This window comes from Dendrobium catenatum, unplaced genomic scaffold, assembly GCF_001605985.2.
Source record: "Dendrobium catenatum unplaced genomic scaffold, ASM160598v2 fragScaff_scaffold_760, whole genome shotgun sequence".
NCBI classification, from domain to species: Eukaryota; Viridiplantae; Streptophyta; class Magnoliopsida; order Asparagales; family Orchidaceae; genus Dendrobium; species Dendrobium catenatum.
In genome coordinates, this window is record NW_021319222.1 from 361,694 (window position 1) to 416,084 (window position 54,391).

The following is a 54,391-nucleotide window of genomic DNA, read 5'->3' on the forward strand; positions in this document are numbered from 1 at the left end:
TGGGTTTTTGCTCGGTATTGCTAGCTATTATTTGGTATTAACGAAGAATATCATCATGTGAAGACCAATACCTAGTTATACCGAGCAATACCGAGCTATACCGAGCAATACAAAAAAATACCTTGTTTTTCCTAGAAAAAACTCGGTATTGCTCGGTATAGCTCGGTATGACTCGGTATTGGTCTTCACATGATGATATTCTTCGTTAATACCAAATAATAGCTAGCAATACCGAGCAAAAACTGAGTTTTTTAGCGGTGGGAGGACGTATCTCTACGTCAGAGGGAGGACGCAATAAAAATTCCTAAACGACGTTCGACATCCGCACATAATAATTTTTTCGAATTCACATACATCATACTCAAAAGCAGTCTCCTCTCTCTCTCTCTCTCTCTCTCAGATAAAATAAAATGTTTGCTCTTTAATGTCGCATAGGCCAAACAAAATAAGAAAATTGAAGCTTAGAAAGCACTGTAACAACCCAAAACTTCAGGTGAACAGCTCCACTACAGCTTAGTTATTGTTGACTCAAATCTGCAAAATTCTGGATCATACTATACATCTATGAAGTATTTCTTTACTAGCTCTGCAACTGCTTCTCACCTAATCAATAAAGGAAGAAATCCAATCATTTCCAGCTATAGCTTTCTGATCTTCCATCATCTTCGCAGCTATCTCCTCCCGTTGCAGAAAGAGCTTGTGCAGTGCAGGCCAGCTGAAGGGGTCCTTGCGGTGAACCAAACTGAGTAACACTTTGTTGAGAGATCTGGCTTTGATCCTGAGAAGCCCACAAGCTTCCAACCATGGCGACTGCTTTGTTCGCTTCAGTCGCTGTAGAACTGGGCATTCTTCGTGTATGCAATCTGTATTTCTGAAGCAAGGAAATAAAATTTGATCAAATGGATGATCAGCAGGAGAATCAGAGGTGTACTGATCTTTCTTTGTTATGGAAAAAGATGCAGAAAAAGTTTTAAGTTTTTTCAGATCAAAATGATTCAGTCAACCTGCAAATGGCTTTTTACTTCGTCGTTTGTCAGCCCATCGACCATCATCAGTTCTCTGATCTGTTTTGGAGTAGCAACTGCAAGAGGAAAGAAGATGAAAACTTATCATTTGACATCAATGATCTATTTAAATGAAGAATTCACACAGAGGGGCTGTATGGGAGCAGGATTTAGGCCGGATTTCAGGTGAATTTGAGCGAAATTCGGCCAAGCGGCCTAAAATGCAAAATCAAATCTCACGGCAAATGAAAGCCGCCGGAAAATTCCCCCTTTTCATGATAAATCCCATATTTCTGAAACCTTATTTTTTGTTGGATTTACGAAATCCGTTGGCTCGAGAGGAAGCCTCTGCTCGTTAAATTCGTTCTATAGCCAAACAGTCACACGAGATTTAATAGAATTTATCATGAATGTTATCAAATAATTTTTAGGATTTAGATTCCTAGGATTTCCGAAATCTGAATTTAACGGATTTTCAAAATCTTACTGAAATCAGCTGCTACCAAACAGCCCCAAAGATTGGAGAGATTATTAGGTGCGGAGGGCGAACAGGGAGAACCGTCCGCACAAGTATCGTTGGGCGCTAAGTACCAGCACTTGATACCGCTGGGTACCCAGTGCTCCAAGCAGTCCTTTTTCTGCTCAAATTTGAATGGAAATAAATTTATTAAAGAAAATTTTTTCTCTATATTCAATCCTTTCTCTCATCTTGAAATCCCAATCAAGAAAAAAATTACAAATTTGTTTTTGAATTCATTCCAATTAACCACCACAAACAAAATCCCAAAATGACTGTTTGCAGTCCTCCAAACAAGAACAGCAGAAATAAAGAATAAAATAAAATTATAAAAAAGAAGGGTTTTGTTTATCCTATTCTTTTAGCCATGAAATTAACTACGATAACTTTCATCTAACCTTGCGCACCGCCAAGTTGCTGCAAAGCCATCACGAAACGCCGGTGAAGCTCCGGCGACCAACAGCGCCGCGCTTTCCTCTGAGCCTGCAAGACCAGGTAAGCGCTGCCAGCCGAAGTCGATGGCGCCGACTGACCGATGATGCGATTGTCGCTGGCGACCGCCGAGGTAGTGGCTGTCGGAGCCGAGATCGCCGTAGGAAGATCCGGCAACGAGATACTCAAAGTTTTTTCTTCATTCCTCGTCAGAATAACTTTCAACGGCAAGAAAGCTCCGATGCCAGCGCTTCGACTTTTGGATTCCAGCGACACAGCATCGCCGTTCTGCTGCTGCCAAACCCCACTTTTAATACGAATCTACAAAATAAAAAAGATTTTTTTTTTTTTTATGGATAAATCACCTTGTGGGAATCTTTCTTGAAATTGACACTCTCATCGCTGCAATTATCGTTCCAGAGCTGAACAGAGCTCATCCAATCCATCTTTTCCATGTTATCCTTCTCCAATTTCACATCTTTCTGATCTTCTTTGTCTTCTTCATCTGATCTAGCTTTGAGAGGGATGAATTCCTCCTCAATAACACCGTCGCCGCCCTGACATTGCTCCGCCTCAAGTTTCAGCTCATCGATCACTGACAAAAATAGTGTAAAAATCCAATTTTTCATTGAAAAGATCAAAGAGAATGCGCAGAGAAAGAAAAAAAATGGCGCAGAATTGCACCGTCGTTGACGAGAATCATGCAAAGAGGAAGCTCGCGCTTGAAAGCTTCGATCTTCTGGCGTTCTTCCTCCAGCAGGCCGACGAAATCCTTCAGCTTCATCTCATTCTTCAAAAAGCACCCAATGGTTTTTTTGGTAAAAAGCTTCAAATCGAGGCCGAGCTCTGCCATCAAAGATCCCATTTTTGCTTCTTCTTCTTCTTCTTCCCCCAATATTTTATTTTCAAGTGAAGCAAGGAGAAAGACGGCTACTTTATAGAAGGAAGAAGCAATGAAAGTGATGAGAGAAGAGTTGCAGAAAGCGGTTCGTATGAACCGGAATCCGGAGTTTGATTGTTCTGAACCGGCATAGATTGGGCATCAAAGACTCGAAGATTCGCCGCTGAGAACGGATATAAAGTTGATAAGATGGAGGAGAGAACGAGGGAGGGTCCAGCGGGGTCGATTCGTCGCGTACCGAACCCGGCTCGAGATACCGTTTCTTGGTTATTATATTTTATTTGATTTTTAAGGGGTTTATTTATGATTATTATAAAAGCAAATGATTAAATTGTAAAGATGCGTATGAAGTTAATTTTTTTATTTTAATATTGAATCCTGAATCAAAGATATTTGTAATAATTTTTAAAGTAAATTAAAATATGAATATGGCTATAAAATAAATTACAATGTATTTTTTCATGAAATGTGTAGTTAAAGATGGTCCAAACTCCTAACACAAAATTTTTGCCGCTTGTGATAAGTTTAATGGTTCGATCGGAATATAATTGGAGGTTAAACGGGATGATGTAAAATATTTAAATTATTAAAATAAAAAAATGAAATAATACTAATATAATAATTATGCAATGATATAAATTTATGTAATTTTTTTTTTCAAATTTAAACATATAAATTAAATATGAATTTATATAATAAATTCACAATATAAATTTGCATTTATAAGTTATTTATGTTAAATTATATTATCTATTTATAATTAATAAATAGATAATTTTTTTAATAATATTGATATTTCACAAAAAAACACCTTTATTGAGCACGAATCTTGAGGCATATTCAAGTAAAAAACTTTCAAAATTAAATTCGGGATCATTCGAACTCTAATTTCAGCAAACTTATAATCAAACTGAGCATCTTAAGGAGACGAATTCAACAACACCAGAATCGGTCCAATCCAAACTAAAATGGTTTGAAATCAAGAGACAGAAGCATATTTAAAAGGTTCAAAGCATTAATTAGATAACCAAATGATCTCTAAACATGACATGCTTAAAATTGAATCAAGCGACTGGATGAGCCCAATCCAATAAGCCCAATATCGCTTAATTTTGACATGTCCAACGAACTTAAATACCTGAAAAAAGCTCTATGACCGAGAAAATCAATATGCGTCGTTTGATGGAGTACGCCAAATTTATCCTTGATCTTTGGCATATATACAAAGCATGTCACTCTTAAAATTTATAAATAGACTCCCACTCTCTATATGAGAGGGACTCTTTTGCTGGAGATTGGAGAGAGCTTTTTGGTTTCAAGGATCATAGAGTTCTACCTAAGAACCATTGTCGGTGTACTTCTGTTGACCACCACCGGACCACCGCCCGACCCCACAAACTTCCCTACCACCGACGTTGAACTTTTGCCTGACCTCCATCCAACATGCACCGATCTCCGTCAGACTTCAGCTCGACCATCATTGGACCATCGTTTGACTGTCAATCATCGTCGACCATCGTTAGACTTTCACATGGACACTGACTATCATCGGACTTTAGCCCAACAACCATCAGAGTTTCGACTGACCAATATCGGGTTCCACTCAACCGTCTTCGAATTTTCGCTCTACTGTTATCATACTTCCACCCTTCCATCGTCTGACTTCCGCCAAGATTATTGTCGAACTCTAGCTAGACTATCGTCGGGCTTTCTCTAAACTATCATCAGAACTCTGCCGAGCCACCAACCACTACAAGACTTCCACCAGACTGCCATTAGATCGACCATCTTCAAACTTTCTCCCAACTGTTGATTAATGTCGAACCTCCATCGAACAGCAAATCACCTCCAAACCTTCGTCTGACATTTGATCATCACCAGATCGTCACCGGACCTACACCCGATTGCCGATCTCTATCGCCAAACTTTCAACTTGAGTGCGGACATTACAACCTCATGAGTATCCATACGAAGTCTGACCGACTCTCCAAACTATTATAATTGTAACACCTAAAAGTTAAGAAGCAAGGCAACATTTATAATTTACTCAACTTTAGTAGAATCTTCTCATCTGGGTCAAGCCGCATGATGTTTCCCTTTTTGGATTTTCCAAGCAAAAAAAAATTCTGGTATTTCTCCGCTCTCTCTCCAGCATTCTATTTGTGTGCTAGATATATATGCATAACTAAGACAAAAAATTCTTTCACCCTATCACCACAAATACAATAGCATGCAATAATTTGGAGTCATCTGTGGGAAATAATCCCACACTTAGAAGCATAATTGAAACCCCTTCTAATGGCCAACAGGTATAACAATCACAACAACAGAGCCTCCCGCTTCAACGCACATCAATTCAGGAATCAATCTATGAATCATATATGATAAAGGTGTGACTAGATTTGAAAATATATCAAATTAATCCCATGATATATTGGACCATTTGAAGTGATTGTGCAGATTGGTAAATTTTCCTACAAGTTATTTCTGCCAGACCACATGTCATATGTCCATAATTTGTTTCATGTGTATGTGCTGAGAAAATGGGTGTCAAATGTAGAACAGAGAGTCTGAGAAGCTAAAGTAGAAGTGCAGCCCAATCTAACATTTATAGAAGAACATTACCGTATTCTAGCTTCCAATGTTTAATAGTCAAGGATCAAACCAATTATGATGGTCAAGATTCAGTGGAAGCACCAATAAAAAAAAAAATCTTGGATAAGCAACGACACCAGTGGATACCACAAACTATCCCTCAATCCTCTCAAAAACTGATAACATTTCTCTTCTAGTGTACTTACTAATTAAATATTATACATAGCTAAAGCTATAAACTCTACTTTATACTACACTACAGATTTTCTTCCCTGAACTAGCCTTAAGAATGGTTATTGCATTTGTTGCCTCGCAGATGTCAATTCAAACCAATATCTAAAAGTTTCCACAAATTTCTCTAAAGAAATCTCAACATTGGCTTTTCTTTCCCACTGGTTGCCTACCCACCAGGGCTTAGTTTCTCCATAAAAAAGAAATGCTACCAATGACACTTTTCTATCTTCTTAGCACTGCATACTGTCAAATGATTTCTCCCACCTCAACAACAAATCTTTTGTATCATGAGGATCTACAGCTCCTTAAAAACAAGAAAACTTCAATCTCAAGAATAATTGCAATTAATGAACTATCGTATCTCCCTTCACACCTAACATCTTACTATGAGCTTCTCCCATTAATTATGCAACAAGCCAAGTAAACTACATCATTAAATTTGGTGTTACTTCTTTCATAGCACTATGAACTATGACATATATGAATCCCTATCCATCAGATGCTTCAGGGTCTTTAGTGTCCATTTATTGCAACACTTCAAACTATTCAAAATAAGAAGGCTCAATAACAAGCTTATTAACTTATAAATAATTACTCATACATAAATTAGCATCGAACTACTTAACTTCTCTTTCTTAGCATACGAATCATTTCCTATGTCTCTAGTACTAATTAAATTCCTCACTCTAATACCATTCTATAACCCCAAGACCTAAAGGAGAAATTTAACCAATTTTTTTCTACACATTTATTAATTCTTAATCCAACCTTTTATTTCTCGAGAGCCATCTAATCATCCAAAATAATATAAAACATACATATAGAAGATTTATTCCAAAATACTAAATAGCATTAATAGTATAGAATATGCTAATTTCAACAAAAGACATAAACAAAAAAATTTTAAGTTCCTAAAACTCTCTATCCAGCAAAAATGCAAAATCATATATATATTGATTAATTATTTTCTTTTATAAAATCCAATACTAAATTTTTCCCAAAAAAAAAAAGAAAATAATTATTTCCGCACAGTTTATTGCTTTGACGGCAGGGTTAGGTTAAGGACATAGGGATTCAAGAGAAGAGAAGTCGAAGAAGAAGAGAAAGAGGAGGAGGATAATGCAAAGCAGGTAAAAGACGAAGAAGCCCAGACATTAGATTCCTTCCAAAGGGAATCCAGCTTCATTGACGCTTCTGAATTCCCATTATTTTCCATGTCTTCTTCTTCCTCCTATTCATGCCATTATTGTAAAGCGAATATTTCAGATCACATATCCTCATTAATAAGATAGCCAAAACAATTTATTGTATAGAGAAATATGAAAACATGTTGATTTTTCTATGCTAGCAAAGAGAAGTAGAGGCAGAATATATATCTTTAATGCTGAAAGAATCTTCTCTCCCCCTACACAAGAAGATAAAAGAAGAATATAGAAGATAGCCAAGAAGACAAAAGAAGAATAAAGAAGAATATATATATATTTTTTAATTTGAGCCAATTAAGTTAAACTTGCACACATATTGTATGTGTAAGTTTTGAACTCAAGATCTCTTGATTGAAAGCTCCCAACCAAGAGATTAACATTAGTTGTGTAGAAAAAGAAATTTTATGAATGGTAATAATATCTTTATATGAAAGCTTGTCTCAGTCTTATAAGCGAAGATTAGTACAATGACAAAACAAAGACGATGCAATAGAGAAAAGCATAGATCCATATGGTGTAGCTTATAGATGATGCATGCAACAATAAGAGGAAGCTCAAGGATGAGGTCACAAACTACGGCGTTGTAATAAGATTTGAGTTAATTTTTATTAAGCACAAGTCTCCATGCAAGTTCATGGATGACCCATAATCTCTCTAAATTATTGAAGAATAATTAAAAAACTTAAGTTAAAGTTCCTTGATGGCTAGCTAGGTGGTCAACAAAGCAAAAGAATCTTCAAAATATTCTTTATTTTAGGACAACTTCTTGCCTTATTTGGTGATTTGGAATTTTAATATTTTCAAAAGCTTAATATTATTTTTAATTTTGATTTTTCTTATTATCAATCTATATAATAGTATTATATTAGCTTCTATAGATTTTCAAGTTGTCTAAACATCGAAAAGGCTCATAAATATGATTTTACTTTGTATTTCTGAATTCATTGAAAAAAAATTCAAGTTTAATTTGATTGTGCAAATTTTATGTGAAAAAGCATAGTGGTTGCTCAAATATCATATGAAGCTGATGTCTAATATCATAGGTCTTTAGTAAGGTTTTAGCTTTCTTTTATAACTATTATTCCTCCTCCTTTCTAATATAATTGTCATCTCCTCTAATAACCTTAATCATAGCTTCCCTCAACCTAAAAATACACCCAACATCCTTAAAATACTTCAAGCATTCCAACAAATTCCTAATTAACTCCCAAGGACACAACTCACCAATAAACCTAAGATAAATACTTCAGCCAAAATCTCAATATAGAGAAGCAATTTACTAATATGAGTAACTAGATTAAAAATAGCAACAACTCTAACTATTGATCCAAAATTTATAAAAGTAAAACATTAGTTTTGATACGTCATCATAAAATTATCTTGATCGGGCACGAATCTTGGCGCAAAAATCAAATCGGAAACTTCAAAAATAAAATTCGAAAGCACCTGAACTCCGATTTCAACGAGCTTATAGTCAAACTGAGTGTCTCGAAAATACGAACCCAACGACATCAAATTCAACTCGATCCAAGCTAGCCCAAATGAGCCCAAACCAAGCACTCGAAGTGTCGTTGGAAAGCTCGTACCACAATTTGAGTTACCAAACAGTCTCCGATTTTAACGCACTTATAGTCGAATCAAACGGCTCGACGAGACAAATCCAACGAACCCAAGTTCATCGAATTCCGACATCACTAAGGCATTCAAATGTCTGACGAACGGTGCACAATCAAGGGATTCAATATCAGCCGTCCATTTGACCACTCTCTATTTGACCCTGATCTCACACCTATTTACGAGCTATGCCACTCCAGAAAAACTATAAATAGACCCCACATTTCTCATGAGAGGGGACAAAAGCAAAGAGAAGAGAAGAAGAAGAAGAGGAGGAGGAGATCGAATCAGCTCCTCCTTGACCACTGTCGGAGTTCTTTCTGACGCCTAAATACGCAAGAATTCTGTCGGATATTCGAGAGACGCCAGAATTCTGTATAACTTTGTAACTGAATTTCAATTCAGAAGAAACTTTTTGTAATCCGATCGTCCTAACTTGTGGGACAAATCAGCCTCTGTACTTCAAACAAACACTAGTGGAATTACTTCAACTGGGCATTGCCCCGTGGTTTTTTCTCTCTTTCGGGTTTTCCACGTAAAAATCCTGGTGTTTATTTTCCTTTCCTGTTTGTGTGCTGAATATTTGTACAACGCTAAGACAAAAGTATTTTAACTCTATCACCGCGTATATTCTAGCCCACAACAAGTTTATTAATATTACAAACTTCTGATTTGTAGCTCGTCCTCTATTTCCTCTAAGAAATAGTTACCGTTTAATAGTATAGAAGTTTCAGCACCAAATCTAAAAAAAAAAAAAAAAATCAAATTTCATCACCACCACATAATCCTTCCACCACCACTATAAGGGGATACTAATCAAGCTACTTTACAACAAATATCTTATAGTTGCTACTTTATATTTGTATCAAAGAATAGAAAATAAAAGTAATGAAGAACATGAAGATTAAAGGCCTGCATCGCCTGCACCAAAATTTAATATTTTTATAATTTGTTCAATTTTTTTTAATATTGAAAGAATTTGTGATACCATCATATAAGTAAGATTTATTTCTTCTTCAAGATAGTTATTATTGTTATCCATAAATTTTAAATTTATTTAATTAACGGTTTATGTACAAAATTAGAAAATTAAATAATATTTTGCAACTCTATAGAAATTTACTTTTATCTAAGTCATTACCACCACTAAGAAGACCTAACTTACCATCATAAAAACCTACTATAAACCTTTTTTTTTTTTTTTTAAGAATCCTTCAAAAGAAATGGTATGTTCCACAAATAAAAGTCTTACCTTGAATTATAATGAAAATAAGAAAGCTTAAAATTATATTTTAGTGATAACTATTTTGACTTTATAAACTTTTTGCATTTATTATTATTTAAAAAGATTGATTGCTTCATAAAATTGATGAAAGGTGAAATAAAATGATTTTTTTTCTTTTCTCTTTTGTATGCATTAGATTATATTGTGCTAAATTTTATAATTTTAAGGGTAAATATAAACTTTGAACTCATGATCTCTTGGTTCAAAGCTCCCAACCAAAAGATCAAGATTAGTTGTGTAGAAGAAGAAATTTTACGAGTAGTAATAATATCTTCATATGAAAGCTTGTCTCAATCTTATAAGCAAAAATTAGTACAACGACAAAACAAAGACGATGCAATAGAGAAAAGCAAAGATCCAGATGGTGTAGCTTATAGATGATGCAACGATAAGAGGAAGCTCAAGGATGAGGTCACAAACTACGGCGTTGTAAGGGCATCTCCAACCGAACGGCAAACACTTGTTTGCCGTTCTCGCTTTGCTCCAACCGATCGCCATTTTTGCCGCCATTTGATCGCGGATGAACAGTGTGACGCCAATATTGGCGTCGCACTGTTCATCTCCGCCATTTTTTTTCTCTCTACCGAACCGGAAGAAAGGCGCCAAAGCGACGGTTAAGCGGTAAAATGGAGTTCGATTGTAGATGAAACACGGCATTTTTTGGTTTCGCTGTATTTTGGAGTGAAAAATGAGATTCTCGGTTGGAGATGCCCTAAGGGCATCTCCAACCGAACGGCAAACACTTGTTTGTCGTTCTTGTTTTGCTCCAACCGATCGCCATTTTTTACGCCATTTGATCGCGGATGAACAGTGCGACGCCAATATCACTCACGCCATTTTTTGCTCTCAACCGGAAAAACGCGCGAAAGGGAGGGTGATCGTTACCTTCTCAAAAACACCTAAAATGGCGTTCGATTGGAGCATCACCGCGCCATTTTGGAGTTTTGCGTTACTTTGCCTTGAAAAATGAAGTTTTAGGTTGGAGATGCCCTAATAAGATTTTAGTTTTTATTAAGCACAAGTCTCCATGCAAGCTCATGGATGGCCCATAATCTATCTAAATTATTGAGGAATAATTAAAAAGCTTAAAGTTCCTTGATGGCTAGGTGGTCAACAAAGCAAAAAAAAAAAAAAAAATCTTCAAAATATTCTTTATTTTAGGACAACTTCTTGCCTTATTTGGTGAATTGGAATTTTAATATTTTCAATTCTTTCAATTAAAAAATATTTGGTGAATTAGAATTTTATTTTATGACAACTTCAAAAATTTCAACAAAAAAAAAAAATAAAAAGATGTGTAATTGGATGTAGGATAATTGCATAAAGATTTGTAAACTTAGTTATTCTTTTGTATTTATCAGCGATATAATTTCTTTTCTTAGTTTGCTATTTCAATTCTAGAAAAGATTTATGTCAACAACCCAAAAATAAAACGCTCATAATTTTTTATCATTGAAGATTCCAAAGCATTGAAATGTTATGATTTAAACTTTTTAATGTCAAATTAACACAACTTTTTTTATTTTAAAATTTAAATTTTAAATTTTAAATTTTTGAATATTAAAAAATTTTCTTTTGGAAATCACAAGAGATCGATTCATAGATATTGAATCAATTTTCTCCCTTGTGTGCCCTATTAATGTCAAATTCTCTCATTCAAATCTAATAAAAAAATATCATTTCCAAATACTTTTTTATTAAATATTTTTAGATATGCCTATTTCTTTCTTAATATAGGCTAAATCTTCATTTGGAATAGTATTCTTATCGGTTTTTAGTATAAAAATTTCTTTAAAATAGTTAAAAATTAGTAGCCAAAAGCTATCCCATATAAAGTTTCGTTTGTTACAACTTTCTTACTGCTTTCTAAATCAATTTTTTAGTACAAAAATTTTAATTTAAGAAATTTTTGCACTCGAAAGCTGCTTTATAAAACAGTAAGAAAGCTATCTCAAATGAAACCTTAGATAGTTTTTTTACTATTTTGTAATGCTGTTGTATAGAAAATAACTTTTTAAAGCCATTGTAAAAAGCAACTTTCTAGTAAAACTGAACCTTTAGTTACTCTGATTACAAAAAAAATAGTTTTCCATAAAGCAGCTAAAAAACTATCTTAAATAGATCACAGTGAATACTGTGCAACATAATTAGTCCAACATGTTCTCATTTGCAACTTCTCTCCCTCATTCCGAACTGAACAATCATAATATTTATATATACTGAACTGAACAATCAATTATTATACTATTGCATAAAATAATGCAGCTTTTGTCAATACAATAATGACAAAATAACAATGCCACTGATAGTCATATTCATAATTTGGCATATTCCAACGCTGATTTGAGGCTAAATAGAAATCAAATGCTAATTGTTCTTTCTCAAATGATAAATTAATAATTTAATTCATTTAATCATTGATTAATCCATCTCTTTCGAGTTTTACATCTCCAATTTAAAGCTGGAGGGGTCGCTATTGATGTGATCATTATTAAAGAGCAAAAGAAATGGAGTGTCGACTTTGTCTGATAGGCCAATTGTTTTTTCATCATCGCCGCTCCTGTGAAGCAGTCTGAGCTCCCTAATATGAAGCTACAGGTCAAGTCGTCGGGCCGCGCGGTAAAGAGTAAGAGCACGTGACGACATGTTATTGGCGGCCGAACATAGCTCTATGTCCGGTCAGAGGACGTAATAATTGTTCCGAGTTGAGCAACATGGTAAACAAATAATTAAGGAATTAGTTTTATTTAATTAGATACTAATCATGATTAGTAAACAATATTTTAATTTTATTAAATTCCATGTATTCATTCCTATCATTTTGTTTATCACATAAGTGTAATTGTTATAATATTTAAAGAACATTAATTTTATCACTATTTTATAGTATGATTAATAGCACATCTTAATATATAGCATTTTGTTGCCTATTAATGCTTTTTTGAATGTTAGATATAGATTTTTCATTTGGGATGACTTTCTTACTACTTCTTAATGCAGTTTTTTTTATAAAACTTTTAATTTTTGTACTAAAAATTTACTTTAAGAAGCAGTAAGAAAGTCGTCCCAAACAAAGCCATAATTTTATCATATTTCATTTAGCTAGGGTGGGAAAAAAATTCAATAGTGCAAAAACAATAAAGGAACTTCTTAGAGAGAGGAGGTGAGGTTGAGGGATTATTTGCCTTTAGAAATTCAAGAGATATTATGGGATTTACATGATTGTTATGGTTAACTTGTACATTGGATCCTCATGTTGTGTTGGTTGAGCTCTTAGAGAAAGAGCTTGTTATAGCAATATTATTATAATATTTTTTTATTGAAATAAATAATTTAAAGACAATTTATCGATATTATTTTTTGATATAATATATTGTTATATATTTATTCCATGATTATTTATGTAACTATAATTTAGTATATAATTATATACAATATGATTGAATTATGAATAATATCTAAACTAGGTCATAATTATTAATTATAGCTTGAATCTATATTTGAGTATTATTAGTACAGTCCATCAATATTTAGAATGAAAGTCTTGTCTGGATTTTTCGAAGTAGAGATATTAAGGATAAAGATACTTTATATTATATGATTATATATAACTGGACCAAATAAATTTTGAATTCTCTAATAAATTTTATTTTAACTAAAGTGGTTTTAAAATTTATCATTAAGATGACCATATAAAAACAATCTTAATTCTGAGTTATTAAAAACTCTTATTTGTAACATTTGGTTTCTTGATTTACTCTGAAATAATTTGGAAGATATAAACTCAATCATTATATCTTAGAAACAAATGACTGGAAATATTAATATACATATATAGAATTCATTCTTTTTAATTTTAAAAGTTAAAAAATTAGTTCTCTTGAATAATTAATTTAGAGCTTGAATAATTGAAACCCTAAATTGTGTGATAAGATCACTTTGGTTTACTTTGTAGTTAACTTTGTAACATGAATCCATAATGGCTTATCAGTTTCTACAGATGGCTCTTTTGAGCCTTCACCTAATCCACTCCCGCTAGCAGCCGAGCTCATTTTGCTAACAAACCAATCATGCATATGAATACATCGAATTAAAATGATATGAAGTGAAATAAAAAAAATCACAACATGAATAAAACAATATACCAGTCTGCCGGGGGTCCAAGTGGGCGTTGCCCCCTAGAGGGGTTCGACCTGCCCGGTCAGATCGCAGGGTCAAGGGGCAGCGCCCCTGCGGGGGTTTTCCGGGGCAGCGCCCCCGGAACAAAATTTTATTGTAAGAGTAATTTTGAAGTTCTGCTTGTTTTTAAAGTTCGTAAGTTGTTTGTATGTGAAGATACCGAGTGGTCTTGAGCATGTACCTAGCAGTATCGAGCATATACCTACCAATACCGAGCATGTACCTCGCAGTACCGAGCAGTACCAAGCATGTACATATCAGTACCGAGCAGTAACCTACCAGTACCGAGCAATACCGAGCATGTACCTAGCAGTACCGAGCATGTACCTAGCAGTACCGAGCATGTACCTACCAGTACCGAGCAGTAACCTACCAGTACCGAGCATGTACCTAGCAGTACCGAGCATGTACTAAGCAGTACCGAGCATTTACTGAGCGGTACCGAACATGTACCTAGCGATACCGAGCGGTACCGAGCATGTACATTAGGTTTTTCAACAATAAAGAGAAGAAATGGCGAAATCCACTTACAGGTCTTGGCTCTCGTGCGCGCAGAAGGTGCACTGTTTGGCCTTGATTGTGAACTTTGCTCGGATGACAACAGAAATAACGCAAGAACGAAGGAATGGGAAAGACGGGCTCTGCTTGGCCAAGCAGAAATGACGAAGGAACGGGAGGCGAAGGCATCGGGCTCCGTTTGGCGTCGACTGTGAGCTCTCCCGATCCGCCCAAGAAGATTTCTTTCGTGGATTGGAAAAATATGACCTCTCGTTCGCGAAAAGGTTAAATAGAACGGACGATTTTATCATTTAATAACCGGACACGCGTGTCTGGTTTATATTTTAATGTTTTAAATTCCGAAACTCCAATACCGTGTCAGACACGTGTCCATGCCGTGTCCGACGCGTGTCCGTGTCCGACACTGCATACCCTCTTTAAGAGGCGTGTCGGTGCATCACAAGTTGAATTTAAGCAATTGTATTTATTGAAGGTAAACAAAATACTTAAAATGCTTATTCTTTTAAGGGAAAAAAAAAAAGAATTTAAGGTTGGGCAATTGTCAATCTGGAGCTCTTCACGATTCTACCTTGCTTGAACCCATGAACTAATCACATGATAAAAAGAATTTGAATATTGTTAAAGGGAGAGTTTATGCCACTAAGGCTTCCTTTGAGATGGCTTTTTTCTACTTTTTAAAACAATTTTTTAGTGTAAAATTTTTCTTAATGCTTTCTAGTAAACATTTCTGGTTCAAAAAATTATTGTTTTAAAAAATTATTTTAAAAAATAGTAAAAAAGTTGTCCCAAATTAAACCCAAAATCAAAGTTCTTCTTCTATGCTCCGTACTTTGCAGAGGAAGGAGAAGAATAATAAGTCAGTCCAAAAAGATAAGGATTTGCTTGACAGGTGAAGGATACATCGATGGGAACCCCCCAACCACAGCAGAGGAATCAAACAAAATCATATATTCAATAGCTCTCAATTTTCTTTGTCCTAATCAGTTTAAGATAGTGGATTCCATAGTAATTAAACAAGCCATTTTCATGTGGACAAACCGGGCTTTAAATTATTTGATTTCATGACACGCAAAAATCATTCAAATTGCTTTGTCATAATTTCATTTGGTTTTATTATTGTTTTCTTACTTTTTTTTAGAAACTTTTATAGTGAAAAGTAAGTTTATACAACTAGAGTAGTTAATAAGCTATTTTCTTACAGCAAATACAGCAACTTTACAATCAACTTTATAAAAAATCACATCTTTCCAAAGAAAAACTAGGTGAATTATGCTCCTTTTATTCCTTTCTTAAAGATGAAAAAAACATAAATATGCTTAATTTCCTACTAAAAACAGAGTCGTGAGTTACCGAACAGAAAAATCCATTAGACTTGAGGTTCATTTAGGACAGCTTTCTTACTGTTTTCTAAAGCACCTTTCTCGTACAAAAATTTATGGTTCAAAAAACTTTAGCACTACAAATCTATTTTAGAAAGCAATAAAAAAGTTGTACCAAACGAAACCTCAACCCTTAAACCAAGTCTGAAATATTCTCACATATTAGATTCCACTCAATCATCAAAACCATATAAACCACAAATGTGTTATGCATGGATTCATCATACTTTGCAAATAAAAAAAAATGTAAAACAGTAACACAATGGGAAGAAGAAGATAAAAGAAGAGAAAAGAATGGCAATGGCCGACAAAGAATCCATGCAGGTTGAAAAGACCAACTTGAACTACAGAAAATGAGGATAAATGGCTATAATTAACGTGGAAGAAGGATCCAGAAGATCTCATAGTACTAAAATGGAGCAAAACTGACAGAATCCATGAAGATTTAGGATGATATGGTTAATAGATATGGATGCATTGAAAGGGAATTCTTCTTTCCCATTCACAGATTTTACTCATTTTTCTTTATGATGATGTGATGTCTGTTTCTTTAGACATGTGGGGGTACTAATTTTTCTCCATATCGTTAGATTGATACATTCTTTTATGGACCTACTTCACATGGCATGGACCCCTTCTGTGTCCTTATCTTCATAAACTATTCCTTCAAGAAAAAGAAATACTAACATTTTATGTATTAATTGTACATTTATAGCAATCAGATTGAGCTTTTTAAGCCTATGGGACGGCTTTCTACCTGCTTCTTACAATAATGTTTTTAGTACAAAAGATTTTAAACTAAAAATATTTGTACTAGAAAACTGCTTTAAAAAACAATAAGAAACTACCCCAAATGAAGTCTAAAATTATTCTATTTAGGCTTCATTTGAGACGGTGCTCTTATTGATTTCTAAAGCAACTTTTTAGTATAAAAATTTTTAGTTCTAAATATTTTTTAAATATAGTAAAAAAAAGTTATCCCAATTGAAGCCTGATGACTTTGTTGCAGCTTCTTAAAACAGTTTTCAGTACAAAAATTTTTGTACTAAAAAATACTTTAAAAAGTAATAAGAAAACAGTTCCAAATGAAGTCTTAGGCTTTGTTTGGGACGTCTTTCTTATTGCTTCTTAAAACAGCTTTTTAGTAAAAAAATAAAAAAAATTACATAAAATTTGCTTTAATAAGTAGAAAGAAAACTGCCCCAAACGAAGCCTTAATTTCAGCATCCTAACAGATGAGGACTATGATAAGGACAGTTACAGAAGTCACATCTATGCATGTCATGTGGGAAAAAACAATGGGCTGAAATGAGTGAGAATAAAATACAACGAATGTTTCAGGACTTTATTGTAGAACTAAATATCAACTGATTCCTCAGAAGTAATTCATCCAAACAAATAGCATCTAAGGAAAGGAAAAAAAAAAGAATAAAATAAAACTTATAGAAGAATAACTATTATTCGAGGGACATAAATGAGGCGATATGCAGCACAACAGTACGCATCTAATATGCAATAGTTTTATTTTGTGTAGATGTAGTATGCAATCATTTATTTAATATATATATTTCTGTTTTTTTTTTTATGTACAAATCAAACACAAAAGTTGAAATAAATAAGTATGCAAATGCATGCTTCAGAAATCCATGCATAAAGTATAAAAGATATCTACACTTAATAAATTCTCCTACTAAATGTTTGAAATAACTGTGGCTTTCTAATAAGCTGATTGTAAAATTGTTGAGAAGAAAGCGACTTACAATTCTGATTGTAAGAAATAACTTCTCACTACAAATTTTTGAAAAAAAAAAATGATAACCAAATAAAATTATTATTATTGTCTGAAAAAGCAAACCAGCAAGAAAACTATCTCAAATAAATTCTAAATGATTATTCAAATCTCCTATACAGACTAAATAAACAAAATGTGAACTATATTGTTAGTATTCCCACTTCAAGGGAATGTTTTATTCATTTCATATACCTGCAATTGGTATTGCCATGTGAAAAGAAGAAAGCAATTATGTTGAGTCAAAATAATAAAAATTTCCATTGGAATCAAGCGCTATATTAGTCATGTTCTTATGTTGTATGAACTGCAAAAATAGAAAACTCACTCACACAACATCAATCCTTACTCCAATATGTGATTATATAGCATTGAAAATTACTAACATCCATTTTCTATTTACTCTTATATGACAAAGCTCACATAGGCAGCATGTAATAAGACCACTAACAGTCCCAGAAAAAACAAAAAAACAGGCTTATATCAATATAATGTCCTGCGGTTCAGGCCAAGAACAAAGAGTGGTAATGCCTATTAATAAACTATCAAGATCCTTGTAACAAAAGAAACATACCCAATGGGAGGCTCCCAGCTTGTTTCTTAAGATAGTTTAACAATACCAAATCATCCTCACAGGAATTTATGAGGAACGGAATCAAAGTCATCAAAGTCTAATCTAGGTCTTTCTCTCCCAATCTGGAGCAATAACATAAAGTTCATCAGCAGCAGATTTATCCTAAGTAAAAAAAAATACAAAACACAGTGATGAATGAAGTGTTCTACCTTTGTAATGTAGGCCGGATCACAAGAAATGTGTTCATCTATTGCAGTTAATTTATTTGACAAGGCCATCAATCTAAAAGCACAAGTAAAGCAAGCTTAATGGATTTTAACCCCATGAAGTACATTACTCAAAATAAAAAAAATGCACCAATTCCATTAAGAATTTTTCATCATACTCAGCAAGTTGGTTACTACGAAAATAATTGAAACCGTGCTATGGTAAGGAGGAGTCTAAAAGGCAATAATAGTAGTTGACGAATGCTTTGTCTTAATTTTGAAAATGAAGGACCCAAATTCAAGTGACATTTTATTTCGGGTTTTTATCATTTTGGTAGCTCTAGCCATTAATTTCAATGCTTTTGGAAACTGCACATTTGTACAAAATCATAGACTTTCATATGCTGTTATAAATGCTTTAGTAATAGACAAAATGCATTTTTTCATGATAATAAATAATGGTAATTTTTTTTTTGACAAACTAGAAGATTGGCCTTACAGATTCTATTATGAAAATACTCAAAGATAATTGAGTTGTGCAATATGATGCAAGTGTACCTAGGAGCCATAGCTCATGACACATGCTATTTTAAAAATAATACAAATCTAAAAAATAATGAATATTTATTAATAATTTAATAATACAAGAAAAAACTTTATTTGAAAATAATATGTCACATAAGTAGTAGACAAGATTGTTTAACTTGAAGATATATAAAGATTAATGAAAGATAATAGATTAAAATAAAGTATTTTAGCAAAGATAAGGTTTAACTTGAAGAAAAAACTATCATCATTATAACAATACATAATAATAAAAAATGAAGAATATTAAAATTTAGGTTTATATCATCATCATTAACCTTATCCCAACTATTTGAATTTTGAAATATGATTACACTTTTGTTTCTTCATAAAACCCATATTCAAATTCAAAATCAAAACTAACTAATCATGCTTTGAAACATGATCACTATATGGGTCGAAATATCCTCATATTCATCATCATTGTCATCTCCTACATAATATTTTTCAGCACACTACTAGTGCCATTCACATAAAACGGCGGCTTTCTCACATAAAACGGCGTCCTTCCGATGACCCGATTAGGAAAGTAGAGGTATTAGATTTCACTTATATTAAGAAAGGTAAAGGTAGACCTAAAAACACTTGGTTAGAAAATAATAGAAATGATCTTTCTTTATTAGATTTAAACAAGAATTTGACTTTTAACATGACACAATGGAGAAAAATGATTCATTTAGCCGACCCCACGTAGTGGGACAAATGCTTGATGTTGTTGTTGTTGTTGTAAACTATTAGTGCCATGTGCTAATCTATATAACAGAAGCATGCAAATTTCAATTTTTTTAATTTTGACTGAACTATATTGTAATTTGAATTTTATGTTTATTTTGTTTTATTTTCTACCCTATGATGGAAGGCAACCAATGATCATGTGTAGGTTGTGCTCTTTGACATGTCTTGCCTTTGGTGTGCTAGTTTCTTTGGTGTCATGGCTTGTGGGCTGATTTGGTTTGACCCAAACTCTTTGGTTGGGCTTGGTTGTTTCAGGTTTTGCTGCCTAGTTAGTGAGCTGCTGTGTTCTACTACCTTTTTCAGCTCATTATTGTGAGTTGTGTTTTGTTGCCTTTTTCAGCTCATTATGACTGCTGGACGAGTTCATTCCCCCCCTCTGTTTTGGCCTTTTGGTTCCTCTGCTTGCCCGGTTCCTTCCCCCTGGCACTGGCTGTTCGTTGGTTGTGTCCTAATGGCCTTTCGGGTGCTGCTCCATTCGGCTGCCTATTGACCTTCTGCCTCCCCTTCACTGATTGGATAGTTTGGGCGGCTGTTTGGGCTGTTTGGCTCCCTCTCCTCTCCTATATATAGTGGTTGATTTGTGACATTTGAGAGCAGTTTTTGGTGAGTGAAGATTTCTAAAACCCTGAGGGTTTCTTCTTGGAAATCTTGCGAGCTATTTTCACTATCTTCTCCTCTCTTTGATTTCTTCTTGGGCTTCTTACCTACTTCTCTCCACAAGTTTCCACTCCACTTGTATCTATCTTCTCAAGCTTTTGAATGTGTTGGTTGGCCGGTTTGGTAGCATTTGCCGGAGGAGTTTTTGTGTTGGACGTTGGCCCACAGTAGTTGTGGTAGACCATTGGTTTGCATGTCTTTGAGCACTTCTTATTTTACCTACTTTTTTCGATGCATGAGAGATGACCACTAGCTGGTTGTTCTGAGGATAGTTTTTTTTTTATTTGCTTATTATCTAACTATTGTTTGTTTCGATTTGGTTTTTGGTGTTTGCCTACTTTAATATGAATTGAGAAAATTCTTCTTGCCATTGTGTTGTCCGTTTTGGTTTTTCCAAGTGTCTGCATCAATAACTTATAGGGCAAATAGCATATGCTATTATGATCTTTTATGCCTGTCAATAGTTGCAGTAGTGGGGTGCATCTTATTGCACTAAGCTATAACAAATACTATTTTGCACTTGGCAAATATGAGACAGACCTTCGACTAGTAATAGTTCTTTATTCATAGTATAATTTACATATGTAACAAGTAATTTTCATAAATGTGACTTTTTCTGATGTCCCCCTAACACCTTGATCATTAAAAAGCTGTTTCCTTACCTTTGAATTGATGAATCAATTTGGTCAATCATCTCACAAGTCTTGTATTGCTCTGGATCCTCATGAAAACTGACCATACCGTCCTTCTGATTTATTGTCGCAAATATATCCCCATCTTGAATCTAGATTTAAGGAAACGAATCACAGCTTCAGAAAACTGGCCAGAAACTTATAACAAACTGCACAAATATAATACAAGGAAAATTACCATTTGAAGCACTCGCATTTCAGCTTCTTTTGAGGTGTTTAGGTGAACCGCATTGGCTATATCTTGAAGTGACAAAGTTAGGTAAGTTTGAGTCAATCTCTGGATATTGCGCTTGTACAAAGATGAAAGAACTTGTTTAACCAATCCAAGATTATTGTCCTGAAAGAGCATGTGTGAATAAAATGTCATCAAAATAAAATGAGGATCCTATTCCTTAATAGTCTACTTCATAAAACTACTATATTTTCATGTAACAATTCAAACATAACGAAGTTAGAAGGGCTATTCCAAACATAATGCGTAGAAATGAATTAAATAATAAAGGTACATGGAGACAGCTAGAAAACACAATAGTAAAATTATGGTAAAGAACAAAAAAATGTAATCACCAAAAATATGACATCATAATCATTGACCCATCCCAAGGGTCAGCTTTATAAATCTTTCTTCCACATTTTTATTATCTGCCACACTGTGTTGACTCTATTTCGTGCAAGCCTATCCACACTTCTTTTAACCAGATTTAACTAAAGCTCTGCATTCATTCTTCATTGTCTATCCTTACTTATTTTATATATTTATCTTATAGATTTATCTCCCGCTATAAATAGTGAATGCCCAAATCACAAGTTTATTTTCCACCATATTATCTTATATTAGTATACTTCCATCATCTCCCTTATAGAATCATTGCCGACAAGAAGCAACAGGAATGAAAATAATGGAGGATTTCTTTTGATTATTTTTAATGTATGATTTGCTATAGAAAGAAGAATCAAGTATAGGGGAAGAACCAGGCAAATAAAGAGGGAATTTCAGAGATTAGCCAAACAAATGCCTCAAGGAAGAATAATATAAGATGGAGAGGGAGAATGTATGAAGAAAATTTAGAAGGGACAATCAATCCTACAGGGATGCCAAAAGAAAAGACTTACTTGATTCCATCTTAAAAAATTAAATTATAAGACTGCGCATTATTCATAAAAAAATTCAGATTTCATTCTTCTACATTTACTATGATACACTTACTTTACAAAACATACTAGAATCAAAGCAAACTTTGAAGGCTATGTTCATCTCCACATAATTAAATTATGTTTAGGCTAAGAAACCTGAAGGTAAAGAAGTCAATGAGATTATTTTGAGTGAGAGATTTTGGTCAAGGGTAACATGTTATCACAACTACTAAGCCTTTTGTTCATGTTTTAAAAATGGTTGATGTGGTTAAAAAACAAGGTATGGGCTTTATTTATAATGCAATAGATAAGGCAAAAGAACTGATAGAACCGATAGCATAGAACTTTGGAAGAGATGAGTGCAACTACAAGAAAATTTAGGAAATCATAGATGAGAAATGATATAGCTTCATCTGCATCAATAATTGCACGCCACTGATTACTAATTGAATTCTCAATATTAAAATGCTAATAACAAGTCAACCAATCTCAAATTTTGGTTTGTACCACTATATGAATAGACAAATCACTAACTCAATTAAGAGACCGAAGATTGATCTTTAGCTGGTTGCTTCTAAAAAGAAGATTTCTTTGGATTCTAACAAGTCAAAGACACAGTATCAAAATGTTGCCCAGGTAAATTTCAACATATATTGATTGAATTTCACAAAATGTATACACTCTTCTAATTGTGTTTTTTGAAATATTAGTTGAATGATGGCTTCACTTTAGACATAGCACTCCTTAACTATAAAGATTTTGTAATAAAAGTACTGGGTTTTACATGCACCTCAATAGGGTGTGAATGAAATTGATGTACACTTAGTTCAAAGAGGAGAAATCATCTTACTATCTTAAGGAAGAACTCATTGGTTTAAAACATGTACAACAAGATAATAAAAGATGAACATATGATAAAAGATAATTTTGGAAGATTATGTAGACCCATTAGTTCATAATTATGTGCCAACAAATGATGAATGATTTATGGATGATGAAAATAAAATTAAATAATTAAAATTAAAAGAAGAAGATCTCAATGTTGACTTCTTTGATGGAGGAAGGAATAAAAATAATACAAGTCAAAAAATAAGTAACAAAAATGATTAACATAAAATTTTATGCAATTATAATATCGAAGCAATTTTATTTTTATAATTTAATTAATATTTTATTATTTTTTATTAATTAGGGAAAAGAAAGATGAATGAAATCAACCATGAGAAGGATTGCAAGGATGTTGACACAACTAAGAATAAGGCAAAAGAGAAAGCATTCCATTATAATGATGATTCTAATGAAGACCCACAAAGTGATGAGTTTAAGTGAGACTTTGAATTAAAAATTTATAAAATTAATAACTGAGATTATTTATTTATATTTAATTAGAATAAAGTTATTGTTATAAACATATTTTCACTTGCAGTGATCATACTTTGATGTTAAAATGTTCTTAATTTTTCATATTTTTTTAATTTAATAACTTAATTTGATGCTTACAACCCACCTCATGAATAAAAAATGACTAATATCCGATTGCATAATTCTAAACCTCCTCAGATATAATGTAAGCAAGTGCAAAAAATGATGTGTAATGATGCACATATGTGCAAATAGTGAGAATTGATGTACGATATGGCTTTGCTAGTTGCAGGCAAGCAAAAGGATGAGATGGATGAAGTATTGTGGCCTTTGAAGAGATACAAAGTGAGAGTTGGCGAATGAAGCAATTGGAAAAAAATAACTATATTTCAACATGTGAGGGTAGAGTGCGAAGGATTTTTATTAGGGAGAGAAATAAGGAAAATACTAGAGATAAATAACAAAGAAATAAACTGGAAGAGATAGGAGTGAGAAAGATGAAAAGGAGAGACAAGAGTGTGTATAAGAAAGGTATTATATGATAAGAGAAAGTGTAAGATGATGGTTGAGCAAGGCTAGAGGTCATAAATGGCCATGGAGATTTCTTCATCTATAGCAGTTTTTAACTTTAAATTAATGTTAAACTCATGAACTCTGTCTTTGATATCAAATGGACAACATGCTAGGAATATATAAATATAGGGATTTTTGAAAATGGTAAATTATCTCTAAAAAAAATATGAAACTACCACAATAGTCTTAAATAACAAATGGCACTTAAAATATTAATAATAAACTAAATGGCAAATAAGGATGACCACTCAATAAATTATACTAAAACTACAGATTCATGATTAATGATTGATGTAGGTAGACTTGTACTGCACCATTCAATTTTTATTTTATCACATACATGCAAACCCTTCTTAATATTCTCATTTATGCCACAATTAATTTGTCATTTGACTTGTTATTTGCCCATATAGCCAATATTAGCCACCAAACATAGGCACCCTAAGCGCAACGAATTAAAATTACCTTAAATTTTCCATGATATGTGCTTAATGCATAGTTACTCGGTCATTTTATTTTAACCACCCAATTTAGTTCTAAAACTTATCCCCATCTATATCCATATTCTTCTACAAATAGACCCAAAAAAAACTTAACTTTATTAAAAATATGTATCAAAGGATTTTTAGGAACATTGTCTGATAATATTTCCCTTTGACTTATATATCATGCCCTAAATCTTTATTCTACAATCCCAAAACCTCTTAATTTCTAAAAAATTCCTCAATTATTCTACAATTTCACATAAGATGTCCTGCAAATGTGTTTAATTCCTCTACCACTTCTACAAATATTTGAGTATATTTTATAAGAATCTCCACAATCAATATAAAATAAAAATAATCTCAAAATCTTTTTTATGTAACCATAGGATTAAAAAATTTGAGAAATGAATGATAATTTTTTAAGGGTTCTAAGAAAGAAATGATAAGAAAACAAACAGACACTCACAGTTTGGAATTTCTCCACATTAGTCTGGATAAATGCTTCTAGCTCTGAAAATTTTCCTGTTGCATACGAACTAGCCAAACCAACATACAGCTGCCAATGGAAGAACATATCATTAACCAGAGTTAATCATACATTTATTAGAATTCTAACAATTTTTTGACAGAAACGAGAAAAAAGTTGAGCTCTGATCCCCACAATTAAAAATGAATGGACTGATTTACATCACACAGTCACTAAATCCATCATAAATTGAAAATTCATTTTAATTTGTAAAAGTCTAAAAAGTTATTTGATCTATTTTCTTTGGCATCTTTAAAACTAATCATTTGGCAAGATAAATCTTATGGTTGAAGAAATTAGTACTTATAAAAATTAGCATATCAATTTTCTATGGAAACAATACTGTACTTAATCATTATATTACTTGAATGGCACGTGTCCTTGCATAACAGTGTTTGCAAAAAGCGGATCACCTTTTTGACAACGACTTCTTTGTTAATCAAATCTGATCTGAATTTATCAAACGCAAACACAATTGCTAGTAGTTCTTTTTCAATGGTGGTGTAACTGATTTGTGCTTCATTTAAAGTTCTACTAATATAATAGATGGCATGAAATTTTAGTCTTTGCCATAACACTGCTACACAAATATTATGCATATATATATATATATATATATATATATATATAGCATTGATTATCATTAGAACTAGCTGTCAATGAGTTCTAAATCACAATATGACCACACTAAGAATCCACATCAAGTTTGTACCTTTTTTTTAATAATGAAAATGCTAAAAAAGAATTTTTCAAGTGAGGACTACTGCACAAGTTCATTGCATATAACATAATTATAGTTAGTGAAAACTCTACCAAAACTAATAAGAAGATAAAAATTAGAAAAATATTCAAAAGATAGGAGACCAAGGATTTATAGAACAAAGTTTAAGCATATGATATGTAATTTTATTAAGTGAAAATTTAAGAATTATCAATGAATATTATTAATGATTAAGTAATACTAAGGCTTGATATGAACCAATCTTGTATTCATTATGCAAAAGAATAAAAAATAGATAAGGATATAACTTCCAATTTAAAGGGTAAGTGGTTAAATTGAACAAATGTCTTGAGAGAATTATGAGATAGAGAAAGACATAAAAGGGCCTAATTGAAAGTTTTGCAAAATTGTGCTTATATACCAGATATGTTATATGCAAAGAGCCAAGATGAGTGTAGTTAAAAAAAGGCTAATCAAGATGGATTTTTGGCAAAACTAAAAAATATAAATTGACAAAGGATTATGTAAGAGGGGCCCAAACAATAAAAGATGTTGAAAATAATATAGAGCAAAAATAGATTTAGATGGTTCAAGCATGTACAAAAAAGAGCAGAAAAAAATATCAACCAAGAGGGTAAATAAAATTAAGGACATTACAAAGAAAAGGTGTGAATCGAAGCTAACATCGATAGGAAATGTGCAAAAAGATTCTTGTCAATATTAATCAGATAAATTGAGGACGATACATGAGAAGTAAACATGTACATTTTGGACCATCATTCAGCAATTTGCTCAATTAGATTTCAAAGATCTGCAATTTGGTCCCTGCATTTACTCTTAAATTAACATTCTCAGCCCGACAAATATGTAAGCCATTTATCAAATCAATAAATTCAAACTATGCATTTAATAAGGTTTCACTAAGGTAATTTTCATCAATAGAAAGTACTCTACTACAAAAATCATGGCTTCCAATATCTACTCCCATAACTATGTTAGCATGACAAAAAAAAAAAACCATCCACTTTCACCATCATCACTTCTTCCACCGTAAATACATCCAATAATGCCCTCCTACATCACACTGATGCCATTTACTACACCATCGCTGGTCTGCTGCCCCTATGATTTAACCTCCTCATCAATCCAGCACAATTATTTTCTGCTAACACTTAAACTCTCCATCAGCTAATTCAAGTAATCATTGCAGCATTGAGCATACAATAAGGAACAATATGCAATTTTTTTCCTTCTTACAAGGGCATATCGTCCTACAAGTTTTTCCTCAAATGATATTGGATAACATAATCACAGGACATAATCAAAGGCCTGGCAGTAAATCATAAACAACTAACTCCAAGAAGAAAACAAAAATTGACTAAATTGCTCGTATTTTGAAAGCATGGAAACTACAAAGCCAAGCAAAAGGGAAGGCCAAGTATGTGAGATACATTCATATTATCAAGAAAAAGAATGGAAGCATAACATAATTTAATAAAAATGGATGATAAACCTTCAACACAAAAAACAGAGATTTTAGGACACCTGAGCGTAGCTTTTCAGACTCCTTAGCACAGTTGATGCAGTATATTTTGGAAGCGAAGGAATCTGTCAAAGAAAACTAGTTAATCAACAGTACACAACTGCTTCAAGTGACCAAGTCCTTTTATTAGTAAAGCCAAATCTAAGCAATTAACTATGCCAAGACAATTTCCAGCACACTTGTCTAAATAGAAAGGTGAAACAATAAGCAATCAACAAATTCTTTATCATGCATGTTTGAAGACCCAATGGAGCATCTGCGAACACATAGAATTTTATCTTCCTATGTTCAAAGAAAAAGGAATGACAGTTAAGAGTTTTCCTGGAGACATGAAAATTTCATTGGCCTAGCATATTAAAGAGCCCACAAAGTGAGAGAATGTTTCTTTATTCTATCATGTTCCAGTTACTCTATATGATGTATGAATACGGACACAACACACCATGAACACATGGTTCTTTTTTCTAAATTATTAATATTTAATGTGTACTTAAAATACCTGATACTAGTATCTTTTATTAAAAGTATTAAAGAATGAAGTATAATATCATATACTTCACATATGAAGCTTACCTATAGTAAAAAAGAATAAACTGATAGGAAGTACTTGAGTTTGCAAGTAACCCTAAGGGTAATACTTGAGTTCGCAAGCAAACCTAGCAAGGATTGGCAAAAACAGCGAGAAAAATGGCTGATTTCATAGAGAAATCAGCAAAGATCATGCAGGAAATTTAGTAGATTGGAGAGGAAACACAAAAGAAATTCTTTGATTCAATCCACGAACAAGAAAAAAAAAGCAAGATACAAATTTATTCAATTCAAGAGGAAGAAATAACTCTCCAAATCTCTAGCAAAGCCTAGAGCCCACACAAAATAAACCCTAGATCTCAAAATTGAGCAAATCTCAAAATGCCCCCAACCCTAGCCGCCAAAGGACTAATTAAAGCCAAATGAAGCTTACAAAATCCCTAAACAGCCCCTAATTCAAATTTTTCCTCATAAACACAATTTAATTAAGTAGAAGGCCCCAATAGGGCTTCTGCCCCCCTCCTTGGTTCCACACCATGCTTGGGTCGGCGGCTATAGCACTAAACCGTTCCATGTTAGATCGGTTCAACCCAGCCCCTCCTGGGCTGGCAGCATAACATTACTCCCCTCCCAAAGACTCACCTTGTCCTCAAGGTGAAAAGAAGGAAACTGGAGCCTCACTCTGTCGTATGGTTCCCAAGTGGCCTCAAACTCGAGATTGTATCTCCATCTGATAAGCACTTCCTTATTCCCCTTTTTATCCAATCTGACCCCTCCTAACTCCAGTGGTTCTAAGATCACTTCCAACTCCATTGTCAGTGTAGCTGGCAACTCCGTTCTAACAGCATGCTCCCCTAGAGCACTTCCAACTCCTTGTTACACCCACCTTGTAGGGATCAAAGTACCTTGGAGCCAATTTCTCATTCCTCCTGTTAGCAACTAATTTATACCTGTAGGGCCTTAGTTTCAAGAACACTTTCTCCCCCCACTTCATATTGTATGTCTCTTCTATGTGTGTCTGTCTAATTCTACATGATTTGTTATGTCATCCCCAGATGTTTATTTAACTTGTCCAACACCTAGTCCCTCTCCTCTAAGTACAGTTCAACTGAAGAGACTGGTGTGCTTCCTCTCCCAAAATGCACTAAGTGTGGGAGGTCTCTTCAATACAGCATCTTAAAAGGAGTCATCTGGGAAGCAGAATGGTCAAGGTATTGTAGCAATACTAGGCCCATGGTAACCATTTTGCCCACATCTGTGGTGTTTCAGAAGAAAAACACCTCAAATATATCTCCAAACCTTGGTTCACCACATATGTTTGTTCGTCTGTCTGTGGATGGTAGGTAGTGCTTCACTTGAGAACAGTGCCCTGCAACCTGAAAAGCTCCCCCCAAAATTGGTTGAGGAACACTTTATCTCGATCAGACACAATCGATTCATAAATCCAATGTAATTTAACCACCTCCCTGATAAATGCTGCCGCCACTGATACTGCGATGTAGGGATGTCGTAGGAAGATAAAATGTGCTTACTTACTAAGTATGTCGACAACTACCAAAATGACTGTGAATCCCTATGAGCGTGGTAGTCCGTTGATGAAATCCATGGACACTTCCTCCAATACTAAGTTTGGAAGTGTCAAGGGTTGTAGTAATCCTAGAGCTATTACCATATATTTGTTTTTCTGTCACACTTCACATTTTTCCACCATCTCCTCAACATCTTTATACATCCCCTTCCAGTAAAGCTCTGATGCCAGCCTTCTATATGTCCTTTGTACTCCTGAATGACCCCCAACTGCACTGTCGTGAAACTCCTGTAATAAGTGAGGAATGTGTAAGGAAGTTTGTGGCATCACAAACCTCCTCTGATGCAACAACCTCTCCTCCTTAAGATAGTAACCTGAATGGCTACTATTATCTTTCATCAAGTCTTCCCTTATCTTCCTCAACTCTTTGTTTTGCATGTTTTCTTCCTTGATGCCCCCCTAGTCAACCATCAGTGGTACTGAAACCGCCAACTCCTGAAGTTCCTCAACACATCTAGATAAGGCGTGGGCCGCCTTATTTACCACCCCAAGCCTGTACTAGATCTCAAAATCATAGCCTAACAATTTTGACAATCATCTCTGATGTTCCTCGGTCACCATCCTTTGCTCCAAAAAATACTTTAAGCTCCTTTGATCTGTACTGACAATGAAATGTCTTCCAAAAAGGTAAGGGCGTCATTTCTAAATGGCCATCAACTCTCTCTCGTACACTGACTTCAATTTAGCCCTAGTTGATAGCACTTGACAAAAGCATGTTATAGGCCTGTGATTCTGCATCAACACTGCCCTCAATCCATATCCTGACGCATCGGTCTCCACTACAAAGATCTGGCTAAAGTCCATAAGAGCTAAAATTAGGATTGTTGTCATGGTTTTCTTCAATCTCTAAAAAGTCTGGGTTGCTGCCTCTCCCTACAAAAAAATTATCCTTCAGTTGCTCAATCAACGACCAAGCAATAGTATTGTACCCCCTCACAAACCTTATGTAGTATTCAATCAATCCTAGGAAACCCCTCAACTCCCTTATGTTCATAGGCATAGGTCATTTCTGCATTACCTCAATTTTTTGTCTGATCAGCCGCTACTCCCTCCTTAGACACTACAAGTCCCAAATAATCCACCCTAGATTGGGCGAAGCTGCACTTCTTTAAGTTGGCCCTTAGCTGATGTGCCTGTAAATCTTAAGAACCTCCTCTAAGTGCTCCAGATGCTCCTCCGTTTTGCTGTACACCAAAATGTCATCAAAAAATACTAGAACAAACTTCCTGAGGTGTTGCCGGAATACCCTATTCATCAAAGACTAAAACAGTAGCAGGGGCATTAGTGAGCCCAAAGGGCATCACCAAGAACTTATAGAGCCCCTCATGCGTCATGAAGGCTTCTTCTAAATATCCTCCTCATTCATCTTGATTTGATGGTAGCCCGACTTAAAGTCCATTTTAGAAAATGCTACTGCTCCATGAAGCTCATCTAATAGCTCATCGATCTCCATAATGGGGAATTCATTCGGTATAGTCTCCCTATTCAATGCCCTATAATCCACGCAAAACCTCCATCTCCCTTCCTTCTTTTTGACTAGTAAGAATAGACTAGAGAAAGGACTCACACTTGGTCTGACAATCCCTGCTTCCAACATATCCCTAATCAGCTTCTCAATCCCATCTTTCTGAATTTAGGGGTAGCAGTATGGTCATACACTAATTAGTGACACCCTTCCTTTAGAAGGATTGCATGCTCCTACTCTCTAGGTGGTAGTAACACCCTTGAGGTGGCTAGAACACCTCATTGAAATGTTTTAGGAGTGATTGTACTGCAAGAGAAATGTTTCCTTCCCCTACACTGACCCTCTTTAAACGCTGCAATTCGACCAAATATCTGCCTCCCACCTCTTGTATGGTTCTGATCATTGATTTGAGAGATACTCCTGCTCTGAACAGCCCTGCATCACCCTGGATCATCATTCTCCTTCCCCCCACCACCATTTCCATCCTTAGTGCTCCTCAATTTATCTTAGTCTCCCCCAAGGTTTGCAGTCATTTCATCCCCAAGATGACATCCGTACTCCCCAACTCCAAAAGGAGAAAATCTTCCCTAACATGTATTCCTTGAATGGTCAGCAACACTCCCCTGCAAACTCCTCTACCAATTTCTACCTTTCTCGTGCCCATCATCACCCTGTAGCCTCTTATATCCACTAATTTCACCCCAGTAGATCAACAATCTGGGTGGAGAAGAAATTGTGGGTTGTCCCACTATTTATCAACACTACCATCTCCTGATCTACTATCTCTCCCTTCACCTTCATATTATGATTCAAAGCGAATCTCACTATTGAGTTTAGGGAGACTTCTACCAAATTCAGATGTAATTTCTCATCTTCCTCCATCTCTAGCCTGCTTCCACCTCCCTCTTCAGCTTCCTCGTCATCACAGACGGTGAGAACCTAAAGAGTTCAGTCATTACACCTATGCCCCGGCACGTACTTCTCATCACATCTAAAACACAACCCCTTCGTCCTTTTCTCTTGTATCTCCTTCTTTGTCATCCTTTTGAAACTTCCCCCATTTCCTCCTCCAGTTCTCTCCTTGGGCACTTCCTTCAGACTCCCTGGCACTGGCCCCTTGGGGGCTAAGAAGGTGATGGTCATCCTGTACGATCCCCCCGAGTTGCTCCCCCTCGCCCCTCTCTCCAGCTGCTCTGATCCTCCACCAACTGGGCTAGCTCCATGGCCTACCCCAAGTCTCTTGGCCTAATCACTCTGATCATTGTCTGTATCTCTTGTTTAAGCCCTTTCATAAAGTTCCCCTCCAGCACTATCTCAGAGAGCCGGTCCAATTGGCTGGCGAATTACTTGAACCTATCACGGTAATATGCCACAGTCCCCTCCTGCGTCAAGGCAAAGTATTGCTCATAGAAGTCTCCTTCCCTACTGGTTCTGAAATGTTCTAGTAAGATCTCTTTGAACTCCCTCTAGCTCCGGATGGGTTGCCTCATGTCTCGTCATTGGTATCATGCCAGTGCCTTCCCCTCCAAACATAGTCCGGCCGGCGTCAGCTTTTCTTCCTCCGTCAATCCATCGACGGCGAAATATTGTTCCACCTTGTAGATCCAATCATAACCATCCTCGCCTTAAAGATAGGCATCTTCAGCATTCTCACCTTCGGGTCACCCCCATTGCCCCTGAACCCTCCATAACCTCCCATTCCGTGAAGAGGAAGTGCTCCCCAGTTGTCACGATCTTCTCTCTGGTGATCATAACCACCCCCTTCATCAAATTTCCCACTTCTTCTTATAAATTCAGCGCTTCTGCGGTAGAATTCCTCCCTTCTCCCTATGAAATCAGCAAACCTTCTTTTCAAACCATTGCTCATCTCCTCCCTAGAAAATGGTTCTAAATGAGGCATTCCCTCTTCGCCCTCGAAGATCTCCACCTCCGGATTTTCCCTTCCTCTAAACATCTTAGGGTTTCCACCCCTTCCATTGTCGCCGATGTTTTCCATTGCTTATGATGTCGCCGATTAGTCTTCACTTCTAGAAATTTCTTCAAAATCTCTTCCATCAAGGTAAACTTTCCTTCAACCGTTCATTGTTGGAGGAAATCTGATTTTGAAAATCAGAAATTTTTTCCTCCAAATCTAATTTTAGTTGTTCAATTTCACCTTCCAACACTTCGACCTTCTTCCCGACCATCTTTCTTCCCAAGATTTACAAGAAGATCTTCTTTTAGATGAGCTTTCTCCGCTGAAATTGAATTTCAGCAGTTGATTGTCCCAAGACAACGCGTTGATACCAATTTGATAGGAAGTACTTGAGTTCGCAAGTAACCCTAAGGGTAATACTTGAGTTCGCAAGCAAACCTAGCAAGGATTGGCAAAAAAACTGTGAAAAAAAAGGGCTGATTTCAGAGAGAAATCAGCAAAGATCATGCAGGAAATTTAGTAGATTGGAGAGGAAACAAAAGAAATTCTTTGATTCAATCGACGAACAAGAAAAACAAAGCAAGATACAAGTTTTTTCAATTCGAGAGGAAGAAACAACTCTCCAAATCTCTAGCAAAGCCTAGAGCCCACACAAAACAAACCCTAGATCTCAAAATTCATCAAATCTCAAAATGCCCCCAACCCTAGCCGCCAAAGGACTAATTAAAGTCAAAGGAAGCTTACAATTTCCTAAACAGCCCCTAATTCAAATTTTCCCTCCCAAACACAATTTAATTAAGTAGAGGGCCCCACTAGGGCTTTTGCCCCCCTCCTTGGTTCCACCCCATGCTTGGGCCGGCGGCTATAGCACTAAACCGGTCCATGTTGGACCAGTTCAACCGGCCCCTCCTAGGCCGGGAGCATAACATAAACATTGTTAATTATGATTAAATTTCAAAATCTATAACTTGCAATAATTGTTATTTATCAATAACACACTGATATTAGCATTCATTACTCACTGTCATATATTTTACTGACATAATGTTGTCTACAAAATATCAAAAAACCTAAAAATGAGTAACATTAATGTGCTCTTCGAAATAATCAAACAAAATATTAATATATGAGCATATTGATGGTGCATTGCCCATGCAAGTTAATACACTAAATAACACATACATCATCACCACAAGCACCAGTAACGTCTTCAATATCACAACACTTCATTGAGATAAAGCATAGTTTTCAAAGCTAGATCTTCAAGAGAGAGATTAGCAGCTTCGAGCATTCCAATGATATCCATTATAGTAAATGCATCCACACCCCAATGCTACACAACTTAGTTTCTCCTTAAGTATATTTTGGGCTCCTATATTAAAGGTGGAGATTTGCGTGTGCATAAACCAAATATTCATCCCGTCAAGTGATCTTGTTCCTCTCGAGTAAATTGAGAAAAGAATATGAACACCAATTTCTTTCACAATAAAATGAGAAATATGATTGTGCTAGAAATTTAGAAGCCGACCTTTATAACTATGGCCTTGTGGGGAACTAACACCATAAATCACCCAATAAGCCCTCTCATTTAGAAGTAAAAGCATCACAAAGTCAAAAAAAAGTAAACAAACTACAAATTCAATATTGCTCTATCTTTTAATATTTGGAAAAAAAATCTTCAAATATTTGTTACTCTAATTTGATACCTCCCTGTCTTTATGTGAAGAACCATGATTTAGAGTTTCACTAAGCCAAGATGACAATAATACTTAATAAAGAATGCAACTAATAAGATTAATAGCTATGAGAAGGCCTAAAGCATTAAACACTGGTTTGAATTAAGAAAATGGATTAAGCAATAAAGAGAAGTGTTGCTTTCATTCCACTTTTGCAAAAAATTGTCATACACCACCTTATAAATGGTTGACTCATTTTCTCTCTTTCATTCATGTTGATATAATATCCCTTTCATATTTTAAATAACAAACTCACACATATCATATATAACGTGGAGACGAGGCTTGTTTGTTGTAGCTACTCTTAACATCTCATACATTGACTCCATAAAAGAAATAAAATAATCCATTTATTCTCATTAAAAATCATCCAATTTATTCTCCCTCACAAACTTAGCCTAATCAACATCATCTTATGGATACATGCTCCACTTGTCACTAATTATTATGATTTGCAATCCTTATTTTATAATTTTGAATCGCCCATGATAATGATTATTGATGTAAAACAAGTTGTTGTTATAGTTAATAGTTTTTAACTTCACAAATTTATTGAAAGTTGAAAGCCGCATTAAATTATTAATGATGAAGTTCTTTATGAATTTAGCATCTCTTGCAATGTTCCTGATCCAGTTACATTCTTCATAAGTGCTCTCATCACCCTCTAACATTCTTAGGAGCACAAATATTTTTTAGTGTAAGATTTAATGTGACAATAATACAAGTAGTTCAAAAAACTAAGAATATATTGAGTCTCGATTATTGTTGATGTTGAGCTATATATTGATTGATGCACTGTCGGTGATTACTTGAACCATTTTATTAGAACCAACTCTGATAATCACTTCTTTGATATAACTTGTAATGTACAATTTATTGTTATATGCTCCTTCACAACTAATGGTCTTTACAAACACAGGCTCAAATTTTAAAATTCTCATAAAATTGATAAGAGATATTCGTGCAATAGTAAAACCATCACAAACATTGGTAACTCTCTTTTTCATTCCAAGCTTCTTTGATTGGCTCAAGCATTCTTTTAATGTTAGGTCTTTCCTTTTTAAGTAGTATTGTTTTCAAAAAATTTAAACCTGGGGGACACTTCTTGTGGGAGTTTTATTAGCTAAAAAAGAAAAACATAAAAATAATATGAATTCCTTACCAAATGAAATGGAAGGGCGTATGAATATAAAATGTAGGCAATATTTCATGCAATTGATATCTAACATATAAATTATATGCTCTTTCAATAGTTGTATTTTGTTCAAATATCTTCCTTTTTTGAAATTATAACTCCTCGCCATAAGAAAATTTTCACTTGACAATGAGATAAAAAATTGATTCACTTGGGATCGTTCGTGACTATAGGTTTTTATAATGTCAGCTACAGAGCTATTGCAGAGAAAATAGATTTTTTTTTAATTTGTTATGTGTACAAGTTAAAAATTTTGATACAACAAAACTAAAATGATAAGATGTCCTAATTTATGTTTGCATAAGGCCTCCAATGCCCTTAACAAAATAAATTTATTTTTAAAATGTAAACTCATGATGCCACGTCTATGAAATGCAACCATAAGTGTTAAGCATATATCAGATCCTCTACAAGCAAGTTGGCAGAGTTGAAAAGATCAAAAATAATAAAATAAAAGCATTTAAACACCGATAATGACCACAACAATAGAAAATTTCAACTGTAGAGAATCTTATCATCAAACCCCATTCTTACATAAATCATTTAGGGGCCCAAAATTCTCAAATGTTTGTGTGTGTGTGTGTGTGTGTGTGTGTGTGTATATATATATATCAAATCATAACATATGCTCAATAATTCTCTCCCATAAATTTAATGTATGATACATTAAGGGGTTGTTTGGTTGCCTGAATTAGGAGTGTAAAGTAAAACAATTACCTGTATTTATTAAATTTAGTTGTTTGGATACTTTTGAGTGGAACAAAAGGAAATCATGGGATGCATTAGGCGTGTATTAGGGAGGTTGTTTTGAGTGAATTAGAAACCCGCTCAATACGAGCGGGTTATAAATTCATCGGAACAAAAGCTTCGATCTCGTGGTGCTGTTCGGCTTCATCGCACGATAGGCTTCTTCGGCTCCTTCGCTCTTGTCCGACTTCGCTCTGGCAAGCAGCTCCGGAGAGAGTTCATCACGGCCCGCCTCTTCCATCATGGCCCGCCTCCCCTGCCCCGCCGTTTGGCAGATGTGTCTCCACATCTGCGTCGGAGCAAATTCCCAATCTTTTGCCAACACCGGCGCGCTCGTCATGGCATCAAGAATTTTCCGACGAGCCGCGGAATTGTGCTCGGCTTACTCAAATGCTTTGTTGGTCTCAGCGGCGCTATTTTCACTCAGCTTTACTTGGCGTTCTACGGCGGTGATGATTTGAAATCTCTCGTTTTGCTTGTTGCTTGGCTACCGACCGCTGTATCGCTTGTGTTTGTGTATACTGTACGTGTAATGGAGCCGCCGCGTGGCAGTGGCGTTGGGGATTCGGCAAAGCCTTTTTATTATTTTCTGTACCTCGCTGTCGCTCTCGGCGTTATCTGCTGGTTATTATTGTGGTGGAGAAGGTTGTTTTGTTCTCCCGTGCCGAGATGATTGCCAACGGGGCCGTTGTTATCTTTCTTCTCGTCATCCCTGTCGCAGTTGTAGTGAAGGAAGAAGTTAACAGCTTGAAGCAGAGCATGGCTGTCACAGAGCAGAGGAGAAATAGCATTGATGGTGATGGTGCCCTCTTCTACTATAAAGATTTGCCTCTTTTTATCTTTATTTTTATTTTTTATTTTTTATTACTTTTGAGCCCATTAAAATTTCATTTTGAAACATTTTTTTGAAAAATTATCATTTTAAAAAAATTATCTGAAATAAAATTTTAAGTCAAATTCACATACAAATTACATATGAGATATTTGAATTCAAAGATCAAGATGAGCTGTATTTTTTTTTCTTTTAGTTAATGAGAGGTTGAAAGATTATATCATTACTATTATTTAGGAATTTTTACATACATAACACTTAAATCTATTAAACATACATATTTAACATCTAAAATTTTATATTTACTAATATACTACCTAAAATCCCTGTTTTAACCAATTCTAACATTTTGGTTAAATCTTCCGTCAAAAATCACTATTAGCGACTACCTTCTTTGTTAATGGCCTCCTTTCACTGTGAATATAAATATTTCATCGCTTCAATGGAGTGGTAGAGTGGTAGAATGTAAGGAAAGGAGAATTTTATGTGGTGTATTAGTAAATATTATAGTTTATGTATTAAATATATATTTTTAATAGTTTTAAATATTATGTATACAAAAATCTCTATTATTTATTACCCTTATTCAAAAATAATAGTAATAGATATTTTTTTGTAAGGAAATTTATTGCCATGTATAATTGTCAGAAATTTAAAAATCAACAAAATAGCTTAAACTTGTACGAAGCTACCAAACAATAAAAAAGTTGTCCCAAATGAAGACTTAAATTTTGTTTGGGATGATTTTTTTATTGCTTCTTAAAGCCATTTTTTCAGTGTAAATGTAAAAATAAAAAATTTTAAATTGAAAAGTTGTTTTAAGAAGCAATAAGAAAGTCGTCCCAAATGAAGTCCTTGTCATCATAATTAATTAATTAAGCTCAAGCTCAAATTAGAGGTGTAAAAATAAATTATTATAAAAAAGCCGCTTTTACTTTACTCTGGTTCTACCTAACCAAATAAGGGAAACAATTCTCCTGTGTTTATTTTGCAAACAACCAAACAATCTCAAAGTATTCAGAATACATTGCATTTACTTTACACTGCATTTCTTTTTCAGGCAACCAAACAGCCCCTAACTTAATTCCTCTATAATTCACACTCTTATGAAATACTTTTATTCACAAAAAATAGGAACCAATACATTTCTTCTCCACTCATCTGACATCTTTATTCATCTTCTAAGCATTTCAACACACATATTAAAATATCATCAAATCTAATTGTTCTTTCCATACTTTATTTTATTTAAAGCCTCTCTAACTTCAATTTTACTAATGCAACAATAAAATAAAATCTTTATTTTTATTTAGGATGTAACAACTCAAAAGTTTAAAATGAACTTATTTGAAAAACATGAAAATTTTGAAATTGAGAGCAGAACCATTGGAAAATGCTACCGCGGTATTAAAGGCTCTATTCTACAGTAACTCTAGATTCAGCATACAGCGCTGCGGTGCTAGGTCATGGGAGCACCGCGATGCTAGGCACTTAAAAGTGTTTTTACATATATTTAATCTAAATCCATGCAATCACCTCACTCCCTCCCTCACTCTCATTTTCTTGGGTGAAAAAGAAAGGAAATAGGAGAAGAAGAGAAGTGAGAGAGGAGAGGAGAGAGAGAAGAGAGAAAGCTTAAACCTGTTACGAATTTTGTTCTATTTAAAGTAAGTGACTATAGTCTTACTCCGGTGTTCAATGGTTTTGATTTTTACAAGTTTTCTCTCTTTCAAATCGATAAAAAAGCATTTCTTCGTGATTTATCGAATTTATAACATGTAATTTTTCGTATATGATATATATGATCCTTACAATCATTTTGACTATAACATTATTGAATTTCACTGGGTAAAATGAAGTTATGAATTTCAGAAGCTATTGGCTAGTATACAGATTTTTCTATATTTTATTCTTTTGTTAGACTTTGAAACAAAATTGTAAAAATTGACCATGAAAATGTATTATGTTTATCATTGTATATTTTTTTCTTAAATTCAATTAGTTAGCTCTGGTTATCAATAATTAGTTGTCAATGATCTAGTTGTTAAAAAATAAAAATAAAAATCATAAAGAGAAGGAAAAATAGAAATGAAATTCTTCCAATTTAGATCCCAAGACATGACATATGATGCTAAAGTCATTAAAGTCAATCATATTCTCACAATCTTTATTGAAATACTTATCAAAATATCTCATCCACCTATGTTATATATCTTCTTCTAAGGACATTCATTTTTTATCTTCATCCTTAATGCACTTCATTTGAACTAGATTATTACTTCTCTTATCTATTTATTTGATTGACTTATACTTAAATTCTTTATCCTCCTTAGCATCTAATCTATTAATTAAATCATTAAAAGTTGAAGTTTTGGTATCTCATATTACTTTATTGAACTCCCTTCAAGCCCCTTTATATCTTTCACAAATTTCTGAGTATTTGCATCCAAACTAATTTTTATAACAAACCTTTTATTTTTATATTTTTCTTGCATATTTTGATTCCACCACAAACTAATTTACTATTATGAACTTTTCCTTTTGAAACTTCAAGCACATAATTTGTAACATTCTTAAAATAAATATCTACTTTTTCCCATTTAATATTACCTTTATCGTGAACAACCAAAATCTTGAGTTTTGAAATCTTAAATCTTACTCTAAAAAATAGCTTTATTAGCATTCTTTAAATGTCTACATCTAATCCTATGATAAATTTTACTTTATTAATCATATCCACTCATTCATTTTAAAGTCCAAAACTAATAAACAAAATGAGCTACTACCTTCGTTTTAATAATATCTGCAATCTAAATGATCTATTTTTTATATAATTAATAAACAATCTAAGTTTCATTATATCCATTCTTATTATAAGTGATGAGCTACTATTTTTTTTCTTAAATAAGGTATTAGCGATTACAAAATCATAAACTAAAAAAATTTAGAATGGTGCTACCACCTTCGTTAGTCGCTCCAAATTTATAGCCACTATACATATTTTAAAGTCTCATATCACTCTACCAACATATCTATTTAAATCTCATCCAATAAAAATTCTTCATTCAAAATATATTCTTTATATTCTATTTTCTCGGTCATTTCAAAATTTAAATTTTGAACACATATAAATCTACCTGAAAAATAAAAGCACTTATAATATTAATAATTTTAGCATTAACATCAATCTTTAAAGCTATAATTATGTCTCTAATCCTATTAATTTAAACAAGATTGTCTTTCAAATTCTTATCTATAATCACATCTACACCAATTCTAGTATAACTCATACTTGAATACTAAAGGTTAAAATATTAAATTATCAATCTCCTTCACTTTTTCTCCAACCCACTTAGTTTCCTAAATACATAGAATATTTATCTTCTTATTAATCATAATATATAACAAATAGCTATATTAACTATTTGTTTCAAGAAAGCAACTTTTTTCTGAAGTTGTTGTAAGTATTAAAAATATATTTACTTTTGAAAAGAATCAGATAATTGCATTCTTATAGCAACCATATTCTAGCAAATCAAGATGTAAAAAATAGTTTCTCACTACATAAATTTCTAAAAAAAGTCAATAACACAATAGCCAAATAGACGTACAACAGCAGACTGAAAAGCAATGCACTGAAGAAGCTATTCCAAACACTAAGTCAATTTACATCCTAGCACAAATTGAAGAAAAACGGAAGAAAAATAAATGTGACTAGGAAACCCCGTCAATTATTACACATAAAAGTCATTAAATACGGTTTTTTGCTTATAAAGAAGGATTTAAAAAACACTTAACAGAAACCTGAAGAAAAGGTCCAAAAAGAATACAAATCACAAGTGGGACAATGAAATATTATGGCATGCATGAACAAAAAATTGAAGAAAGCGACATACCTGCCCAAGATGAATAAGCGCAACAAGAATATATTTTTTGTATGCTTCTATAGCTATAGCATTAATCGTTGACATTGGTGCAGTAACAACCTGTCAATTGCAATTTACTATCAAAAAACATTTGAAGGCAGAATTAGCATCCAAACTGTATGCTAGTTACACACATTATGAAGACACTCCAAAGCTTTTGGAAATCGCTTTAACCCAATATTTATCATTCCCCTGTCAATCAAAAAAAAACCAAAGGAAATCAGTGATATTTCTTCTACAACTACGATAGAAAGAAATGCCATAATGATACTACAATATATAATAAAATTAAAGATAATACAAGAATAAATAAGAATTCTAAAGTCCTGACCGATATTGATGAAGATAGTTACCAGGTTAATACAATGAAAACAAATTGGTCCCTCAAAGAGAATTTAATATAAACACAAATGAAAATCAAAACATCGTAGAATAAGGAATGACAAATACTATAAGTTCCTGCATATGGAAAAAATTCATCATATCATACAAATGAAAATAATGCATCAGTATTTCACCTATTATTTTACTAGTGCACGGCACAGGAAAGGGCAACCAGATTTACTTGTCGTCTCGTCCAGCATGTATTTTGTGCAATATAAAAATATGGATTGTGTTATTACATGCAAAGGCTTGTAGTGTTACTCAATATGTTTCACCCCATTAAAATGGTAAGAATAATAATAATAATAATAAATGCTCCTGCCGAACTGAGACTTCAATCATCATCATTATCCTTATCCTAACTATCAAAACTAGCTTTATGAATCCTCATCTCCATTTGTTCTATTAAATAAAGAAAATTGGAGAGGGAAAAGACTTAATTTTATTATACAAAACTATCCCTATTTATAGATCTATATGATTATTTAATAAAGAAATAAATAGCTATAGAATCATACATAATTGCCTTAATAAAATCCTTCCTAAATCAGCCACCAAAATATAGGAGATCGGCGTGATCCAGGTAAGCCTCACATGGATCCCCATGTTGGCCGTGAGATCAAGGGCCAAGAGATGGATGAGATTTAAGTTTGACCACCATCGCCCGTCTATGATCCTTCCGACCTTTGCATCCACTGACTATTATGATCCTTGAACCATCGTTTTACAACCATAATCATCGAATCCTTATCACCCAACCACAGTCCTCTGACCCCGATCGTCCAACTACCATCTTCCAAACAGCATCGTCCGACTACGGTCCTCCGACCACCAACCTCCGACAATCCTTTCAACCTCCATTGCCCACCAATTATGATCATCTAACCACCGTCACCCAATTATGATCCTCGGATCACTGTCACCCGACTACAATCCTCTGACCACCATCACTCGACCACCATCAAAATGTTATCTTGGCTGGAATCACCTAACAATTTTTGCAAGAAAAAATTCATTTCATCTGGGCAAAACTAAGTATATTTGTTCATTACTAAGTTCACTTTTGAAAGAAATAAAGTGATCTTCTAATCTCTTAAAAGCATGCCTCCACTATTGAAGATCATAGGCTACGATAGTGAATTTTCACAAGGTCAAATTTATCACGGTAGTAGGTTGCCTAGACACTCTTAGCATTTATGGACAAATTGGTACACACCATGATAGAAAATGATTATACACGCAACTAAAAAAGAGTACATCAAACGCATGAAACTTCCTGCCAATGTTGGGCCTAAGGGTCTAATAGAACACAATCTTGCCAATACATTATAGGAGCATATTCATGATTCAAATCCATAAACTTCATTACATCATGAAGCTAACTTAATCATTCCTTCAAACCCACCCTAAAATAGCAAAGGTATAATATTTATTATCTGAATGAAAATCATGAATTTAGTTACTGTCCTAATGGAAATCACCAATTTCTGCATAATTTCCACTATCATCAAGTAGAAAGAAGAAATATTTAGATGTGGAAGAAGAGATTAATTAATAACTGGCCATGGTTACATTGGTATTCCGGAATGCACGAGCAACGCAGAGTGACCATAAGTTAATAGAACACACTACTGCTTGGATATAAATATCTATAGGATTATTTAAAAGTTTATGAAAGTAATAAATGTGAGAGTAGCATAGACTTCAGAGTTTAGATATAAACCAGCTTTATTAAAAGAAAGTATATGAGCTTGATCCACTGAAAGTAAATCAAACTTCCTCCTGAACTGTAGAAGGCAATTTTTTTTATTTTGATGTGATGCCTTTCAATCTAAACCAACTTTAGGAAGATTCTAAGCTTACACACAAAAAAGCAAATCAACTTCCTTCTTTTAAACTCTTGCGTGATATATTTAGACTTTTTGTGTACTAATGCAAGGGAAATACAGTTCACTACATCTCTACAATGTCCATTTTTTCCCCCACAAAGAATTGTCCAGTAAAAGCACTGCAAACTCAATGAAATATTTCAGTAGCTGCTTTCAACAAGCTCTTCACCACATTAACAATATTTTGTAACATGTTTAGAATAAGTACCCTCCAGAATCAGCTACTTTCTAACTAATTCTACCACCAACAACATTTCAACACCTGCTATGCATGGTTATTCTACTGGAACTAAAAGATACGGCCTTCAGGGGAAACATAGCATGAAAACTACCGTGGCATTTCATGATCATTTAAACCAAAGAAAAAAAGAAAATCAATATGTACATCACGTAGAACAGAAGAAAAGAAGCATAACTATAAAAGATTCAAGATTGTTAAAAATTCAATATTTATTGAAAGAACAAGATCAAAATTAAGCAAATTTAAAATGCTTGGAGTAAAAAGTTCCAGCCTAGACAATGGATGTCTGACAGCAATCCTGGCTGAAGAATACAAGGGAGTAACTTTCAAAACACATTGATATGAAAACGGAGCTAGGCTAGACTCTTCATCCTTAAATGAAAAGGCATTTGTCAAATTCATAAAATCTAAAACCCAGAATAAACTTGGATATAATAGACGAGAAGCATGTCAAGTTTAATATATATATTGAATTTTTAGACTGCATGAGTTTAAATTCAAAAATAACCCAACTTCCATTTGTTTGTATAGGATGGAAAAGATAAAGCCAAGTTCACAAATTTTTCATCGATTATGTATATAAGACATGCAAAAATACTATTATTTGTTAACCAATTCAATCTGATGCACCATCAGCATGTTTTCAATAACTTTTGGGTTTTTTATGAGAAGAGAATTGTAGCAAAAGTATAAACAATGGCAAGATATATGCTTACCCATAGTAACAAAACAGGAAGAAGTCCCTGGGCTGATCAATCTCCAACACCTCATCATCCAAAACACTTGTGCCTGCTTTGTAACACTTTGACAGTAGACAAAGGAAGAGGAAATCAGAGTGAAGTGCAGTCAATTGCTCATATGAAGATTGAAGTTTGCGAACAGCAGTCCTCAATGGAGCCACCCCCTGTATGGGCACCTGATGCTGTATTACTTGATCTTTGAACCTCTTGCAAACAGATATAACTGGAGAAAGATGAAAGACAAGGGAAAAACAAGTATCATTAAGAAACATTTCAATAACTGAAAAAAAAAAAAGAAATTTGAAGAGAGAGAGCAGAAAATTGATCATTTTAGGGCCATTAAATAGATCATACATTTGTCCGGTGCCAGCCGTATCTGTTCTGCCGAGCAGAAATTGATAAATCCAACAACACATGCAAGGAAACTGCTAATGTTCTCTCTCAAAATAGGTCCAGAAGAGTATGCTTCCCTATGAAATAATGCATAGCTAGATAATTGATATATAATTAAAAGAAAACAAAAACATCCAAATCATATTTAACAAAATAAGGCACTGCGGTGTAGTAAGCCATTGTAGTAGTCGAAAATAAGCTTTGCAAAAAAAAGAAAAAAGATGGATATCAAAATAGAAAGTAAAACAAGTGTCAGGAACTCTTTTCTTTAAATTTTGCTGTATAATTGCATGTCCAGGGAATCAAACTTTAAAACGAGGTTAAATTAAATTTTGAAGCAACAACTTATGTGGATGGTCGATCACCCCACTTGATAAGGCTGCACCAGTGGAGTCACTATAAGAATGCAACTGATTTTGAGGGATCAATCCATGTTGAAAATGCACACTGCAGTAACTGGTGGGCACAAATAAGTAACTTATGTAACACAAAAAAGCAGATCAAAGCCATATCCCTTATGTCAGAGAAATTATTCCGTGCGGAGTCCGGACGGTTCGGATGTGAGCATACACAGTGTGTACACTGAATATAATTTTGTACATAGTTTGGTTTTTTTTACACACTGTGTGTACAAATACTGTGTACACTCACATCCGGACGGTTCTTTACCGTCCGGACTCCCACGGAATAATTTTTCCTTATGTCAATAGTAAAGATCACATTGCATTTCCAATTCTAACATGAATGCTTTATATATACAGAAAAACCCTAAACAACGTTGACTGTAAAATCATGGATTTCCATCTGTAGGTCCCTAACTTCCCACAGTCCATATTATAATATAATCAAAGTTTTGATGAAAGTAATTTCAGAATGGCGTCCCAACTCATGCATTCATTTATTGCCACGATGTAAATTGTTATAAATTGCTTAAGGGTGAAAATGCATCACAAAATTGTGACATGACAATCTGTTTCGCTCGTGGTTGAGGCCAAAATAATAATTCTCCTATAGCAAGAAATCATACCAACAGAAGGCAAAAAGTTTGTACTCCCACCTGATCCCTCATTTCACTGATTTTATCAGAGAGCTCAATGTACTCTAAAAAAAAACACAGAAGAACTCAAATACCATCTGAGGTGCTGTTTGGCAACAAGTGGGATTTAACTTTAGTGGGAAAGAAAAAGAAACAAAAATACACAAATTCGATGATCAAAACCATCGACCACACCCAAAAAATAGGGGCACATAAATCATTAACCCGATAACTAACCAAAGCCAAAAAAAAACGATATTAAAAGAACTAAAAGAAAGAAGAATATAAGGAAAAGCAAAGGAAATTTACAGAAGAAAGAGATAACCGAGGGAATGACTGGAGGGGTCGAGTTGCTCGATGAAAGGGACAAGACGAGAGGCCTGCACGCGAAGCGTATCCTCCGATTGCTTGAGAATAGCGTGGAGGTGAGCAAGCTCGACGGGATTTCCCGAAAGATCCTGAATGTGCGCTACTAGAACTTCCACTGAATCCATGTAGAGGAAGCAACGCCGGCGAGGGCGACGGAGGGAGTCGGAGAAGGGTTCTTTCGTTTGATTTTCGGGCGAGAGTTTGCTGTAGCAGAGGAATAGTTGGGAAAAGCACTCTATTTGACGGTCAAGATTGATCCGCAGCTTGACGATATGTGCCCTTTTTTCCCCTAATTTTATGTTTACTAATTGAATCTTTTGTATTTACAAAATATAAATACTAAAAGGCAATTTGGATTTTTGTGGTAATATATCAAAAAATTTGTTTCAAACCAAATATTTTCTTTTTTTTTATTTATGGACAGTTTATTAAAGACAGTCATAGAAAAAAATAATTTAAATGTGTTCAAATTCAAATTTTAATTCGAATATTATTGGTACATATTTGAATCAAATTTGCATTAAGATCAACAACGCTCATTGTTGTATAAATCATGACCGTGCTGTAGAATTTCACGGTGAACTTTTGGACATATTTCTCTAAAAAAAGAATCAGCAAATACATTTCTGAAATTTCAAGTATTGTAATATAAAGTCAAATTTCTCTCCTAAATTGATTTTACTTCGAGAAATTTGACATTATATGCCCTGTAATTATTGTAATTGGTGAATAATGTAATATTATAGTTAATAGAGGTTGACTTTTAGTCAACCTAATTTGGCTATCAATGTCTATTCATATGTTCATTGGTTATATATATTTTGTATTTTACACTTCCATTTTGATATTACTAAAAGTCATGAGTCATCTCCTTGCTCTTTATCTTCCTCTGCTTGAATGATTTTAATTATAACTCTATGATCTATAATTGGGTTAGATAGATGTGGGTCAAGCCTAACATTGAAAACTAGTTATTATACTATTATTGATAGGATGGCTAGTACTTCATCTCACATTATAGGGATTCTTTTATATTATTTACCTTCTCTCCTTTGAGGTCCAACTGACATTGATTGTCACACACCCTTGAGATATAATTAGTGCTCGTGTTTTATTTTTCCTATTGCATTATTATGCATTTTGATCATGTATTACCATTTATATTATTTCTTGACTTAACCCTTTCTTAATGTTATGATTAGATCCTTTTGAATAGAATAGCTTCTATCTAAGTTTTTCTCTTTTGACTAGGACACTGGATGAATTAGCTATTCTCTATAGGCTTGTTCGATGCCTCGTGTGGTCATACTTCTATGAATTATAATTGTGTTATCTTACCTCTTATTCATGCTTTTTTTATTGGATCCATTTTTAATTAATCATCTATTTTAGCTATGTCCCTCCCTAGTGTATCATGCTCTTTTAGCTAAGTTATTCCTAATATATTCATACTTTTTTTACTATATATGTATTTAACCTAGCCATGCTCATTTTGTTATGTTCTCTCCTTGTGTGATTATGCTCTTATGGACATAGTAGCTTTAATTTTGCCATTCCCTTTTAGTTATGTCTTCTCTAACTTGGCCATGTCATTCTGCTTGTGTCTTATATGAACTTAGTCATGCACTTTTGACTAGGTCATTCCATTATTTTTCCATACCCTTTGACTGAACTCCTTTGACTTGGTAATGCACCTATAACAAAATCCTTTTATGTTTAAGTAGATTGAATCTATTTAATCATCCTTACAATTGCACTATGGATATTAGAAGCTCTTTTTAAATATTCCAAACCATTTGTCTTTTAGGTATTTAAACCCTATTCAAACTCCTGGATATTTATAAGTTAGTTATGATTGTTTAGTGCACATTTATGTGGCTACTTTACTACACTATGATAAAGATATTTTTCTTATAGGTGGCTGACATATAACCTTATGAACGTTTATTTTATTTTGGTTGTGTATCAATATTTAAAATGCCAAATAATGTAAAAGCTACTTTTTGGCATGATAAAGTACTAGGCTTATTTACACAAGGTTAACCCTAATGCATATAGCTAAAATTGCTTCATACTAATGATAGATAAATTTACATTAATTTCACATCCCTTAGGATAGTTTTGAAGTTGATGACATGATTTACCTAAATATGTTGAGGTGAATATCTTGCATGTTATATTATGACAGTTTTTATCTAGATAGGATTAGAAGTCTTATTGAGTAGTTTTGATTAGATATAGTTGAGCTACTTTATTCACCTCTTTTCATAAACAATCCTTACACCTCCAAGGATTGTAAGCACTATAACTTTCTAAGTCTCTTATAATTTATATATCTATAAATCTTTTTTTTAGATCATAATACTTCTTATGGATGACTTAATTCATCATTATTCACAAATTGTCTCACAACAGAGTTAGGTTGACTAACTTCTTGACTGAGTAATTTGAGATTGATCGCTTAAAAGGATGGATCTAAGAAATCTTGACTAGATTATTTATAAATTTTATTTAATTCTTGGTATCTATTTGACAACCTTTTGTGCTCTTTCACTCTATCTGATTATTCATAATCCAATAATGTTATGTATAAATTTTGTATATGGAGGGATAGTTATTTCACTTAGTTTTAAATGCATAGAATGCCTTATTAAGATGATGATCTTTAAATCATAATGAATTTCTCGATGTTTTATTAGAAAAATCAAAACACAATCATCTATCCTCTATCAAAAGTGTTTCTTAGAGGTGTTTTGAGTGTAACTAATCTTAGGAGCTACATTCTCTTTGTGAGATTGATTAACCTAGATTCTCTTCTAAATTTTAACTTTACATTTAACTTTAATGATATAACTTCTCATGAGGATTTTGTAAGTGCTGAGATAATATTTATTGATCATACTTATTAGACCTCTTCCACTATCTCTTTTTTATGAAATCTCTTATATACAACACCTTCACAACAACCCCATTCTCTCTTAATAAAAATTTGTTGGGGAATAGTCTCTCTATCTATACTAGAGACACGCTTGTTTTTTTATTTGTGCACTAGCCTCAAATTCTTTAGCCTTGAATCTTAGCTTTCAATCTTGACTCTGATATCGAATTTTTTTAATTATTATTACATGTAGTAATTAATTTCACTTTCTTCCATTCTTGCTTTACTTGGCATTTTAGTTCCCGTGGTTATAAATGGGTTAATGGATTCCTTATGTGTTTACTTTCTAGTCTTTACCTATTTGAGTTTGTTAGTTAAGTTTTTTTTTTAATATTTAAAAGTAAAATGTTTATTTATAAAATGATAAGTAAGAATCTTACTATTGATTCCTCGACTAAAGAGAGAATCGTTTGCCTCAAGTTGCTCTCCAGGTCAAAGTTCGCATAATTTTTCTTAGCAATTTATTATAGTAGACTCGGATTACGCTTGGTGATCCAATGTCTACAAAGACTGCTTTATACCCTATCGGAGGAAGGGGATTAGAGAATAGAATAGTTTTCCTCCTCCAATTTTTAGTTATATGACCTCTCCAAAAGAAATATCAATAAATATTACTTTGTAGAGTATAAAGCCCTCAATCTTTTATAAGTTGTCTCGCAATCCATCTATATTTTCAAGACTTTCTAGTTGTTTTTTCATAGTTCCATTAATGACCCCTCTAAGACCCATGCTAATTCATCAGTTTTCCTTTACAGTGGAAACATTGCATCCTTTTGTTGATCACTCTATTTTTGTTTATGGATAACTTGCTGTCTTTTTGGCCCCCAAATTTAATAATAGAGCCAAGCGCATAACAAATACTTTTTTGCATGCATAGTAATAATAGCAAAAGTATTCTACCATATCTTTAGTTCAAATATTCATGATTCTCTATACTAATGTGATGTTTTGCTAAAATCTATTAATGAAAAGCCAATTGAGATTACAATCTCCCTCGCATACCTAGAATATATCACATCCCCCTAATCTTGTTGTTCACTCTATAAAAAAGACTTCTCATTTATTAACCCAAAATATTAAGAAAGTGATCCCAAACATAAAGGAAAAAATTACATATTGCATATCAAAATCTAACTACCCAAATTGCTTCTACCAATATCAAGTACTACACAATTTCTCTTATCACCCTCTACTAGTTGTACACCTTGATAAGAGACTTGGGCTTGCCCAAGGATCCATCGAACAATTTCCTTTCACCTTCTCTATATCCAAAGAGGACTATGCCCCAAGAGTCTTCTCATACTACACCTATGATGCCATCAAGTTGATGTGCCTATATCTCATTTCTATTCGGATATTAAAAAAAAAAATTGGTTTTTCTTTACTTCTATTTATTATGATACATATTGTTAACATTTCACTTACTAAGCAAAAGAAGTTTACTCATTCTATGACCCTTGACAAGCAAAAGTGGGTAATAAAGGAGGCATCTTCAAATTCTCCTATTTTTTGCTTCTATTCCTACCCTATCAGCAATACACCTCAAGTTGTTGTACATATATCTCAAATCTATTTTGATATTAATAAGATAAAAAGAATGCTTTTTTTTCTACTTTTATTCTATTATAATACACCTTGTTAACATTTCACTTACCAAGGAAAAGAAATTACTCCATCTAAGACCCTTGCCAAGCATAAGTGGGTAATAAAGGAGGCTTCTTTAAATTCTCCTATTTTGCTTCCTCTATACATATCCTATCAACTACAAAATGTGTAAGGAAAGATTGATTAAAAATATTCACTAAGAGATCTATTATTTATGTTCATACCAATTTACTGGAGGTGATATTTACCTCCTTTACCCCAAAAGGGAAGGCATCCACTAATCTAATGCATGCCTTATATGATTCAAAAGATAAGACGTTAGGTGATATATATTGTTATTTATGTTCGCACATACGTATGATCTTGATGATCTCAAATTGCATTTAAAAAAACCAGATGATTGGAATGATCGACATGATCAAATAATTGATTTTGATAACTAAAAAACCTCCCTTCTACAAATCCCATTATGATAATAAGATGAAGTAGAAGAGGTCACCATAAATGTTAGCCATCTTAAAATCCATCTAAAGATGCTCCCTAAAGGAAATCAAGGAAAACAATCTGATCCCTTTAAGGATTTGGATATGCTTTCCTCAAGCATGATGAGATAGAGAATGGCGAATTGATCTATAATATTGAAGAACATATCAGTTTGATGGGGGTTTCTATATTTACTCTGATAGCCTAAATGGCTTCCCAACTTATTGTTCATCAACTATCTAGAGATAATGCTAGTTAACACCATTTAAATATTTAATTTTTTAATATTTTATCTTCCAAATAATTATAAAAATCCTTTTTTTTTCTTCATATATAATTTAGACAAAAACTAATTATTTAATAATGTCACTTAAATTTTAAATTTCATGTATTATAGTCTTATAAATGCCCTTAAAATTGTAGCTCTGAACTGCATAAATATTAATTAATTTTTTGTCAGTATGTATTTGTTATTGAAATTTAGAAATGTTATTTAATTTTTGTTAGGTTATATGTTTTCAAAAGAAAAAAACAAAATATTTTTTGTGTTTTAAAGAATATGCACAAAATTTTCTGTTTAATTCCTTCTTAATTTTTTTGTAATTTATATTTATTTAGCTTAATTCATTTCTAGGCCCCCTAAAATTTGCCTTATTATTATCTAAAAATGCTCATTTTCATAATCAAAATAACATAGATTAAAGACTCATATAAACTATTTCTCACCCTTTGAATGAAAAGAGAGGATGAGGCTTCGTTTGGGATGGCTTTCTTACTGTTCTTAAAACAGCTTTCTAGTACAAAATTTAAAATTCATGTACTATAAAGCTACTTTAAGAAGCGACAAGAAAGCTGTGCTGTCACAGGTTAGGCTCATTTGAGGCAGCTTTCAAGCACAAATTTTTTGAACTATAAATTGTTGTTCCAATAATCAAACGTAAAGCATTTTCATTATTATTAAAAGTTATATTTTAATTTATTTTTTAAGTTCTTGATTTACTTAGCAAAATTCTTGATTTTTAAAACGTACAATAACAGCTTAATAACTTAACGTAACGCGCATTAAAAAATTTGGCATAGATGCCATCTGTTTATGTTAGTTCGTTGATTTCTCCATACATTATGGATCAAATTAGAACAAGCAAGTATTTAACCGACATTGGAAAGATCAAATTTTTATTGGATTGTTTTGTTCTCTATTTCTACCACTTTGATTAGTGAAAGAGCGAGAAGAATACTAGACTTAAAGATGTGATCTTTTTTTCTATTTGTCGATGGAAATGGTGGAGGCAAAAGGTTCACTGGATTACTGGAGGAATTTTTTTTTTTTGCAGAGTGACTTCAAACATATTTGAGTTGATAAGCAAAGCAATTCTCATAGCGCGCTGCTGAAGATTTCCCCAAGGAACTTAACGTCCGAAGAGATATGATTGCGGAGAAGCTCTACACCTGCCATCTTTCTCTTAATAATGGCGATGATGAATCTCTCAAGGAGGTGAAAAAAGACTCCAACTCCAACAACCCCGAGGAGAATGATCAAATAGTTGGAGAGATGATGAGAATAAAGGAGGTCATCTTGTCCAACAATCAATTACATGAGTCTGACTCATATTCTATCTTGTATGAATCACTGAGGACTCTACAAAAGATGACATTATTTGTAGATATGTTAAAGACAACTAAAATTGAAAGAACAATCTGTGCTATGCGAAAGCACAGCTCCAGCAAGATTCGAAAACTTGCTCGATGCCTCATTGATAGCTGGATAGTGATGGTTGATGAACATGTTAATTTTGCAACAACAATTGTTAATAAGACTACAAGCAACTTTGGATTAGGCTGCTCGTCAAAACAAACGTCTGAACAAAAACCAACCAGGCATTCATTCGTTGGAGTGAAAGGAAAGCAGTCTGAGGAAGTTTCAGATTCGTCGAAGCTGGAGCAAGAAGATAACCATGATAGAGAAGTCACTCCCGATCTACCTAGCCCTGGGCATGATCTTCAAAGGGTAGACTCTATAGCATAATATTCTAAAAAGGACAAAATTTTACTTTTGCATTTTTTTAAATTTGGCTTGAATCCATATTTTTTTTTGTGTCAGGATGAGGAAGATAAATCAGTTCCCTCTGGTGGAGACATTAACGCTAAGCAGAACGAGCAGCTAACAACAGAAGCAGATACGACAGAGCATAAACATAGAGACTATGAGTCGAATGATCCGCAATATGTTCCTCGAAGGCTACATCAAAACCAGAGAGGCAGCAGCGGACGGCGCGGAGGCGGCCAGAGTTAGAGAGGTCACTCCAACTCCAGCAATGCACGCGGTCGCCAAAGAGTAATTATTATGTCCGGACACCAAATGCTTCCAGAGACTAATAACAAAACGCCACGTCACTCAAGTGCTCGATACATGCTCGATACAGCACTTGGTACCGTGCTAGGTACACTTTGTATGCTCAATATTTTGTCCATATGTAATAATTTTTCCCATGGTTGGGGCGGAAATGGTGTTTACGGGAACGGGCGAAACCCGTACTATATTCACGGTTATCATCCAAGAAACTACTATAACACCATACTGGGAAGGGGTGGGAGAGGTGAGGTTCTGCCATTTACAACTATCATGGACCTTCAGGCCATGGCAGTACTCATGGTCATGGTCCTTCAAATGTTGAACTGGGTGCAAGTGCTTGGCTGGGAAAAAAAAAGCTATCGCTCTACTACTACATTATATATTATATATATATTTTCTGCTTTGTTTAATTCAGAAATATAGTTATATATTTTGTCCTCATTAGGTTGTTTTGCCTTCCCATCCAGTCTAAGAAATTTGAGATATTGTAAATCTTGCATGGAATTTTCATTTTCAATAGGATTTAATGTAAATAATTAAATTTTAATAATTCAAATATATATGCCACTTAATATTATATAT

The 54,391-nt window shown here is 33.8% G+C and overlaps 2 protein-coding genes across 4 annotated transcripts; both read right to left on the reverse strand.

Moving 5' to 3' along the window:
• Positions 1–488: 488 nt before the first annotated feature.
• On the reverse strand, positions 489–3,083 carry LOC110097013 (transcription factor HHO2). Of its 3 annotated transcripts, none has more exons than XM_020823219.2 (5): positions 2,638–3,083; positions 2,319–2,548; positions 1,920–2,241; positions 1,005–1,081; positions 489–871 (listed from the first exon to the last, which is right to left on the reverse strand). In XM_020823219.2, exons 1-5 carry the CDS (start codon positions 2,816–2,818, stop codon positions 629–631), a joined length of 1,053 nt encoding a protein of 350 aa, XP_020678878.1. In that variant the 5' UTR covers positions 2,819–3,083; the 3' UTR covers positions 489–628. The 3 variants fall into 3 exon arrangements, with proteins under 3 accessions (XP_020678878.1, XP_020678877.1, XP_020678876.1); XM_020823218.2 differs by having other exon boundaries at positions 1,920–2,244; XM_020823217.2 differs by having other exon boundaries at positions 1,920–2,247.
• Positions 3,084–17,986: 14,903 nt separating this feature from the next.
• LOC110097038 (COP9 signalosome complex subunit 3) lies at positions 17,987–46,696 on the reverse strand. Its single transcript, XM_020823248.2, has 11 exons — positions 46,371–46,696; positions 44,987–45,102; positions 44,609–44,855; positions 41,513–41,570; positions 41,349–41,438; positions 27,449–27,511; positions 25,123–25,212; positions 21,281–21,439; positions 21,073–21,194; positions 18,437–18,509; positions 17,987–18,349 (listed from the first exon to the last, which is right to left on the reverse strand). The coding sequence occupies exons 1-11, from the start codon at positions 46,553–46,555 to the stop codon at positions 18,284–18,286; spliced, it is 1,269 nt and encodes a 422-aa protein (XP_020678907.1). The 5' UTR covers positions 46,556–46,696; the 3' UTR covers positions 17,987–18,283.
• Between the last annotated feature and the right edge of the window lie 7,695 nt (positions 46,697–54,391).

Bases quoted from the DNA above. Each gene is read 5' to 3' on its own strand.
- LOC110097013 (XM_020823217.2), bottom strand. From the start codon at position 2,818: ATGGGATCTTTGATGGCAGAGCTCGGCCTCGATTTGAAGCTTTTTACC. The intron at 2,248-2,318 runs GTGATTTATCCA...GGGGTTTGGCAG, and splicing joins TCAAGAAAGATTCCCACAAG to CAGCAGAACGGCGATGCTGT. The intron at 872-1,004 runs GTTGACTGAATC...TCCTTGCTTCAG, and splicing joins AAGTAAAAAGCCATTTGCAG to AAATACAGATTGCATACACG.
- LOC110097038 (XM_020823248.2), bottom strand. From the start codon at position 46,555: ATGGATTCAGTGGAAGTTCTAGTAGCGCACATTCAGGATCTTTCGGGA. The intron at 21,440-25,122 runs GTGAGTGTCTGT...ATGCTCTTTCAG, and splicing joins ATGTGGAGAAATTCCAAACT to GACAATAATCTTGGATTGGT. The intron at 21,195-21,280 runs GTAATTTTCCTT...CCTTAAATCTAG, and splicing joins AAATGCGAGTGCTTCAAATG to ATTCAAGATGGGGATATATT.